Below are 72,089 nucleotides of genomic sequence, written 5' to 3'. Positions count from 1 at the left end.
CACTTTGAGGTTGTTCGAAACATTTACTACATTTCTGTAAACATCACTGAGTTTATAGCCACTATCACTACATTACTGTTAGAATCATTTTGAGTTCATTAGCGATTCTTATGACATCACTGAAGCATCATTTTGAGGTGAGTTTCAACTCTTCCTACATTACTGTTAGCATCATTTTGAGTTTATTAGCAACTCTTACTACATGACTGTCAGCATCACTTTGAGATCATGAGCAACTTTCACTCCATTACTTTTAGCATCATTTTGAGTTCATTAACAATTCTTACTCCATCACTGTCGCAACATTTTGAGATCATTAGGAATTCTTCCAACATCACTGTCGCATTATTTTGAGGTTCGAAGCAACTCTCACTACATGACTGTCAGCATCACTTTGAGGTTGTTCGAAACTTTCACTTCATTACTGAAAGCATCACTGATTTTATTAGCAACTATCACTACATTACTGTTAGCATCATTTTGAGTTCATTAGCAATTCTTATGACATCACTGTAGCATCATTTTGAGATCATTAGCAATTCTTCCGACATCACTGTAGCATTATTTTGAGGTTTTGAGGTACCTTTGTTAATAACCTCGTCCCCACTGATCCTGGATCTGCTCGACGTTCCTGCCTGTTAAAAGGAACGTTTTTATCACCACTGTTGCAGGATGTGCTGCTGATGGAGAATTGTTGGGTGGAGGTTCATTGAAGGAGTTTGGTGCTGGACCTGCTCTACTAGTAAAGAGTCAGGAGAGAACTTACTTGTGATTTTGTGCAATACAAATAAAATTAAGTTGACCAGTGTTATTTGTGGTCTTTTGTTAATTGCATGCCACATGAAATTATTGTTGGTCAGTTTTCTAGCGACTGTCTCACAGTGTCAAGACAAGAACACTTCTACTTTTGATGATGACAGTTTGTTCAACACTAAACTTCATCCAGTACCATGTTGTCAAACACTGGAACCTCCACAGCACCTGAACAGGGACTTGAACCCTGGACCCTCACATTAAAAGTCTGATGCTCTACCGTCTGAGCTCCTCAGGCTCTTTCTACAGCATTGAGACAGGAACAGAAACACCTGTGAAGGTCAAACTGATGCTTTCTTGACTTGTTCAGTCCTCCATGTTGAAGTCCACCATGCTTTTGATTGGCTCTGATTCTCTGTGGCAAAATCCAACAAGAGGCTCCAAAAATGTCCTGAATGTCACAAGAATGCACAGGACAAGATGTTAGTTTCCTTCATGTCTGCAGTTCCTCCACTGGAAAGTAAAGTCAATGCTGCTCCTCTGCTGAAACCTGGGATCGGACCAGGGACCTTTAGATCTTCAGTCTAACGCTCTCCCAACTGAGCTGGTTCAGTTCTGAGGGAGGGCCCTGCTTCTCTCATTTATAATCTCTTCCACTCTCACTGGACCTTCGAGAGGATTGGAGCTTCTGAAGTCCTGACACATTGAACAGTTCTCCAGGACCAAACTGAACGAACTGAAGAAGCTTCTTGGAACTCTAAACTTCTTAACTCACTTTCTCCAAGAACTGTGCCTGGACGAAGGCCGTTTCCAGCTGTCCTTCAAGCTGACGAGGGCCAAGTTTGATGACCTGTTTGTGAGGATATCAAGGATGGACACCAACTACAGGCCTCAGGACCGTTGACATGACTTCCCTGACACCAGGGGAATGTCAATGCTGACAGGCTCTCTGGACTCATTGTCATGAGAATTTGTCACATCAGTTGAATATCTTCACATACGTGAATTCATTGAAGGAGTGTGGTTCTGGACCTTCTCTACCAGTCAAGTGTCTTGAGAGAACTTTTGTTGTGATGTGGCACAATATAAATAACATTGACTCGACAATAAATCGACTCTTTCCCCAACCATTTAAAGCAAACAGCCGTTCCCACTGATCCTGGATCTGCGCAACGTCCCTGCTTTTTAAAGGGAAAATTGTCATCATTGCTTTTGCAGGATGTGCTGGCTGATGGAGAATTGTTGGCTATGAACTCATTGAACTCAGTCCAAGTCAGTAGTTTTGAGCAAACTCATGACTCCTGATGTTTAACTCAATTGTTTGTTAAACACAGAGATCCAGGTGTAGTCCCTCTATGTTCATCCACTAAACTAGAATAGAGTTCTCCTCTTTCCATGGTGGAACAAAGAAGGGGGAGGGTCAATAAGAATATGATCTTTGGACGTTACAGCATCTAAAGACTCAAATCCATATTTCAGGATACATATTTGAGAGGGAGGAAACAGTGATGGGAGGCTGGAGGCTTGAAGGGCTTGATTTCTAGCGGCCAGTGAAGCCACCTTTTGCTGGCTGGGTCCCAGAGACTCATGGAGGCTCTTCGTGGAGGATTTCCACGAGAGAGTCAAGCATCGGAACTTGTTAGTTTCCTGTCAACTGAGTCCAGGATGTCCCCGAGGTCCTTATTGGGTGATGAGGGTGCGCTGGACGGTCGGCTTCTTTTGGGAAGTGGGGTCGCCACGTTACCGGTCCTCCCCATGACGGGTCGGTGGCAGCACTCGTCTACGTTCTCCTGCAGACTTTCTGCGGTTCCTTCTTCCAGATTTTATTGATGAGGATTGTTGTGGATGAGAGAATTGAAAATTCTTACTGCAGTTTGAGGTTTTGATGATTCAAACTGTGTAGATTGGTGTTAAGAAGTTAGCTTGTTAGGATAAATTCAGGTGTGAGCCACCACACTGAATCAGGCACAGGTAGGACGTTCACCCTGACATAGAACATCAACAGCTTAACGTTGCTGGCAGGACTCCAACCTGAGCAGGGACACCCCAATGGATTTCTAGTCCATCGCCTTCACCACTCGGCCACAACGACCACATTCACACACACATTTGAAGAGGATGGATATTCACAAAATGATCTTAATTTCTGTCACAAGCCCATTTGTGTGAGGTCCTATTTTCTCTTTTTCAGCATTCCTTTGTTTCCAGGTCTCTAATAAGTGCAGAATTACAAAGACAAGCAAGCTGGATCCATCCTGGGCAGGTGATAGGAGCCATTGACCACTGGCCAGAGACCCTGGCACAGACGTTGGGGGTGGTGAGAGAGAGCATTTCTACAATTATATTCTACATTTATAGAAGTCTACAATCCTACAATTTCATTGAGCAGACGCTTTTGTCCACAGCCACGTACGTACATCACATGTATAGAATATATATGTTCCTCTTTCATCTACTGATTAACCACAAAATGCAGTCAAATGCCAGTAAATTCTTAGTATTTATTCATTATTCATGATTATTTATTATTTTTGAATCCATTTTCACTGTCACTCTTCTGTTCATTTTCAGTTTGATTCATAAAAATGAACAAACTTTGACGTGTTTTCTTCTCTTGTGTGTCAACAACTTTGGATTGGGAATCTCCTGACAAACAGACCACATGACCAGGAGGAAGTGTTGTTGGTGAGTTTGGCCCCTGAGCTCAAGACAGTTGGGACCAATAAAGGACAGCTTCAAATGCAGCTGTGAAGCCTCATTGTCAGCTGGGAGGAACGACAGGTGTCTCCCTCTAGTGGCTCCTCACAGCAACACCAGCCTCATTTCATTCACATGCATCCACCACCTCACTACCAAAGGCCAGTTGGGCCTGGACAGACAGGAGAGTTTCAAGTGTTGGACAAAGGTCTTTAAGATGTTCTTATTAATTCTGTAACATCTGAGATTAAAATCTATGGAATTACAACCAACAAGCAGCCAAACACCTGATCAGATGCTCCTTCATCAGGCTGAGAAGAATCAATCTAAACTGGGATGAAGAAAATTAACTGAGAGGAGAAACCTCCTGATTGGCTGACATGGACCCACCTGATCCATGTCAGCCTTGTTGGAGCAGAAAGAGGTGGATCAGAGGAATCAGTGGATCAAGACTCAGGTGGCAGATGAAGAATCTCTTTATTCACAATGGAGTCAGAGAAATCTTCCAACGTGAGAGAACGTGACAGACCATTTTATACCAAAGACAGGCTGTGTGTGTGTGTGTGTGTGTGTGTGTGTGTGTGTGTGTGTGTGTGTTTATGTGCAGACTTTTCCCTGGAACAACGTTTTTTATTTGAAGCAAGAAAGCAAGAGCCTCCAGATCAAAGTCAGAATTGATGATGATGTCATCAGGGCTTTGATAGTGTATTTATTTGTACCTAGAATTCTGTCTTTGATCTCAGGAGGACGTGAGAGAAACTCAACTTTAAAAAGTATATGAGAGCATTCAGCTTGGTTAGAAAACATTTTGACTGTTTAACAGTAGAGTTTGTTCGAAACAGTTTACAACACTCAGAATTAAATTGAAGATACAAAAACCTTCCACACTTAAATCCTGTCTCTAACTTCAAACTGGGGATGAACATTTTTATAATCAATCTGTCTCTATGTGTTGGCCCTGCCATGGACTGGTGACCTGTCCAGGATAAACCCCGCCCCTCACCTGAGGGCTGCTGGGATAGGCTCCACCCCCACGAACCATTGCAGATCATCAATAACCAAAGCTACTAAGGAGGATTACAGTTTGTCCTTGCAGCAGTCAGTGACTTAACAGAGTCTAACAAAGGGTTGAACCTGAATGAGACAGTCACCCTTCAACATGGGGCCATGGCAGAGTGAACCAAGAACACTACAATGGGGGTGAGAGTGGAGCCATGATGGATTCACAGTTCATCATCTCCACCATCATGTGGACCACCTGATCACCTCTCCCTCAACCTCTAAATAACTCATTCCCTGACCGGGAATCGAACCCGGTCCTCGGCGGTGAAAGCACCGAATCCTAGCCACTAGACCATCAGGGACCACACTGAGCTCTCCAACAACAGAGACTATAGACAATGACTCAAGAACACAGGACTCTGTGGTCTCAGCTTGAGATGCAGAGGGTCCACCAAGACCACCAGACACCTCAGCCCCCTAAAGACAGTCCACCCCCAGGATCCTGCCCCCCTCTGCTCCAACTCAGCCCTCCATTCATAACTTGACTTTCGCTACATCCGAACTGCCAAGTACCAACCTACGTCCTCCTGCTACGATCTAAACATGGCGGCACCACTCAGACACCCTAGAAGATTGGTGGGGAAGCACGACCTCTGCTGGCAGAGCACAGACACCGCAATTAGGTAGACAGCACCAACGAAAGCCCCACCTGCTGGCCTGACTGTGGTACTGCACTCCACTCTGAACAAACCTTTCACTCATTCTCTATTATTAAGCACGTTAACGCACCTGTACAGGTGTGTTCACATTATATACATATTATATATTTATGCTTGGCCGTTTTTGATGAACTTGGGCGGGACTCTGGTGCAGGGATGAGGTCATGGAGCTGATCTGGGAGCAGTCCTGATGTTAAATGCTGTGATGAAGGACAGTGTGGAGTAAAAATGAGTCAAATTTAAATTGTCAACAGTTCAACGTTGTTGGCAGGACTCCAACCTGAGCAGGGAGACCCCAATGGATTTCTAGTCCATCGCCTTCACCACTCGGCCACAACGACCACATTCACACACTTTTGTAGGAGACTGAAATTCAACAATGAAAGTTCATGTCGGCACAGTGAAATATTTTTTTGTCCTCTCTCAAAGACAAACTATTTGTGTGTGTGTGTGTGTGTGTGTGTGTGTGTGTGTGTGTGTGTGTGTGTCAGTGTTGTGACTGAGCAGTGAAGAAGACGACCTTCTGACTCCATTTTCTTTGTTGCTCTTCTATCAGTTCCTCAGTTTCTCTCATCAAGTGAAGCAGCTTTGACAGGTTTACTTCTCTGTGTGTTCACAACTTTGGTCTTTAAACTCCTGACAAACTCACCACGTCACACATTTGGTGAATTAAAGCAACAAATAATGACATCATGATGATTCAGGTTAGGGGGGCACGGTCTGGAGGAAGAGTGGCCGTCTAGCAGAGTTGCTGGTTCAGTTCTCACTTCAGCTGGTGACCATGTTGAAGTGTCCTTGAGCAAGACACTGAGCCCCTCATTGCTCCTGATGACCAGCATCCAAGACCAACAAGCTTCTGATTGGCTCTGATTCTCTGAGGCAAAGTCCAACACAGGAAACAGAAACTCTTGAGGTTGTCTCACATTTTTTAAAGAAACTCAGCACAGGACAGTGATAGGAGGCTTGTTTCCTTGATGTGGGCTTCACCTCCACTGCTGTCCACATTTAAATGCTGGCTGATGCTGGTCCCCTGTTGAAACCTGGACCAGACCAGGGACCTTCAGACCTTCAGTCTAACGCTGTTCCAGCATTGGATGAAAGAGACTGGTGCTCTCATCTTCTTCAACATTGACTTGTTCTACCAGGACAAGAGAATCTGAGCTTGGATGTCATTTAGCAGTCAAAGGCTTGTTAAACTGGTCAACATCAGCTGGTGTTCACTCTGATGATGTAGCGATGGTCTGGATTCTTCCTTCTGGAGCACCAAGCTGCTGGGAAGAAGCCTGATGATGTCAGAGTTGTGTTCAGTGGCTCCTGCTGGGTCCATTTCTGACAAATGGGCTCCAAAGAGTTCAGCTGTTTAAAAGGCTCAGAGAAAGCAGCACATCATGGTGGTCAGGAGACGAGGTGGCCGAGTGGTTAAGGTGATGGACTACTGATCCATTGAGCTCTGCAGGCGTGGGTTCCAATCCCATCCTCGTCGTAGGAGACTTTGGTTTCTGCTCCTAGATTCTGGAACGACTCTGAACTGTGAGGCTTTTCAAGAGGAGATCCTGCAGCACCAGAGAGCTGCAGTTCCAGGACCCCACAGCACCACCTACTGAATTGGATGATAAAATGCAGTTCTGGGACTTTTGTTTTTTGGTGACAGCGCCACCTATCGAATTAGATGATAGCAAATTACTCCTTTCGAACTACAGTATTAAAGGTTTATTCCACCAAAATACTACTTCCTGTCCTTTAATTTCTGACAACTGTATAAAAGGATTATTCCAATTCCTCCAAAATACTTTCAAACAAGTTATAGTTTTAAAGGTTTATTCCACCAAAATACTTTCTAATTTATAGTTTTAAAGGTTCGTTCCACCAAAATACTTTCTAATTTATAGTTTTAAAGGTTCGTTCCACCAAAATACTTTCTAATTTATAGTTTTAAAGGTTCGTTCCACCAAAATACTTTCTAATTTATAGTTTTAAAGGTTCGTTCCACCAAAATACTTTCTAATTTATAGTTTTAAAGGTTCGTTCCACCAAAATACTGCTTTCTGTCCAACTTCTCAGTTTTAAAGGTTCCTTCAGTTGAGGGCTCCTGGTTCTGTGTGAGGGGTTGAGGGTCGATATGGGATGATGAGAAAGATTTCATGTCCCGATGGTCCTGCTAAAGTAACTGAGAGTCATGATATCAAACAATGTCATCAAAATATGCTTGAACTCTTAAAATGGCAATAAAATCTACTGGAATCATTTTACCACAAACACTTTTATTGTGTTTTTGTGAGCATCATTTTTCAAACATTATAACATAAACTTTAAAAAGGGTCCATTCACTAACACTCTTACTTGAAGGTAGTCACTGATATCAGTAAACAGCTGATAAAGATTTGTGTTCATGTTTTAATTCTCTACTCTGACCTGTGCTGAGACACTGGACCAGAGAGGAAGACCTGCTCAGCCTCCTGCATGGACCAGTTCTGCAGCTCAGTGATGACGACGAGGGATTCAGCATTGAGTTCATTTTAAACTTTTTGGAGGAAACAACTGTAAATTAACCAGCAGTTACTGGTGATGCTTCACAGTTTCCAAGCTCAAACGGCCTCCTGCTTGTTGGACTCACAATTTCCAAAAAAGGTAGACATCAAAAGTCAAATCATGTTTTTGTTTGGTTTTGTGTTGTTTTGTTTTTTACTGGAGGAAAACTTCAAATTGTGATGATGTGTCTGACTTAGAAACTGAACCCCCAAAAATCAAAAAGTCTCCTTCTTCTGTGCCGTGATCTCTGAGCTGATCATGATTGATCTCATCAATAATCCTTGGCAGCCGACCAGTCACACACAGCCCCCCCACACACACACACTGAGACATGCAGCAGCTCACAGTAACTGCCTCAGTCACACAGCAGATAGACTCCTTTCTATAACAAGATAAGCAGTAGAAATGGATGGAAGTGATGATGAACTGATGAACAGGTGATTTGTCCAAAAGTCAACATCAGATTCATTTCCAATCTGTGGAAGCAGTTTCATCTTGAGGTTCCAGGTAAGAACAGCCAGCTGTGGGCTGACACACATCTCTTCAGGAGCACTTCTATGCTCCAAACTTGCCAGGTTGAATTGTGTCTGTATTCTGAGGGCAGCAGGAGGACGGAGGAGTGAGGACACACACATTTGGAACTGAGAGCAGCTGTGTGTGGGATTTCCCCAGCAAAGATAAAACCAGCTCCTTCATGCTGGCTATGAAGGCTCACAGTCACACTGACCCAGCTACAAATACTTTGATATGCAACAGACTGGTTTCTCTTCTGGTAGTTTGTTATCAACTGTTGTCACATTTAATGATCAATTTAGCTGACAAGATGAAGGCTCCAAAGGACCAGCTGGAGATGCCGGGGATTGAACCCGGGCCTCATACATGCGAAGCATGCGCTCTACCACTGAGCTACATCCCCTCTGGTAGAGTCACTGTTTAACTGATCAAACACAAATTTTAGGGATAAAAAGGAAGTCAGCCTGTGATCTCAAAGGCTCTGTGATCTCAGGAGTTTCACTGTGATGTCAGCCCACACAACCTTAGACCACAGAGGCAAGTCAGGCTCCAGGAAGCTGAGGCTGCTCCGTTCTCAGTCCAGTCCAGAGTGAAGGTTTCCCTCTCAGAAGCTTTCCAATCCAGCCCAGATCCTCTCTGACTAGCAGGAATCTTTGACGAATAAAAAATCATTATATTGAACGTCTGCACATCCTCAGAATGAAGTAAAAGTATTTGTGTTCCTAAAATAATCTCCAGATGCTAAGATCAATTATTAACATTGATTGACAGCTCTAAACTGACCCACCATCACTATACAGTTGCAACTGAAATATTTAGAAATATTTCAAGGAAGCAGCAGGCCCTCATCCGCCCCGGTCCACTCGACTGTGTCCCCTTAGACAGATGACAGCTCACTTCTGGCAGAGGCAGTTAGGTTGAGGACCGTTGCTGATGTCATCAACTGATGTCTCCATCACCAAAGGTGACAGACAGGATGGTCATGGACATAAAACAGAGGTCGAAGAATGAGAAAGAATGGTTGTCCTGACTGAAGTTTAGCTTGAGCTTTTTAATTTGTTACTAAAGGAAGTATTGGTACAAGTAAAGGCAGGCGAACTTTCCACAAATATTCAGAATTGACTTTGACAACCAAAACATGAACCAAGACGACAAAATAGTGAACATGAAAAAGGAACCAGTCCCACCTTCTTGTGTGTTCCTGCTGAAGTAAATGTTTATGAAGATTTGTTGTGTTCTTTTTCCAAAGGTCCAGCCAGCATTGCAGGTCTCAGGAGAAGGAGCCACTTCAGCAGGATCTGTGGGACAAATCCCCCCACGGTGAGACCTGTCCAGCTCCCTGCAGCTCTGCAAGTGTTACCAACTCTTCATTCCAGCTGTTTGGTTGAATCCCATTTTTTCACCTTTGAACCTTTTGAACACTGATGAGGAGGTGAGGCTGGAGGCAAAACCACAACCTCACGTCATCTCACAGGATGAACCAAAATGCCAGACACTTCCTGTCACTGCTCCAGCACCACCTGTCTCCCCTCCATGTCTTTACCATCTGTGCAGCTTCCTGCTGTCCCTGGACCCTCACAGGTGATCGCTCCACCTGGAGCCTCACAGATGGGTTCTAACCTCCCAATACCTGCAGCCCAGCCTCGACCCACTCAGACACAGTCACCCGTTCAAGCTGGGCCTGGTACCACACTCCAGTACAGACAGAGAGAAAGAAGACACACGGGATCCTTTGAAGAAAATGCAGTAAAGACAGGAAGCCCCCATCACATTGTCAGTGTTTCAGTGACTGGCATTGTGAAGAGACTGAGACAAAGTCAGTTATGAATGGAGGGCTGAGTTGGAGCAGAGGGGGCAGGATCCTGGGGGTGGACTGTCTTTAGGGGGCTGAGGTGTCTCTGCATCTCAAGCTGAGACCACAGAGTCCTGTGTTCTTGAGTCATTGTCTATAGTCTCTGTTGTTGGAGAGCTCAGTGTGGTCCCTGATGGTCTAGTGGCTAGGATTCAGCGCTCTCACCGATGTGGCCCAGGTTCGATTCCCGGTCAGGGAATGAGTTATTTAGAGGTTGAGGGAGAGGTGATCAGGTGGTCCACATGATGGTGGAGGTGATGAACTGTGAGTCCATCATGGCTCCACTCTCACCCCCATTGTAGTGTTCTTGGTTCACTCTGCCATGGCCCCATGTTGAAGGGTTCAACATTCAGGTTCAACCCTTTGTTAGACTCTATTAAGTCACTGACTCCCAAACTCTGTAATCCTCCTTAGTAGCTTTGGATCCTCCTCAGCACAGAAAGTCCATTCACTGATGTAGGAACTGGAAAACTTAGAGCTCCAGTCCTTCGTTCCTTCCTCCACTGAGCAGAACAAACACAGAACAGAGAGCAGTTCCTCCTACAGTTCTCAGAAAGACTGAGGGCACCAAAGAAAGGAGGGAAATGCAATCAATGTTGAATTCATTTACATTTCTTATATTTGATCAAAGATAGAACTTAATAAGTGTCCATCAACCTGCAGGACAAACTCCTTCACTGTGTGTGGTTCAGAGTCCCTGGTTTGATTGCAGCTTTGACCTGAGCAGGTGTTCATCCTCATCTCAGTAACAGGGGACACTTTATCACAGCAGTGGACAAACATCAGCATTCATCACCCAGCAGCTCCTCTGATCAACAGAACAAGCTGAAGTATTCTGAGAATGAGGGCATGGATCCCTCTACCTCTCACATGCTAAGCTAGCACTCTACCATTGGAGCTAAGTCCCTGCTAATGAGCAGCAGATGATGGAGGTTGACCTTCATGCAGGGTTGGATGACCTTCACCAGTTGGAGCTTCTCTGGTTGACCAACATGTGGAATCTCTGTCAATACTCCAGTGGTGTTTAAGTGATGACAGTATGGGTTAGTGACTGGGAGTCTTGGATTGGACTAGGCTGATTGGATTCTCTAAATTGACCGTAGGTATGAATGTGAGTGTGAATGGGAGTGTGTGTGTGTGTGTGTGTGTGTGTGTGTGTGTTTGTGTGTGTGTATGTGTGCGCGTGTGTGTTTGTGTGTGTGTATGTGTGTGTGTTTGTTTTTGTGTTTGTATGCAGATTTTTGCCTGGAACAACGGATTTTATTTGAAGCAAGAGCCTCCAGATCAAAGTCAGAATTGATGATGATGTCATCAGGGGGCTTTGATAGTGTATTTATTTGTACCTAGAATTCTCTCTTTGATCTCAGGAGGACATGAAAGAAACCCAACTGAGGAAAGCAGAGGAGAACATTCAGCTTCATTAGAAACACTTGAACTGTGTTGAATTATATATATATAATTTTATATATATATATATAATTCAACATATATTGAATCATCATATAACACACACACACACATATATATATATATATATATATATATATATATATATATATATATATATATATATATATATATACAATGGATGGATGGATATATATATATATAAAAATCCTTCTGTAAATATCTTTTCTGTCTGTAAATCCTTATTTCTGTTCTCCACTCTTTATTATGCTATCTCTTGCTACCCCAGGACCAGAGTTCAATTTTCGTACCACCAACATGGAAATGTGAGTGGTTTGACAATCAAGATCCTTGAATCCTTGAATCCTTGAATCCAAACGTCTACAGAAACATAAAAACTGCAGCATCAAAAACGATAAGGAGAGTGATTTTCATTTCAATGTTTTATTCAAACGTCCCACAAAAGAAAGGAGTTTACTGTTCAGTCCACAAACAAACTCCAACTCTGCTTTCAAGAACTCATCCCCCTGTTGAAGCTCTGGTCTCCATGGCAACAAAGCGCACGCCTTCATAAAAGCTGTCAACCACTCAGGAGCCAGCCTGCATTTGTGTGTGGAAAGAGATAGAAACCCCAAAAGATGGTGCACATTAGTCTCTCTCCTCAGCTTCAGTGTTCAGACACAGCAGTGTGTGTGTGTGTGTGTGTGTGTGTGTGTGTGTGTGTGTGTGTGTGTGAGCAACAACTTAACACAGGAAAGGAAACCATAACACTGATCATTGAATGTACAGCCACACTTCAACTCAATGAATGCTCTGCACAGAAGAATCCAGCTTCATTCCTGGATCAACAAGTCTTCTTCCAGCGAGTCAAACTCAATAAAAAAATCAAACAAATCCAAGCAAAGGACAAGGAACTCCAGCATTTTCCCTCCCTGATGACATCCACTCAGTTTTTAAAGGTGAATGTGGTGCAGACGGTGCAGTTTGGCTGCAGGTCTTGGACAAGGCTCTGAGACGCTGGCTGCTCAACAAGAGAGAAGGGCTGGAGACCAGGAACTAGAAAGCTGAGGACTGCACTGTCCACACTCCTGTGAGACCTGCTTCCTTTCTTCAAGCGTCATCAAGACGTCCCAGCCTCAGATTTTCTGATTGGAGACAATGATGACCACAAGTACAACGAAAAAAAGAGAAGACAAAACAAATGCAAAGTCCATCCAAATCCATTGATTGATTGATTGATTGATTGACTGATTGATTGCTGCAGTTCTAATGTGGAGTTTCAAACTCAGAGAACCACTGCCGTAAAACACAGAAGAGGAAGAAGAAGGATTTTTATCCATAACTGAGATAAAAATTGAAAAGTTCAAAATAACATGAAAAATGGCAAATAATGTGTTGTTGTTTGTTGCCTTCAATCATTGCAGGAACAACATGAGATGGAAAAACAACTCTTTCATCTATTTAAAGTAGAAAGATGTCTGTAGACAACATCCACTCCAAACAGTCAAACACAAGGGTGGTGATCAAGTAGAGCCTCTACATGGAAACAAAAGCACTGACAACTTTAAAAGAGGACAGAAAGTTTATGAAAAGACAAGTTTATAAGGACATTTAAAGGTGTGTAGACGACTGTTTACACTTTAATTCAGCTGTAGAAGAAGAAGACCTTCACTGTGAAAACTCATCCTGTGTTACAGCCGCCCCTCCAGGACGGTCAGGGACCAACTTCAGTCCTGGTCCTGATACACCGGAAATCCAAGCAATCCCTCACATAGGAACCATGTATTTGTTAAAGCAGCGCTCGCTGTGTCTGTGTAGGAGCCGGTACTGAGCGTATACTGCATGTGTACTACTACTAAAGGTACTTCACCGGAGGCTCCAGCTGATGTCACATATTTCTCCATCAGCTGGATGACATCAATGATATCAGAGACTCCGCCCACTCATTTATTTTCACACATCTCAAAGACAATTCAGTGTTTGATCAGGATCAATACATCAATATAAAGATCAGTAATTGGTGCCAAGTGGATCTTTGATGGTGACCTCAGAGAAATCAGATCAGACCTCACACCCTCCTGTCCAATGGTGGCTCCATGATTTCAGCTTCATCCTGTCTCTGTCCTGCTGAGTTTTCTCCTCTCTTTGTCTCTGTTCCTGCAGTCACACTGGATAGTTCCTGTGTGAAGGGGACCAACAAAGTGGTGGTGGACGCGTTGTCCAGAGTTCCTTCAGTGTGGAAATTGATAGTGAACTGTTTTCCTGTCTCTGGTTCTCCTCTTGTCTTTTCCTAGCCTCCTACATCATTGCTTTCTGGGTGCACTGGTCAATGCGGTACCTTGGGACAAGAGATGCTGGACCACCAGAGCAGCCACTGGTTCACCTCCTGATAGGTTTACCTCATCTGTACAGAACAATGGGTGATGTACATGGTTTGAGGGGGTTTGGTTCATTATCATTTCGGCTTTTAAAAAAAATGCATTTCAGGTACTTTGGTGCCGTGACTTGCTTCTGGACCCCTTTCTTGAGGGTGTGTGTGTGTGTGTGTGTGTGGGGGGGGGGGGGTATAAAGGTCCCGTGGCTGGTGCCTTTCATGCTGTTCCTTGTGTTGCAGCAGGTATCTGGAGGGTGGGGGGCTGTTCGTTCCTCCTAGTTGAAGCTCCTGGGCCCGGTGCTCTCTACATACAGAACCCGCCTTGCTGGCCGGGAGCCTCTCTTCCTCCTCATCCATTGTCACTTTGATTTTCAGCAGACAACATCTCTTCTTTCCACCTCCCTTACACACATGCACACATGAACCCACACCACCAACTGTACTGACGATCACATCACATTGTTGTCTGAGTTCAATTTTGGTTCATCGTTGTGTTTTTTCATGAAATAAATTCATTTTTTGGCCGTCAACCTGCGTCTCCCACTCTTGTCACGCTTCAAAGCCACGTCTTGCAAAGGTGGTTTCTTCCCAGTGTGCGTTCTCATGTGTCTTTTCAGATGTCCCTTTTCTGAGAATCTTTTACCACAAACTGAGCAGGGAAATGGTTTCTCCCCAGTATGAGTTCTCATGTGTTTTCAGATCTCCCTGAACTGAGAATCTTTTGCCACAAAGTGAGCAGGGATATGGTTTCTCCCCAGTGTGAGTTCTCATGTGTCTTTTCAGATGCCCCTTTTCTGAAAATCTTATGCCACAAATAGAGCAGGGAAATGGTTTCTCCCCAGTGTGTGTTCTCATGTGTCTATTCAGATATCCCTTTCCTGAAAACCTTCCGCCACAAACTGAGCAGGGAAATGGTTTCTCCCCAGTGTGTGTTCTCATGTGTGTTTTCAGATCTCCCTTAACTGAGAATCTTTTGCCACAAACTGAACAGGGATATGGTTTCTCCCCAGTGTGTGTTCTCATGTGTCTTTTCAGATGCCCCCTTTCTGAAAATCTTGTGCCACAAACTGAGCAGGGATATGTTTTTTCCCCTGTGTGCATTCTCATGTGTGATTCTAGATGTTCCTTAACTGAGAATCTTGTGCCACAAACTGAGCATGGGAATGGTTTCTCCCCAGTGTGCGTTCTCATGTGTCTTTTCAGATGCCCCTTTTCTGAAAATCTTGTGCCACAAACTGAGCAGGGGAATGGTTTCTCCCCTGTGTATGTTCTCCTGTGTCTTTTCAGATATCCCTCTTCTGAAAACCTTCCTCCACAAACTGAGCATGGGAACAGTTTCTCCCCAGTGTGTGTTCTCATGTGTACATCCAAACGCCTTCTGTTTCGAAAACCTTTACTGCATGTTGAGCACCTAAAGGGACACTCATCCTCACTGACTTCAGGCTCAGCTTCAGAAGAGTCTGACATCTGGTCTTCAGTCTGGGGTTGTACAAGTGCATCTGGATCTACCTTGCTGGCTGGTTCTGGTTCTGGTTCTCCACTCTCTTCTCCATCAGCTTCTGTTTTCAGAGGATGAACTGGGCTGCTGCTCAGAGACTCTTCTTTCAAGTTCTCCTCAGTTAGACTCTGGTGAAGCTGTGGGAACTGAGGTTTCTCTTCGTCCCCTTCACTCTTCACAGGGACCAGAGTGAAGGGGAACGTGGTGATATCAGCCTCCTCCTGCCCTTGAAGCTGCCCTCCCTCCTCACTGATCCTGAGCTCCTCCCACTCCTCTTTAATGTGGGGGGGCTCTGGGTCCTGCAGCTCAGGGGGAACCTCTTCTTTAATCACCAGCAGCTGCTCCACATCTGCAGGACACAAACAGCAACATCAGAAATCTCTTCATTTGACTCTGAAACAGCGGAGCAACAGACAGAAACAGAACTCAACTCAATGAAAAGAGACGTCCTGCTACTGACGACCAGTCAGCAAACTGGGAACAGAAACACTGGCTTCAGATGCTTGGATCAACGTTGTGTCACCCAGGTCAAAGGTCATAGGTCCCCTCTGCTGAATGGTTTTGGTCCATTCATGATCACATCTGCTAGTCAGAATGTTCATTTCTAGAATGAGACCCTGTAGGAGAATGAGAGTTCAGTCCCTAGAACCAGAGGGAACCTGTACCGATGCTAAACATGTCAGTCCACCTACACTCACAGCCAGGGAGGTGCTGGCCACTGGGAGAAGTGGAATGATTCCCTAATGGCCGGTCCAGCCCAGGCCAACCGGGCAGTGGAGAAAAAAAGGTTGTTTTTAATGGGCTGATATAATTTCCAGTCTACAGGATCATCTTTTAACAAGGTAGCACCGTAGCAGCCTCCAGAAGAACGACACAAGGACACCAACATGCACAGCATGCTGGGCCAGCCTGTCACACACGACTCAGTTAGCAGGAGTTAGCAACACAGTGTGAATGTCCCCTCAGCTTGATCTTGTCTTGGTTCAGTTCAATGGTAACATGCTTTTGATGCCTGTCAATGGGAGTGTTCTTAACATTGACCACTGACAGTGACTCACACCTCAAGTCTCCTAAAATGCTCTCGCTGGCGCGCGGCTGAGGGCCTCAGGAGTTGAACTTCCTGGACTGAATTAGGGGCCCAGCACGTCCCTGCACACCCAAACAGCCAAGTCAGCCAGGATCCAAGATAAGAACAATCTGGGAATGACCATCCCTTCCTGGTAGATCATCAAGCCAAACACACACACACACACACACACACACACACACACCCACACACACACACACACACACACACACACACACACACACAGCCTGTCTTCAGTATAAAGCTGTGTTCTGTCTCGTTGGAAGACATCTCTGACTGTGTTGTTAGCAGGGCTGCTGTGAATCAAGAGGTTCTCCATCGATCCCTGAGTCTCCATCACTGATTCCTCTCCTCCACCTCTTTCTGACACAACAATCCTGACAGTGACAGTCTGGGTTGGAGCTGAGCAAAGTTGGATCTGGTCTCTGGATCTGGACTGAAACTGCATTAAAATGATCAACAGAGCTTCACTGGTGTCTGCAGGAGTTCTACCTTTGTAGTTTGTCCACTGAAGCTGCTGTAACTTTAGAGAATTCTGACGGGACTCATTTGGATATCATGTGACTTGCTGCAGGAGACAGAGAGACTGCTGACACGTGTGTGTGTGTGTGTGTGTGTGTGTGTGTGTGTGTGTGTGTGTGTGTGCTGCCTGAGTCCCACCAACATTGTGCTGCCTGCTCTTTGACTTTGTCTCAGGGGTTTTTCCAGCTGGTCTGGACCACTTGGTCTGATGAAGCTCCAGCTAGAATTCCTGGACTTTGTTTCTGAGCTACTAAAACCTCCCTTTATGTTGGGAACAATGCAGCAGGTCCCTGCGGGGACTCACCTGCTCTGTCCAGCCTGACTCGGGGCTTCACCACGGCATCGAGCAGCAACCTCTGCCGGCGGTTCTACCGCTCGTACTCCGCCACGGTTTCCTCCAGCAGAGCCACGATCTGCTCCGCGGCCGCCGCCAGCCGCTCGGTGAGCAGCGCTCTCAGCACCGGTACTCCAGCCGCTGAGTCTCCTTCTCCCAGCTGCAGCAGGAAGTCTTCAGCGGCGGCGAGGATCCGCTCCTGGACCGACACCCGCAGCAGCTGCGCGGCGCACATGTTGAGGTTCTACCGGCGCCACTCAGCCTTCAGGAGACAAAGACCGAGGCCGGGGGTTCACGGACTTCTCCTTCTTTCCTTGTTGTGTTCAAAGCTTCCCGCTTCTTCTTCTCGTTTTGTGAAGCGCGTATTGATGACGTATATGGTGACGTCCGAAGCCTCTTCAGCCGGCAGTGACCACGTGACTGATTCAGGCCCTGCTTCTCCGGCTTGGCGTGAGATTCTAAATGTAAAGCAGTGAAACGCCGTGGTTTCCTCCCTCCTCGTCCAAAAGCGTTCGCTATTTGATCAAAGGAAGGAGAAACAAGTGACTCCATGTTGTGGAGGCTGAACTCAGAGTTGAGAGAACTTTCATTCTGATCTGAGAGCAGCAACAAAGCCACTGAGAAAAACTGAACCACTGTTAGAGTCGGCACAGCATCAGCAGTCAGGCTGTGTTCACACTGGGAGAAACCATCGGACAGAAACCTCCCTCAGTCACACTGAAGGAACCTGAACTGACTGCTGCAGCTGGGACACACACACACACACACACACACACACACACACACACACACACACACACACACACACACACACTCACTCAGCAGGAAACATGAACAGAGAGATAAAAGCACGGGATGCCTCCTCCTCCTCCTTCCAGAGATCAACTGATCTCCAGATTGACTTCAGTTCTTTGATCAGAATTCTTCTTCCTCCTTGATAGATTTATTGATACTTTGTCATAGACGGTCCATTCCTATTGGAGGATGTTAAAGAGCAGAAGAACCAGGTTCCCATGTATGGAACTAAAATATTTATATACTGTATTGCAGTAGTTTCCAACATCCATCCATCCATTGTCTTCCTCTTATTCCTGTTAAGGGTCATGGGGCTGGAGCCTATCCCAGATTCTACAGGCGAGAGGCGGGGTTCACCCTGGACAGGTCACCAGTCCATCACAGGACCAACACATAGAGACAGACAACCATTCACTCTCACAGTCACACCTACAGTCAATTTAGAGTATCAATCAGCCTCGTCCCCTCTTGATGTCTTTGGACTGTGGGAGGAAGCTGGAGAACCAGAGAGAACCCACGCAGGAACAGGAGAACATGGAGACTCCACACAGAAAGATCCTGTGCTCCAGCCGGGACTGGAACCTGGAACCTTCTTGCTGTGAGGTATTTTTATCTCACAAGTGGAAAAATGTAGAATCTTCATGTCATTACATGTCGTTCTCCATTGGGTCACTAGGGGGCAGCACCTACCTGCATCGCCAATATGAGCCTTCAGTCTGTCAGGGGGTAGAATTCAGTCACCACCAATGACATCAGAGTCAGAGTTTAGACATCAAAGACAGACATTAAAGCCTCTCTGATAAAACAAAAATATACTGCAATATTTTTTTCCAAAGTGAGACCCTCTTTATTCTCTAGTTTCATCTGCTGCAATAATAATGAGCATCTTTGTCAGTCTACTGATGAATGTCAGATATCTTTGATGACCAAACCTGGACGTTTGTCTCAGTTTGACTGGAAGTCTCATTCATTCATTTCTCCTCCATGATTTCCTGCAATGATTTCCTGGTTCTGCTCCATTCAGGTTCAGAGAGCTGAGATTAAAATCACTCAGGAATAAAAGAGGAGACACCAACAAGTCAGCATGGAAGAGGAGCAGCTTTTCAAACTGGTCACCCTGGCTGCTGGTCTGGGCCTCCCTTTGCCTCGGTGCTCCTTGAACCAGTGAAGGTCCTGGTCCAGTCTTCTCCACTGAGTCCTTGTCAACAGGGAGCACCTCCCCACCAGAGAGGTGCAGGGCAAAGGAAAGGAAAACTCCAACCAGAATGAACGCTGCACTAAAAACTGCCCTCCATTTCTTGAGGGGAACGTTGGGTCTTCCTCAGGCAAATGGCAGTCAGCAGTGGCTCAACATCTGAACTGAGCCCAGACCTGGTCAGCTGATCATTCACCAGCTCAGCCCCTCCCACTCATGACGAAGACCTTGAAAACCCCAACATCACCTCCTCCACCTCAGTCTGGCGTGTCTGGATGGAGGGCTGTGATGTCAGCAGCGATGACATCACTGACACAAACACACTGATCTCTGACTGGTTTGGTCTGAGTGGGATTCAGTGACATCACACGACCTGCACGAGATGAAGGGGCGGGGCACCCAGGAGCTGTGACATCACTGGTGACTCTTGTTGGGCCGCCTTCTTGGCCAAAGTGGAGGAGAACAGGACCCAAATACAGACGGGGGAGAGGAGCGTTCAACAAAAGGAGGCTTGAATGATGAAAAGACAAAGAACAACAAAGGAACTCAAAGCACCAACAGAGGAGAAAAGACAAAGTAGCAAACAAAAGCCAAACTTCCACTGGAAACTTGGAGGAGCTGGAACAGGAGGGAGAGAACATGAGGCTGAGAACCCTGGAGAATGAGAGGTGGACAAATCCACCAGCGCAGCATCAGGAGAGCAAAGAAACCAGAAGGAGCTTTGAGGAGCTGCTGACATGCAGCCAGGGAGCGTCTGCCTGAGATGGGAGGAGCTGCTCATCCACCCAGATGGAGAAGCAGCCATCTTGCTCTTCTGACGCCGACCGGCAGAAGGAACAGAGGAGGTGAGGGGCCTCACGTTGTCATGGCAACATGGAAACATTCCACTCTGTCAGCGGTGCCTCCATCAGACGCACTTTGTCTTTGTGAAGATCAAAGTGAAAGGAAATAATAAAATAAAACAATGAAGGCTGCATGAACTGAGTGACACACTTGAGGATGACATCAGCGAAATGTGTGATGTCACACTGCAGAGTCGTGAGGTCACCACCAGAGAACAAATGAGTGATGAGATGCTGATTATTGACTCTCTACTTTAAATGATCTCACTCTCTTCCAGCTTGAAGAAGTTGGAGGATGAATGAAGTCAAGAACTGGAAAAATGGAGAACGTTCATGTCATTACATGTTGTTCTCCATTGAGTCACTAGGGGGCAGCACCTACCTGCAACTCCTGGGAGCCCTCAGTCTCACCTCATTTTCAGTCTCCAACTAAAATGAAGCTTCAACTCTTCTGAATCCTCTCCACCTGTCAGATCTGTTTGAAACTTCCAGGTTTGATCAACATCCCAGTCTGAACACATCTATAGGTCAGTAGTGACCACAGCGCCACCTACTGGCAGCAGGAAATGACAGATTTGACACTGAGATGTCCTCGTCACGGCGTGATGGAGAGTTCTGATGATTCATCAGCACAATCAAACTCTGAGAACTCCTCCCTGCATGGTTGATGAGGGTCAAAGTTCCCATGTGTCTCACTTCAGGTGGAGGACCAGAGATTTTAGGCTCATGTGAGTGGTTGATCTAATGTAAGAATAACAGACCACAGACTAGTCAGTGAATAAAACTGCCGACTTCTTTATAGACAGAAAATGTCAGAAAAACAAAAACTAGTGGTACCAAACCCTTTACATCCACACACATTCAATAAAGGAGTCTCCCTCCAACCAACAGACAGAAACCAAACCTCAGGAGAATCAGGTTATTGACCTCTTTTGAGTCTTATTTGAAGTTAACCCGACTTATTTGAGTTGAGGTTTAATTTGGTGGCTGGATTTCTATGATTGTTTGTTTACTTCACGGTGTCTATTTGAGTTTCCTCAGTCTAGGTTCTCATTTGATCTTGGTTCAGCCTATTGATGAGTTTTAGTTCTACGTTCCCTCTTCCTGTTGGGTTGTTTCACCGGCTCTATCCAAGCTTGAACTCCCTTTCAACAACCCACTCATGTAACACCGATTTGGCACACAATCAGGAAACGTGAACAAAACAAAGTTATAAAAATAAAACTCAGTGCCAAAGTATTTCAATTTACAACTCAATCTCACAAATCAATAATCAGAGTCTCTCCCGTTCATCAGCAGTCTTTTCGTTCAGTCCGTTATCAGTCCAAAAGAAATTCAAGGTGTCTCTGTGAAACCTGTCAGTTCTGTCCTACCACAATCCCACCGTCAGGGTCAGTGTCACCTGGGTGGGTGAGGTTTGCAGCGCCATTTTCCACTCCGACTCTCTCTCTCCTGTGGGTGGCTCGCCATCTTTTCTCCACAGCGTCAGGTGTGTTCGCACACCAGTGATCCCGCCTACAAAACCTGGCAAAATCCTCGTTCACAACGCAATCAACAAAATCCAGAATCATGGACAGCAGTTGAGTCCAGTGTCTTCTCAAAAAATGAAGGGACCAAGGAGAAAACCTCAAAAGAGTCTGCTTTGTTTACTCTTTCCTCTCTCATTCTCGAGTCGTCCGTCTGCTTTAGTTTACTTTATTTATATTTGTACAGCACTTTTCATCCAGAGACTGCAACACAAAGTGCTTCACAGAACTGAGAGAAAACAGGCAACGTTTAATAAAATATAAAACAATACAATAAATACATGTTAAGAACCCGGCCTTCCCAACCCACATGACCTCATACATGCACACACCACCCCCCCCTCCCACACACACACACACACAACCACACACTGACTGTCAGTAGGAACATGGCAGGGCACTGAAAATCCTAGTGAGGAAAGACCACCTATGGGGGGCCATCCTCACCAGGAGGTGCCACAGCCCACAACCACAGGGAGCGCCGCCACCCAGACCCCCCCGACCCGGACAGACGGGTACACTCCACATATAATGCAGAGCCCCCCAGCTCTCCGGGCCTGGACGATCCCAAGGACGACGCCCCTGTGGGCGGACCAGACACACCTCCCAGTGTGGAGGGCCCCCACCAGGAAACACTGGAGCTAAAAACTAAAAGACTCAAAGAAGGTAGAATAGGAAAGAACAGAAATTACAATGATATTAAAATATCAGAATGACATAAAATATATATAAAATCTAAAAGTTTTAAGAGCTAATAAAAAAGTAGAATAAAATAATTAAAAGACAAAAGTAACAATAAGATATCGTGATAAAATTAAAGGCTAAGAGAGACTAAGTCAGTTAAAAGCTAAGCTAAAAAGGGGAGTCTTGAGCCTCCTTTTGAAAACATCAACAGTCTCTGCGGTCCTGATGTTCTCTGGCAGGCTGTTCCAGAACTTTGGGCCATAATGGCTGGATGCAGCCTCCCCGTGGGTTTTAGTTCTGACTCTTGGAACGACTAAAAGGCCGGTGCCAGAGGACCTCAGGGTCCGCGATGGTTGATATGATAAAAGCAGTTCAGATAAATAAGGTGGGCCAAGACCATTAAGACACTTAAAAACTACTAAAAGAACCTTAAAATCGATCCTGAAACACACGGGGAGCCGATGCAGCGACATTAAAACTGGTGTAATGAGCTCCCGCCCTCTGGTCCTCGTCAGCACACGTGCTGCAGAATTCTGGAGTCATTGTAGATTATAGATGGTTGTTTTGGGGAGACCAGAGAGCAGCAGGGCACTACAAGAATCTGAAGGACTGGAAATAAAAGCATGCATCAGCACCTCCGTGTTGGCCTGAGAGGAACGGGCGACTCTGGCTCTGTTCTTAAGATGATAAAAACCTCTCTTAGTTATGTTCTTGACATGTGGAATGAAATTCAGCTCAGAGTCAAAAATGACGCCCAGGTTCTTTACAGATTGTGAAGGTGATGTGATCCTTTGATGAGTTTAGGATCAGTCAGAGATCAAAGACTGAAGCAGGAGATCAATGAACAGAATTCAGACATCAAAGACAGAATTCAGACATCAAACACATCCCCGATGGAGGCTACACCCCCCCCAGACAGTTTCCATTTAAGTCGTAAGTTTTACGACTTAAATGATCCATTGTGCGCTTCACGCGTGGGTTCGAATCCCGTCGTAGGAGACTTTCTTCTCCTAGATTATGGAATTACTGTGAGGCTTTTAACTGACACAGATACCAGCTGACTCAACTTCCCTTTCACATCCTGACCAAAACAACTCTGACACCCAGAGCTTGCATGTGTCAATCACCTCTGGAGAAGGTCCCGCCCCCTTAGAGCAAAAATCCTCCCATCAGTGAAGAAAACTGAAGACACCTCTTGGATGAGAGCTGAAGCGTCTTCTAGAAACCTGAAACAGTCCACTTGACACATTTAAATAATTCTACAATCCTACAGTTTCACTGAGCTTTTGTCCAAAGCCATGTTCATGTATCACATGTATATAATATATATGTGACACTCTTTCATCTACTCATTAACAAAAATGCAGTCTAATTCCAGTAAATTTGTGCAGAAGAAAACGTTATTTGTGCTGCTTCTTTATTTATTTATTAAGTTTAGTTAGTATTTTTTAATGTGTTTTCTTTCAAGTCACATTTTGTCCATTAACTTCATAATCAGAGTCTCCATCTCATCACATGACTAAAGTCTGGGTTCTGTATTGGTGGTAAAATATCCTTCCATGCCCCTCACTAGTTTGCACACAGAAAAGCATATTTTACTGGTTTCAGATCTCTTAGCTTGTTCTCTCTCTTAAACCTGCTGAGGCAGCTTTCATTGTGTGATTGATTTTAAAATATAAATATGGAACAGAACCATTGGAATCAGATGTCAGGACATTTGAAGGAATGTCAATCTCCTGTTGAAATGTTGCAGTGTTCAGCTGAGGCTCTCTGGCAGTGGCACCAGGAGCCCCAATGGCAGAACCTGGACCCTCCTGGAGGAGAACCACAGGTGAGGGCCTTCTTGGCTCCAGATTGATGGAAATCAAGTGTCTGAGGCTGTTAGCAGCCATTAAGTTGATCTGGTTGGCACTGGTATTTGTTCTTGCTGCAGCTCAGGAGTGATTCAGGAGAAGAGTTTCAGAACAGCCAAGGTTGGGGACTGGAATTCTAAAATTTCCCCTGGAACCAAACAACCTTGGAGGGTAAAACCTCCAATCATAGCCACTCAGATGCAGCAGCAGAAGAAGCTGTCATCTACCCTGATAGTCAGAGCATCAAGTCAAGGAAACATCACCATCTTGTAGTTCCAAACCTCCACCTGTCAGATTCAGCTACTTCTTATTGTGGGACTTTAAACTTGAACACAATGGAATTTGGACAAGGAGTTTTCCTTCCAGTCCAAACATCATCGTCCAGCCTCCAACCAGAGGTCCATCAGTTATCATGGAGCCACAGGTGGAGTCTGGATTCTTTTCTAGAATGAGACGGCAGTGACAGTCCTGCCAAGTGACATCACTGACATGAATGGATGACTTCAGTCACATGACTGGATGACTTCAGTCACGTGACTGGATGACTTCAGTCACGTGACTGGATGACAGTGTAGATGCCAATGTAGAGGTTTGGGAAATAGTCTCTGAGAATCCAGCTTGAAGCCACGCCCTCCTTGTTCTTCAAAAAGTCTCCCTGCAATCCTGTACTTGGGTTCAGTGTTGCTGTTCCATTTTTCAGCTGCAGGTGTCGCTGTGATACCAGGTTCAGTTCAAGATTCCCAACTCCAGCTCATGTTGGTGACCTCAGTGGCAGGTAAAATGGTGCTTCAGTGGATCATGTGATCAACTCATGTGTGTCCTCACTGCTCCACAGGTCTGTCAAATGTTCTGTAAAATAGTTGGACCCAGCAGAGCTGCTAGATTAGGAGTTGATGGAGTCGTTGCAGATACCAGGGTCCAAAGTCCAGCTTGAACCTGGTTTGTGCAGTTCTTTGTCAAGCTAGCAGCCATTCTTGTCACTGCCAAGCTAAAGTGACTTCTGTCAACAAAGGTCAACATACAGAAGGATATTTCTACTGGCAGTTCAAGATTTTGATCAAACTCCTTTTTCAGAGCTGGAACCTTCCTCTTGTGTCAGCTTCCTGTTCCCATCTCTATGGTAACGGTAAGTTTTGACCCACGTCTTCAATCAGCTGTCAAATACACTAAAACAATTTTCTATCCTCCAAGTTGTTTCCATCTCTTGGTGACCTTGTTAGGCTTCCTTATCCATGGAAATATTGGTTTGAATATTTAGTTGTGGGCCTCTGGACCTTTTTTTAGTCACTAAATCTTCAATTTCAGTTAAAAAAAATGGTAAAAAGAACCTCAAGAAAATCCTAGAAATAAACCAAAGGTTGTTGTGTTTCCTGACCGTTACTGAGGGTGTTAGAACACATCTCTGACATGGATTGGTTTGATTTAGTATTCATTTTAATATCATTAACTATTGGAACATCCATGGTGTTATGGGTCAGTTTAGACCCTCATATTTACTTCAAGAAAAAGAGAAAAAAGTCTCTTTTTCATCAACAGAACTTTAATACAAACACAAAATGAAAAGCAGAACAAGCCAGAACCCAAAATATGGATTTGGAAGGTCAACAAACAACAACCAGTCAAGCAAACCAAACCAACAGAAACCAGTTACTGGTTCAAAACCAGTAAAAAACAAAAACAGAGGAAAAGTCTCTGTGTGTAAGAACATGCATGTGTGTGTGTGTGTGTGTGTGTGTGTGTGTGTGTGTGTGTGTGTGTGTGTGTGTGTGTGTGTGTCAAAAACTGACCCACTTCTTTTGCCAACATGAGCCCACAGTGGTGGTGTCTCTAAAGAGGTGGAGCTCTGTCCTTCACCTGCTAGGTTCCAGCAGGCAGCTCAGGTCTAGTTTTCTTCACTGAGCCTCCATGATGAGTTTCCTCTGAGAAGTTCTTGTCCAAGGTCCCAGCTGGTAAAACCACTGTCACCAGTGATACTGGGACCCTGCAGTCCAGTGGTCTTATCAGGACCACACTGGACCTGCCGTCTTTGTTTGTTGTGTTGTTGTGCAGGTCGATGGGAGAACGAGGCTGATGAGAGTCCCTGAAGCTCCCATGACTGGGAGAGGAGCTGCTGGCAGTGTTGCTGACAGTGCACTTCTGACTTCAGGTTTGGCTCTGATTGTTGCTTTATCATCTTATTTTGATAACTGGGTCTAAACCAATCCTTATGATTTTATAATTCAGTGAAAAACATTTTCTGTTTTATTTTGTTGAACTAGAGGTTCCTGACAAAGTCAGAAAGCCTTGATGCAGTCAACAAGTTGATGTGCTTCTTTGATGCATTTAGAACCTCCAACAAGTCACACAGGAGGAAGGTTAAATCATGTGACCATCATCATAACAGCTGTTGACCTTGTTTAACTAGTTGGTGGTGCTAAATATCACCAGCTAGCTAAAGTTAACTAGCTAATGTTGCTAGCTAGCTAATATTATTTTCTAACTTCAGGCCTAAAATTTGGATTGACTGTTAAAATTGTTCACCTCACCTTTGTAACACCAGGTTTTTTCTTGATGATGTCATTGTAACTGCCTTTCTGATTCTAAAATATAAATGCATCCAAGAATAAAAATGTCAAACTGCCCCTCCATGGAAACATCATATTTAATATACTGCATTATTCTTTTCCAGTGTACTACACTATATTTTTGTTTTATCAGAGAGACTTTAATGTCTGTCTTTGATCTCTGAACTATGACTCTGATGTCATTGGTGGTGACTGAATTCTACCACCTGACAGACTGGGAAGGCTCATATTGGTGATGTCATCATAAATATATGAAGGTCTTGTTTCAATGAATTGAAGTGAAATAACTCGTTATTTTGTTTGTGGTTGTCATGGTGACTCAGGGTGTCGGGGCTCCATTGATGATGGCATTTTGTCGTGGTTGTGCACGTGTGACACTCAAGGTGAACACACTCACAGCTGATTGGACCAACTCAGATCAGCTGTTCTGAACCTGATACTCAGAGTTTCCATCTCAGTGTCAACTCAGGAGTGACTGAGGAGAAGAGTTTCAGAACAGCCACAGTTGGGGGACTTCCATCCAGCAGCCATTTTCTATCCCTGTAAGGAGTTAAGGGATCTGGAGCTGCTGGGTTCAGGTGGATCCAGAACACAAGATGGAGGTCAGTCAGGACCCCAGAAGGAGACCAGCATCTGGAAGGTGGAGATGCTTTAATCTGACACCGTTGTGTCAACAGTTCTGAAATCAGAACAAAAATAAACAGTAGTATTTCCACCTGCTGCTCCTGCATGTATTCAAGTGAACAGGAACACAGATTCATGCTCAACTTCTCCTGTGTGTTCATCCACAGTCACTAAACAACAACAACCAAACAAAGGGGGGTAGGAGGTAGAAAGGCTCTGTACAAACTGAGTCCTTTTACCATTTCTTTCCTGCTTCTAGTGGCGCTGTCGTCACTTCCTGTGACCGCAGGATGGAAGGGGTCCCCCTTCAGAATACGTTTTTTATCATTGTTACTTCCTCTTCAACATGCCTTTAGCAGACCAACTCACTGACTGGCTCAGTGAGGTAGTGTGGCCGAGCGGTCTAAGGTGCTGGATTAAGGCTCCAGTCTCTGAGGAGGTGTGGGTTCAAATCCCACCACTGCCATCATGTCTCTGGAGAGGTGTGGCAGGTCTCTCCCAACCACTCTGTGCTGGAGGTGTTGGCTGCTTTTATCACTCTGGGAAGAAAATGTCCTGAACTTGAGGTGTTCTCCTCATCTTGAGCACTCCAAAACAACAATGTGCAGTAACGCTGAGCTGCCTTCAAGTCAACAACATGGGCACAGTGTACCCAGAGCCACAGGCTCCTCCCAGTATATGCAGCACTGCCGGTGACTCTCCAAACTGAAGCTGATCCAGGACCAGCTCAGGAGGAGCCATGGAGAAGACAGGCTCTCTGATTTAATGCTGCTGTCTATTGAGAGGAACATCCCAGTTGACTCCAATAAGGCTGCTGATGTCTTCAAACCCAGGACCAGAAGAAGAACCCTCCTCTGAGTCCACAGACCTGAGCACCGCTGCTCTGACTACCAGGTTACCTCCTGGTTATCAGTGTGAAGTCATGGTGAGGTGGTCAGTTGTTCCTGGTGTTTTATGACAGAGGCCTGGTAGTTAAACACTGAATTAAATCATTTTAATTCTTTACTTGAAGTTTCTTGCTGTTTAGCTGGAAATGTATGACAACTTCCTCCATGCTGGTGCCCCATCACACACAACAGGTGCACTTGTCCTCTTTTCTCCTCTGACCCTCAAACATTCCACCAGTGAACGTCCAATTATCTTCTGAAATAAGAGATGAATCTTTCCCTGCTGAGACTCCTGATCTCTGACTGTCACTAGCATGTGCTAGCAGAATACAGCACTCCTTCTTCATGATCTGTCTTTGTCTCTGACCAGCTCTAATAAATAACTAATTAATATTAAATATTAATTATACGGGGCACCACCCTGAAGAGTTCAGGGAAACTAAAAAACGACCAAACTTGTAACAGTTACCAGTCTCTAACAGAGTTTATCTACTAACAGTCAATATTCTGTAACATTAACGACCAAGGGACAGCTCTGATGTTGGAGGATGAGATCAGAGCACTGCTATTGCTGAGACACGTGACCACAAGTTGGTACACAAAAGACACTACGACTCCTCTCTTATAATAAAAATATATTTATTAACACAGTGCATCCATCAATCAGCAACTATCTAACTAACAATCTTAACACAGTCGTCTCATTCACCCATTCACACACACAATGATGGTGGAGGCTGCCATGCAAGGCGCCAACCTACTCATCAGGAGCAATTATGGGTTCAGTATCTTGCTCAAGGACACTTGGACATGGTCACCGGGGTCGGGGATCGAACCTTTGGTTGCTCGACCTCTACCCCTGAGCCATGCCGCTTGTTTGCAGTAGCCTTGCTTTTTCCCCATTAACTAATACTAATGAAATGTTCTTTTTAGAACACTTGTGATAATGTGTTCACACAATGTGAGGGATCTTCATGTTTTTGCATGTAACCAAGTCAGTATTTACTTGTCTGTTGCAATGTGGGTGATGCCATCTGTTACATCATAATGTAGAACTGCACCAGCTTTAAACCACTTGCTTTACAGCAGAACACTCACATTTATTGGGCAACTGTATCTGACAATCTAGTCACATACTGGGGAGGGGAACAATTACTCCCCATTGTGCATTCTCATGTGGGATTTCAGACTTTCCTTAACTGAGAATTTTTTGCCACAAACCATGCAGGAGAATGGTTTCTCTCCAGCATGCATTCTCACATGTCTTTTTCGATTCCATTTTGAGAAACTCTTGCCACATATTGAGCAGAGGAACGGTTTCTCCCCAGTGTGTACGCTCATGTGTGATTCCAGATTCCCGTTAACTCGGAATCCTTTGCCACAAAACGGGCAGGAGAATGGTTTCTCCCCAGTATGCGTTCTCATGTGTGTTTTCAGATGTTGCTTTCCTTTGAATCTTGTTCCGCAAAATGAGCAGGGGAATGGTTTCTCCCCAGAATGCGTTCTCATGTGCATTTTCATATGTTCATTTTCTGAGAATTCTTTGCCACAAAATGGGCAGGGGAATGGTTTCTCCCCAGTGTGTATTCTCATATGTCTTTTCAGATTTCCCTTTGAGAATCTTTTGCCACAAACTGAGCAGGGGAATGGTTTCTCCCCAGTGTGTGTTCTCATGTGAGTATCCAAACTACTTCTGTAACTAAAACCTTTACTGCATGTTGAGCACCTAAAGGGACGCTCATCCTCACTGACTTCAGTCTCAGATTCAGAAGGACCAAAGTTCACATTCCCGATGATCTTTGATTCTCTTTCAGTCTGTAGTTTTTGCTCTTTTGAGCTGCAATGAGTCACTTCCTGTCCTGGTCTCAGTTTCTGAAGCAAATTCCTCCTTGAGCCAAAGGGTTCCTTGTGCTCAGAGGAGGCCGTGTTATCAGGTCTGACCCAATCATCCTCACTGACTTCAGTCTCAGCTTCAGAAGAGTCTGACATCTGGTCTTCAGTCTGGGGTTGTACAAGTGGATCTGGATCTACCTTGCTGGCTGGTTCTGGTTCTGGTCCTCCACTCTCTTCTTCATCAGCTTCTGTTTTCAGAGGATGAACTGGGCTGCTGCTCAGAGACTCTTCTTTCAAGTTCTCCTCAGTTAGACTCTGATGAAGCTGTGGGAACTGAGGTTTCTCTTCGTCCCCTTCACTCTTCACAGGGACCAGAGTGAAGGGGAACGTGGTGATATCAGCCTCCTCCTGCCCTTGAAGCTGCCCTCCCTCCTCACTGGTCCAGAGCTCCTCCCACTCCTCTTTAATGTGGGGGGGCTCTGGGTCCTGCAGCTCAGGGGGAACCTCTTCTTTGATCACCAGCAGCTGCTCCACATCTGCAGGACACAAACAGCAACATCAGAAATCTCTTCATTTGACTCTGAAACAGCGGAGCAACATTTATCCTATTCAGCTGGCGATTTATCAAAGATATCAGATCTTTCTGAAGACAGGCTGTGTGTGTGTGCGTGTGTGTGTGTGTGTGTGTGTGTGTGTGTGTGACTGAATAATAACCAGACTAACTTTTATCATTGACCAAGTCGAGTTGACTCACTAAATTCATAACTGAATGATTATTTAATTAATAAACAGAACATGTGTCTAAAGTCATGATCAAATTCATGTAAAATCTGAGCAACGAGGGTTTGAAAATGTTCCAATGAGACAAACCAATGTTGACAGTTAAAGGATCTTAGGATCCACCCCAAAGATCCCACCCCTCACAGCCAGAAAAGCAATCTGGTATACGCTGTCAGATGCAGTGAGGCCTGCACGGATCTCTACATAGGGGAAACCAAACAGCCCCTCAACAAGCGCATGGCCCAACATAGAAGAGCCAACTCTGGAGGACAGGACTCAGCGGTTTTCCTCCACCTCAAGGAGGAAAGCCACTCCTTCCAGGACGACCATGTCCAAATTCTCGACAGAGAGGACAGATGGTTTGAAAGAGGAGTTAAAGAAGCCATCCACGTCAGGATAGAGAAACCATCGTTGAACAGAGGAGGTGGACTGCGACATTTCCTTTCACCTATTTACAACCAAGTCCTTTCAAAGCTTCCCCAAAGAGTTCAGCTGAAAGACCCATGTGGAACGGCTGATGCCAGCACAGCCCATTAGCATCTGAGTGGTCGGTGAAACCCCCTAACGACCACCCCTGAAACTCCCTGACACCGCACAACGACTGTCGTTTGGAGAGGCCAGGTGAATCTCGGGAGGGTCGTTTCCACCACAATAGCACTGACCACTCCCACATAGGTTTATAAGCTGGAGTTTCCACACTCTTCACTAGAACTGAAGAAGCCTCTCGGATGAGAGGTGAAACGTCTTCAAGATAAACTTACGTCCAGTTGACCAGATTTTACTTCGCTTCGATCTACGATGACCTGGATGAATGAGAACCTACACAGACATTAAAGGATCTTAGTTGTGGTGGCAGCAGGCCTGTTCCAAGAGCTTTGCTCACATTCCTGATCAGGCTTCATAATGGTTCTGGACCACTGTGTGATAGAAGCTGATCCTGCGGGTGGACTGTCTTTAGGGGGCTGAGGTGTCTGGTGGTCTTGGTGGACCCTCTGCATCTCAAACTGAGACCACAGAGTCCTGTGTTCTTGAGTCATTGTCTATAGTCTCTGTTGTTGGAGAGCTCAGTGTGGTCCCTGATGGTCTAGTGGCTAGGATTTGGCGCTTTCACCGCTGCGGCCCGGGTTCGATTCCCGGTCAGGGAATGAGTTATTTAGAGGTTGAGGGAGAGGTGATCAGGTGGTCCACATGATGGTGGAGGTGATGAACTGTGAATCTATCATGGCTCCACTCTCACCCCCATTATAGTGTCCTTGGTTCACTCTGCCATGGCCCCATGTTGAAGGGTGACTGTCTCATTCAGGTTCAACCCTTTGTTAGACTCTATTAAGCCACTGACTCCTGCAAGGACAAACTCTGTAATCCTCCTTAGTAGCTTTGGTTCCTTGCAGCACAGAAAGTCCATTCACTGATGTAGGAACTGGAAAACTTAGAGCTCCATTCCTTCCTCCATTGAGCAGAACAAACACAGAACAGAGAGCAGTTCCTCCTACAGTTCTCAGAAAGTCTGAGGGCACCAAAGAAAGGAGGGAAATGTAATCAATGTTGAATTCATTTACATTTCTTATATTTGATCAAAGCTAGAACTTAATAAGCTGCCATCAACCTTGATGACCAACTCCTTCACTGTGTAGTTTAAAGTCCCTGGTTTGATTTGTGTCAGGACTTCAGAAGCTCCAATCCTCTCTAAGGTCCAGTGAGAGTGGAAGAGATTATAAATGAGAGAAGCAGGGCCCTCACTCAGAACTGAACCAGCTCAGTTGGGAGAGCCTTAGACTGAAGATCTAAAGGTCCCTGGTCCGATCCCAGGTTTCAGCAGAGGAGCAGCATTGACTTTACTTTCCAGTGGAGGAACTGCAGACATGAAGGAAACTAACATCTTGTCCTGTGCATTCTTGTGACATTCAGGACATTTTTGGAGCCTCTTGTTGGATTTTGCCACAGAGAATCAGAGCCAATCAAAAGCCTGGTGGACTTCAACATGGAGGACTGAACAAGTCAAGAAAGCATCAGTTTGACCTTCACAGGTGTTTCTGTTCCTGTCTCAATGCTGTAGAAAGAGCCTGAGGAGCTCAGACGGTAGAGCATCAGACTTTTAATGTGAGGGTCCAGGGTTCAAGTCCCTGTTCAGGTGCTGTGGAGGTTCCAGTGTTTGACAACATGGTACTGGATGAAGTTTAGTGTTGAACAAACTGTCATCATCAAAAGTAGAAGTGTTCTTGTCTTGCCACTGTGAGACAGTCGCTAGAAAACTGACCAACAATAATTTCATGTGGCATGCAATTAACAAAAGACTACAAATGACACTGGTCAAGTCAGTTTTATTTGTATTGCGCCAAACAACAAAGTTCTCTCATGACTCTTTACTAGTAGAGCAGGTCCAGCACCAAACTCCTTCAATGAACCTCCACCCAACAATTCTCCACCAGCAGCACATCCTGCAACAGTGGTGATGAAAACCTTCCTTTTAACAGGCAGGAACGTGGAGCAGATCCAGGATCAGTAGAAAGGGATGTTTGCTTTGACCGGATGGGGGGAAAGAGAGCAGGAGAGCGGGGCAGAGACAAAGACAGAGAATGGAGGAAGACAGATATACAGAAGGAAAGAGAGGGACAGAGATAAAGAGAGAGAGAAGTGAAGAGACTGGTGGACAGACAGGAGAAGTGGTGAAGGGTGGATGAGGCGTCATGAAGCCTGTGGACGCCATGACACTGTGTTACTGTCACTGAATACTGACACCTGCTGGACTGTAAACTTCCCTGCAGGCTTGACCGACTGAACTGACACTGATTTGATGACCCGTGAACACAATAAGATCATTGAAGTCTTTGTGTTCATACTGGATCGTTCCATGTCTTTGAACAATGGGACCATGATGTGAAAGTCTCAGTGAAAGTGATGGGAATGAGGACGCTTTGTTTTTACAAATTTTTATTAAAAAAGAAGTTTTTCCAACGTTTTCAAATCAAGTCTGTTGGGTTTCTTGAAGCGATTTCTCCTGCCGTGGAGAACACACGCTCACATGGCCCTGATGATGACGGCCTGCACAGGAAGTCTGTGGCCAGCAGGAAGAGGCTGGGACAGGCAGTCTGCTGGCTCTTCAGTGCACCAGAGGATCTTGAGTCCGTCCAGTATCTGCTAGTATCGCTGTACTCGCTGTACTTGATGTACTTGATGTACTCGCTGTACTTGATGTACTCGCTGGAGTTCCACTTCTTCCAAGTCTCCGCACTTCATCATCCAAGTGCTGCCACAGGTCATTTAAAGAAAAAACAAACAAACAAACAAACCGTCCTTTTAGTACAATTTCCAAAAACGAACACGATGATGAACAACGTGGCTGATGGGGCTGAGAGAACTGTGATGGAAACGAAGCTGCAACAGACGCGCGGACCAGAGGGAGGAAACCACGGCGTTTCACTGCTTTACATTTAGAATCTCACGCCTAGCCGGAGAAGCAGGGCCTGAATCAGTCACGTGGTCACTGCTGGCTGGCGAGGCTTTGGACGTCACCACATACGTCATCAATACGCGCTTCACAAAACGAGAAGAAGACGCGGGAAGCTTTGAACACAACAAGGAAAGAAGGAGAAGTCCGTGAAGCCCCAGCCTCGGTCTTTGTCTCCTGAAGGCTGAGTGGCGCCGGTAGAACCTCAACATGTGCGCCGCGCAGCTGCTGCGGGTGTCGGTCCAGGAGCGGATCCTCGCCGCCGCTGAAGACTTCCTGCTGCAGCTGGGAGAAGGAGACTCAGCGGCTGGAGTCCCGGTGCTGAGAGCGCTGCTCACCGAGCGGCTGGCGGCGGCCGCGGAGCAGATCGTGGCTCTGCTGGAGGAAACCGTGGCGGAGTACGAGCGGGAGAACCGCCGGCAGAGGTTGCTGCTCGATGCCGTGCTGAAGCCCCGAGTCAGGCTGGACAGAGCAGGTGAGTCCCCGCAGGGACCTGCTGGGCCCCTCATTCAGTCCAGGAAGTGGAGCTGCAGCAGGGCCGGTTCTAGACAGGCATTTGTAAGGGGGCAGACAGGAATGTGAAGGGGGCACATGGTGGTGACTGAAGCCTGATTTATGCTTCTGCGTCGTGGCGACGCCGTAGCCCCTACGTCGTCATTGTGCATTTATAGTTCTGCGTCGAGGGAACGCGTTGCTCTGTAATTCACCGCCAAGCCACTAGAGGGGTGTGGCTTTATCTTCGTATGGTTTTGGGGGACTCTTGTCGAATTCCTTAGTTTTCTTCCGGTCAAAGCACATGGGTCAGAGACAGAGACAACAATGGAAGTTGTAAAGGTGGTCATACCTGCGAACCTCCTCGATAACTCTTTCTTCGGCTTGGTCCATTTTTATTTTTGCGTGTTGCTCTCACCACAGAAACTTAAAAAATAGCGGTGTTGTTGTGCTGAACCGGAAACGTCATGTGAGCGGACCAATCACAGTCCGTTGACGTTCACGTCACTATGCGTCGACGCGACGCGTAGTCAGGATTTTTTGGAGGTGCACGTCGGGCTACGGCGTAGGGGTCTGCGTTGACGGCGTAGGTACGGCGTCGCCACGACGCAGAAGCATAAATCAAGCTTGAGGCCGGAAAGGATGTGGTGGTTTTGGGGGGGGGGGGGGGGTAAGGTGGTTCTCTGGATCACTGTTGTTGTCATGTAATTGGATTGCACTTTGTCAGACCTTCACCCTCAGACCGGTCCAACCTGGTCCCACATGAAGGCTAAAGCTCAGTTCACACTGCAAGATTTTAGGCGTCAGTGACTTCCCTCCCCATCAGGCTGAGGCATTAATGAACGCTCCTGTGCGCCGACAAATCTTGTCGTGTGAACAGCAGCCTGATTGAGCGTCGACGGTGTGAACAGCAGGGCCTGTCGCTAACAAAAGTAGCGTAGTTTGAACAGGGCTTGAGCTTCTGCTGGTGGAACTCTGAGGGTCCCTGAGGCCCCAAAGCCCTGACCAGGAGCAGGTGGCAGTCCCTCGGGGCCAAATTAAAAAAGAAAACTACAAAAACATTTCTGGTTCCAATTCTGAGATCAACTTACAAAATAAAGTCAGAATTATAAGAGCTCTCAATGTAGCCGATATTTACCAAACTGAAGGGTTGGCGTTGTTAAACCTCTTGTTTGTCTTCTTGTCCTGTTCTCAGCTTCTTGTTTGGAGCACCTGAACAGCTCCACTCTCCTTTCTCACCAATCCACTCCTCAACAACAGCCTCCTGTTTCCCTCCGCAAACTCTAACAAACCTCCATATCCAAGTCATTTGTTCTGGACTTCTCATGGCCCAAGTTGACCAAAGTCCTCTTTCTTTGATGGAACATGGTTTGATGGTAGGGGGTTCAGATCCATGACAAAGTAGAGAAGGAACTCTCCCAAGAGACAATTGAAGACTCAATTGTTCAGAGTGCACCGATGCACTTAACCTGACTCTTCTCCTCTTTGTCCTGTGGGGTAGAATAAGTCAGAGGGTCCAAGACCCAGCCCTTAGTGATTATGTAGCACTAACTGTGTTGTGTGATGTTGTATGTCTGTTATATTATATTTTAAAAAAAAGGGGGGGGCGACACTTCTTCTGCCACTAGATGGCAGTACCTGTGACCAAATCACAACTGAAGCACTTTTGCGCTTCCTATGGACTTTTCCTTAATTAGGTCTGAATTCTTGCTTGTGTTGTACGTCGCTTTGGACAAAAGCGTCTGCTAAATGAAATTGTAGAATTGTAGAATTGTAGAAGATGCTGAGACGCATCAATGACAGGGCACGGAGGGAAAGAGAGGAGGTGAACCTGTCCTCTCATTGCTGCCTTTTCCAGTGGATTCTTCAGCTTCTGCAGTCAATCTGGTCCACATTCAGTTTGTGGCTCATCTGTTACTTTCTGAAGGGAGAGAGAGAGAAAGAGAAACGTCATTCTGAGTGCAACCCAGTGGGCCAAAATCCCACCACAGCGATGTGAAAGACTCATCGCCTCTTATCGCTCACACTTGACTGCAGTTATTGCTGCAAAAGGTGGTGCAACCAGCTGTTAGAGGCAGGGGGGCAATCATTTATTCACATGGGCCTTTGTAGGCTCAGATGTTTTTTACCTTATTAAATAACAACTAACTTTATAACTTTCTTGTGTTTTATCTTCGCATAATATTTAGGTTTGCTGGATCTGAAATGGATGATCGTTACAAATGTGCAAGAAATATCAGAAATTGGTTAGTGGGCAAATACTTTTGTACAGCACTTTAACTCTCATTCTCCTGCAGGATCTCATTCTAGAAATTACTGATGAATCAACTGGCAGATATGATGGGAACTATGACCTTTGACCTGGGTGACACAACGTTGATCCAAGCATCTGAAGCCAGTGTTTCTGTTCCCAGTTTGCTGACTGGCACTTTTCATTGAGTTGATTTCTGTTTCTGTCTGTTGCTCCACTGTTTCAGAGTAAAATGAAGAGATTTCTGATGTTGCTGTTTGTGTCCTGCAGATGTGGAGCAGCTGCTGGTGATTAAAGAAGAGGTTCCCCCTGAGCTGCAGGACCCAGAGCCCCCCCACATTAAAGAGGAGTGGGAGGAGCTCTGGACCAGTGAGGAGGGAGGGCAGCTTCAAGGGCAGCAGGAGGCTGATATCACCACGTTCCCCTTCACTCTGGTCCCTGTGAAGAGTGAAGGGGACGAAGAGAAACCTCAGTTCCCACAGCTTCATCAGAGTCTAACTGAGGAGAACTTGAAAGAAGAGTCTCTGAGCAGCAGCCCAATTCATCCTCTGAAAACAGAAGCTGATGGAGAAGAGTGTGGAGGACCAGAACCAGAACCAGCCAGCAAGGTAGATCCAGATCCACTTGAACAACCCCAGACTGAAGACCAGATGTCAGACTATTCTGAATCCGAGACAGCAGTCAGTGAGGATGATTGGGTCAGACCTGATAACACAGCCTCCTCTGAGCACAAGGAACCCTTTGGCTCAAGGAAGAATTTGCTTCAGAAATTGAGCCCAGGACAGGAAGTGACTCATTGCAGCTCAAAAGAGCAAAAAGTAAAGACTGAAAGAGAATCAGAGATCATCAGGAACGTGACCTTTGGTCCTTCTGAATCTCAGACAGAAGTCAGTGAGGATGATCGTCCCTTCAGGTGCTCAGCATGCAGTAAAGGTTTTAGAAACAGAAGGAAGTTGGATGTACACATGAGAACACACACTGGGGAGAAACCATTCTCATGCTCAGTTTGTGGAGGAAGGTTTTCAGAAAAGGGATATCTGAAAAGACACATGAGAACACACACTGGGGAGAAACCATTCTCATGCTCAGTTTGTGGCAGAAGATTTTCAGAAAAGGGATGTCTGAACAGACACATTAGAACTCACACTGGGGAGAAACCGTTCCCCTGCTCAGTTTGTGGCAAAAGATTTTCAGAAAATGGATGTCTGAAAAAGCACATGAGAACTCACACAGGGGAGAAGCCATTCCCCTGCTCAGTTTGCGCTAAAAGATTCTCGGTAAAGGGACAACTGAAAAGACACATGAGCACCCACACTGGGGAGAAACCATTCCCCTGCTCTGTTTTTGGCAAAAGATTCTCAGAAAACGGACCACTGATAAGACACATGAGAACGCACACTGGAGAGAAGCCGTTCCCCTGCTCAGTTTGTGGCCAAAGATTCTCAGAACAGGGACATCTTAAATCACACATGAGAACACACACTGGGGAGAAACCGTTCCCCTGCTCAGTGTGTGGCACGAGATTTTCAGAAAATGGATGTCTGAAAAAGCACATGAGAACTCACACAGGGGAGAAGCCATTCCCCTGCTCAGTTTGCGCTAAAAGATTCTCAATAAAGGGACAACTGAAAAGACACATGAGCACCCACACTGGGGAGAAACCATTTCCCTGCTCTGTTTGTGGCAAAAGATTCTCAGAAAACGGACCACTGATAAGACACATGAGAACGCACACTGGAGAGAAGCCGTTCCCCTGCTCAGTTTGTGGCAAAATATTCTCAGAACAGGGACATCTGAAAAGACACATGAGAACACACACTGGGGAGAAACCATTCCCCTGCTCAGTTTGTGGCAAAAGATGGTCAGACAAGGGAAATCTGAAAAAACACATAAGAACGCACACTGGGGAGAAACCATTTGTCTAAACATGGCACTGAAGCTGTGAGAAAAGAGTGGGAGAAGCAGGTTGAAAGTCAAATAATGAATGTATCTAACTATTAAAACACAACAGTAAATCAAAAATGGGCCCAGGTGCTTCCAACTCGGAGGACTGATCAGCTCCCCACCCTCCACATACCTGCTTCAACACCAGAAACATCATGAAAGACATGAGATTCCGCTTGACTTTTCAGTTCAACCTGTGTTGGGAGCTAATTTGCGGTATGCGCACAAACTTGGTTACATTTGGATGCTGCAAAAATACATCCCTGCAATTCTTCAAAATAATTAATAACACAAGAACACACATTAGGTTTGTTTTGCACTGGAATTGTCCTTGAAGAGCTTCACAAGCGGGGAGAAGGATTTTAAACTCCACGCTGGATTTTACTGGAGGCCAGTGCAGCGAAGTTAAGACTTGGGGGTCTTGCTTCTTAGTTCCTGTCAATTTGCATGCAGCTGCATTGTGGACCAGCTGCAGAGTCTTCAAACACTTGTTAGTACAGCCTGATAATAAAGAGTCACAATAGAGCAGTGACATCACTAGATAATGTGTCTCGAAGGGTTTGGGGCCAAGCACAGGAACTTCTGTCTTATCAGAGTTGAACAGTGAAAAGTTATAAGTCATCCAGGCCTTCATGTCTGGAATGCATGCTTGTAGTTTAGACAACTGTTGGCCTTCATCCAGCTTTATTGAGAAATAAACTGGGTATCATTTGTGTAACAGTGGAAATGGATGGAGTGTTTTTGAATAACATGACCTAAAGGAAGCATATATAAAATGAAGAGTATCGGCCCCAGCACTGAACCTTGAGGAACACCATGTTTAAATTTTGGTTAGATCTAAGATTTATCATAAATGAGTACAAACTCTAATCGACTCACAGAGGGAAAGACTTCATCCAGCAGCCTAGAAGGTCTTGAATCTAAGAGACAGGTTGAAGGTTTTGATGAGGTCATCATTGAATGAAGTTCTGGACTGTTAATTTGATAAAAGTGGTCTAAAGAAACATCTGGTTCAACAGCAGTTTCTGTGTTGACTGAGTTTACAGGTCAATTAGAATCTCTTGAGGACAGGAGCTGATTAATTTGATCCTAATAGTTCCTATGTTGTCCTCAAAGAAGCTCCTAAAGTCATCTCTACTGAGACCTGAAGGAATCCAGGGTCTACAGAGTCAGGACTCTGTCAGTTTAGCTCAGTGCTGGAAAGAAACCTGGACTGTTTTCTGTTCCTCTGTTAGTGATAAATAATAGGAGGCTCTGGCTCTACTGAGGACCTTCTTATCCATTTGAAGACTTGTCTGCCTCTTGTTTAGTTGCCTGGTGATGGAATTCTACCACACAGCTGTTCTCTGTTGTTTAAGGATCTTTTTTTTAAGGAGCAATGGAGTCTGGAGTTGTTGGTAGTGAACCTGCAGTTTTATCTGCTATGAGGTCCACCTCCAATGACTCAATTCAGAATCAGGGATCTCTGTAGTAGGGAGACATGTTATTGAGTGTAACACAGGTGGAATGACTTCCTTCAGATGTGGTCAGACCCACCCTGAGAGTTTGGGGAGAACCCTTGAAGCCTGGGACTTCAGGTCAAACGCTGAGACCACGGCGTGATGGAGAGTTCTGATGATTCATCAGCACAATCAAACTCTGAGAACTCCTCCCTCCCTGGTTGATCTGAGTCAAAGTTCCCATGTCTGATCAACTTCCCGTCCTGATGACATCACTACTGCAGGTGAACAGTTAGCATTGCTCTGTTTGATGGAGCTGCGTTCAGGGAATGAGGAAGTTTCCCTTTGTGTCACTGCTTCTCTACTAATCTGATCTCTGATCAGTTCACCAAGAAGAGTCTGGGGTCAGGGGCTTGATGAGTAGAGCTGTTTAGTCAGGAGGAGGCTGCTCTGATTGGTTCCTGACACTGAAACAAGGCCAAAGCTCAAGTACACAGGCTCACATATTGAAGTATTCTCAGTCTTCCCACTTCAAGTATTTTCCCACTTCAAGTATTTTCTACTCTACAAACCAAGTTACCTCTTATGTTAAGTTACTTGCTGAGAGTTATGCAGGACACTTGGATGGAAACATAACCTTTTTCTCTAATCAGCACAACAATGTGGGCGTGTAGTGAATCAACACCATAACAGTAACGAGGAATGAACGCAGCAGCCATCTTGGAATCACCAGGTTTACAAGGCTTCCACTCTGTGAGAGCAACCCCTCGATGGAGGAGAAGAAGCCGGACCATCAAGAAGACCTGAAAGAAGACAGCAGAGGCAGGCAGAGGAACCAGAGACACACAAACAGACACAACACTGCCACCTTCTGATCTGATGACATCAGAGTTGAATGTGTGGACTGATTTGGAGGCCAAGCCTCACAATAAAAGCAGCATTTTCATGGGAATGTGTTCCATCCAGGGCTTCACAATAAAAGCATTTGAAATGATGAGTCATTTTAACAGATGTTTGTGTGTCGGCTGTCCTATGAGTCACAGCAGGTTGACAGTTTGAGGAGAAACTCTTGAAGACTGGGACCTGAGGGGCCCGTTTCACAAAGCAGGTTCATCAAACCCTGAGTTTCATCCTGATCTCTGAGTTGATCTTCCCTGAGATAGAAAACTCAGAGTTTTTGGTTTCAGAACAGCGGATTTGAATCAGTTTGATCAACTCTGAGTAGGTCCACCTGGGGTAAAGCGCGATCACGACAACTCTAAAAAGCCAGCATAAATGGAGCCCCGATGCACCGAGTCACCATGGCGACGGAGAAGAGGAGAGCTTTGTTTTTCACGTCAGTGGAGTTGGAAATCTTGATGCGATCATGTGAAGAGTTCCAACACGCGTTAAAAAGAAGTGCAACACCGCTGCAGCTGCAAAAGAGAGAGAGATGGCGTGGAGGAACTTTGCTGCTCGGGTCAATGTGTGACAACAGAAAGAAGGCAGACGCCCGTAAAACGGGTGGTGGTCCAGCACCACCACCTCTAACAGGCACAGGAGCCAGAGTTTAGGAAGGCCAGTGGCTGAGGGAGTTCATCCTGAGAACCCAACCCCCAAGACACCAGTGCCTTCATAAAATGTAATATGGCTCTCTCTCTCTCTATATATATATATATAGATAGATATAGATATAGATATAGATATAGATATGCACCCATGACTTTATTTCCCAACAGGTTCTGCTGGTGCCATTTGCCTTGTGCCACAACAGACACAGTAACTGTCAGTAAAGATTTTCTCAATGTTATTTCAAGTCACTGAAACATCTCTCCTCCAGGACGAAGAGGATGGACAAACGCTGTCTGCTGCCTTTACAGTGGGGGATCCAGAAAGGCCTGTAGAAGTCACATCTTGATACATTCCTGATTCTTCTCCCATTCATATTTCTTACCATTCTGGTGGAATATAGAGACATCAGCCTACACTGAAGTATGAAGACAGTCTTGTCCTCTTTAACAGAGCATGGCTGGGCAGGAGGGTCCCTCGACCTCCAGTGCACACACTGACACAGTGAGATGTTCAGTCAACAGATTCATGTCCAACTGTCTAATCCTCATGTTCTCAGTTACCAGTAAAGGAACTTTACAGAGTCCACCTGCTGAGAAAAATGTAAAAAAGTGACAAAGAAATGCAGTCCTTGGACCGCCAGATTAGGAAAGCAGATCTGGAAACAGAACGACTGGAGCCCAAGTTAGAGGGGGGTGCATGGCTCCAGGTGAAAATGTTAACTAGTGGAATGTGAACTGAACGAGCTTTTTTATTGCTAGGAAATAAAGAAGACCAAATGAAATGTGTATTGTTCCTTTATTGGACTGTGGTGGGGAGGATGATTGCTAATTAAACGCCAAAGTGATTCTGACATATGGTGTCTCTGACGGCTCTGCTGTCCTGGATAGCTGGCAGGTGGATGGGGTCGTCATCAGGCTCTTCTATTTGTAGGGCAGGGTGTTGCTCTCCTCTAATAGTGGCAATATTATGAAGAACACATGCCACAAGAATATCACAGGCCCTCTCAGGGGACACCCTGAGGTGACAGAGGCACTGGACACGGGCTTTTAGCAGGCCTATGGTCATCTCCACCTCTGGTCCTGCAGTGAGCCCAGTTGAAGTTCTGTTGGGGGCCTGGTTCAGGGTGCAGGTAAGGGGTCAGCAGCCTACGTTGGCATGGGGAACCCCTGTCACCCAGCAGAAGGCCATCAAACTCTCCTGTAATGTATAATGGATACCTGAGAGTGGATTAAAGGAGGGAGACAATTGACTTCTATTGTGCAAATCTTTAGGCTGTACTTACCACGTTGCAGTCTGTTGCTCAGGTCAGACACAAAACATCTTGAGTCAGGGACAGACCCAGGCCACTATCATCCTCCGAATGTTGTGGGAGTCCAGCTGTCATGACGACAAAAATGGATTTGGACTGTGACCCAACGACTCAGGTCCTGACACCAGCAGACCCCTCACCACCTGCAGCCTTTTTCCAGCTCCACCAAACCCACCATTCACTGCCTCCTCATCATCTGGGCATCAAAAGCAGCTCAGACCTGCTGCAGCTCAGAGACCTCAGCCATTTTTAGGATGTCTCCATGATTCTCCTTCACAGGATTTTCATTCAGAAACAAGAGAACTGTCAAAGACCACAACAGTTTTCAGCTTGCTGCTAAACAGTACTTCAACTACCATTCCACTGTGTAATGGCAGTGACTGATGTGTACTATATGCAGTACTAATCAAGTACAGCCCTGACTGCTACTTTATCTCCAATGCTAGGAAGGATAAGAATGTTGAAATGGACCCAGCAGGAAGAGAATCTCAAGTCATGGCAACTTTACTGAGCAGCACTCAGTTAAGTTCAGGAAACACCAGACATTTTTACCACCTGTCAATGAAGTAGTCAGTAAAATAAATACTACACTGAACAGTAGTGGAGGGAGAGCAGAGCTGGAAATGAGACCTTACTGGAGGGAATGAATCTAGAAATGTTAGAGTTCTTTCAGTTGAAGAAATCAGATTTGGGAGGGAAGTTCTGGACGTTTTCATCCATTTTTATTTCATCCAGATAAACAAATCATGTTTTCTACTTGGGCAGAATACGCTAACGTTGCTAACTAGCTAATATTATTTTCTAACTTCAGGCCTAAATTTGGGATTGACTGTTAAAATTGTTCACCTCACCTTTGTAACACCAGGTTTTGTATTGATGATGTCATTCTATTTGTCTCTGGTTCTTTCCATTCATAAATCAAACCTGAATGTTAGCTAGCCTGCTCTTACTGTGTTTCATCAGCTGCAGGTTTGACCACAGGTAGCTTAGCTAACTGCTAACTAATGAATGTTTAGTCCAACAAAGAATGGAGGTTGATAGTCATTCATCCAAAGTCTTTGGTTTCAGATGGAGCCTCAACTGAGACTCCTAGTTCAGAGGATGGGTTTGTTTGCTGTCAGGTTGCCACCTTTCTGGAGGAAGACAGGAGACAAGACAGGACATATTCTTTCACCAGGGGGTCAAAGCAGACATCAGTTCCCACTGATCCTGGATCTGGTCTACATTCCTGCCTGTTAAAAGAAGGTTTTAGTCACTACTGTTGCAGGATGTGCTTGCTGATGGAGAATTGTTGGGTGTTAACTGATGGAAGGACTGAGGTGCTGGACCTGCTCTACTTGTACAGTGTCATGAGATCACTTTTGTTGTGATTTGGCACTAAAAAAATAAAATTGATTTGACTGAAATGGAAACTGTTGGGGGGGGGGGTGTAGCCTCCATAGGTTATGTGTTTGATCTCTGAATTCTGTGTTTGATCTCTGAATTCAGTCTTTGATCTCGGGGTTCTGAGCATTGATCTCCTGCTTCAGTCTTTGATCTCTGATCTTGGAGCTGATCTGGGAGCAGTCCTGATGTTAAATGCTGTGATGAAGGACAGTGTGGTGGTGAAATGGATGAAACATGTCAACATAAAATTAAATTTGAAACTTATTTCAAGCTTTATTTTGTGTTTGATGGCCATTTTTAAAGTCACTAATGATTTGCTTTGACTCCTGGATCCTGTGGTGCCTGATGAGGAGACAACTGGAGCACAAAGTAGGGGAAGAGGTCTGATATGGAACATCAACAGTTGAACGTTGTTGGCAGGACTCGAACCTACGCAGGGAGACCCCAATGGATTTCAAGTCCATCGCCTTAACCACTCGGCCACAACAACCACATTCACACACATTTGTAGGAGACTGAAATTCACCAAATTATCTTTATTCTTAACTTTATTGTTATCATTTTGATGTTCTAGAGGAGACAACATCTGATCTTTGTTAGAGCCACCAGTCAAAGGTTTTCTTTAAAGGCTGCAGCAGCTGAGAATGAGGAATTAATAACCATCTTAGTGAGGACATTTTGAAACAATGACAGAAAAGATGATATTTTGCCAGCTCTGCTGCTCCAGCCAGTGTTGGACGGTGACTTGGGAATCTTTATTGTTGAATATCAGACTCCACTGGTGAGTGGATGCTGTATAAATTCCATCCATAAATGGAGGTGGATCCTAAAAGGGCTCGTTGACTCAGGAGGATCTCTCCACCCTACAGACTGAGAAGGAACCATCAAAGATGGCAGTTGGAGTTCTGTGGATCTGTCCTGGATTCCTCGTCCTCACGGACCAGAAGTCTGTCTGAAATACTGCACTGATTGATGATCTTTTCATGAATCTGAAAATGCTTCAAAATTTAAGAGGAAAACAAATCTATCTTTTATAATAATTTTCATCATGGGAACGCACGTCTGCTGCGGTTGGTTTTTAAACGAGAGCAGGAAAGGACAGACAACAGAAGGCAAATAAATAGAAGAAAAGACAAAAGAGAGAGAGAGAGAGAATGAGAGGGAGGGAGGGCTCTAGTGGGGCTACTTCCTCCTCCTCTGCTCCAGTTGGTTCCGCCCTGTCTGCTGGTGTCTCCACTGCTGTCACAGAGCGGCTGATTGTCACACCAAGAGACCGCAAGTGTCTCATGTTCAGTGTCTGGCACGGGACTTTGCAAAAGTAGGTAGTTATAGTTACTAGTTACTTCTGCCAAAATGTAACTGAGATAGTACCTGAGTTCCTCCACTCTGAAAGTAACTACTCACCAGGGAAAGTAACTACTGCAAGAAGACAGACATGTCCTCCCTCAAGCCTCAAACAGACCATTGGTCCTGTTTGGTGTTCCAAGTCACACGTCTGGCCTTCTGTTTGAGGGGAGGAAGGTGTGGGGAACCCAACCCCTGGTTTACTGGTAGATTCATCACAGCCGACTTGGCACACACTTTGTTTGTCTCTGACCAAAAGACACAACAGGACCTCAGAGGACCGTACGACTCTTCTTTTCTTTTCACCAGGAGAGAAGTCTTTGTTTTTTGGAAAATGGCCGATTGCAACGGTAAGCAATTTCTTTATGTATTGTTGTCTTTAACTGATGCGATGATAAATTACTAGAGTGCTTTTCAACATTTGAAACCTTTTTTTGTTGAGGAAAAGTCCGGTGAGCCTCTCTGTATGATCATATCATGAACAAATAAATATTTGATTGAGTAAACCACTAAAACTTCTAGCCCATGACCTTTGCTTTCAAACACCCAGATTGACCACGTGGCTTTAGTTTTAGGGGAGGAGGGGTGAGGAACCCCAACCCTGCCTTTGAGCTGCTCTGGCTGTTTGACCTCTGTTCAATGGTGTTGTTATTTCTGCTTCTCTTTGACTGTATGGAACAAAACAAGCTGAGGGCCAGCGAGTGTATTCAGAGATGGAGGCCAGGCAGCTGGAATCTCCACCAGAGGAAGCTTCAGGGTGTGCAGGACCATACCTGGATCATGAAGACGGGTTCATGGATCGGGAACTTTCAGCCAAACTCATGGAGCGTCTAAGAACTGTTGTCTGACTGCTGCTCAATGCTGCCATGAACACACAGTGGACTGATGACTGGTGATGAAGCATTCATGTGAGAGCAACCACACGTGGGGAGGAAATACCTGATGACTATTTTGAAAGAGATCATGAAAACATACGATCCAGGCTTTGGAACAGAAACCTCATCTGCACAATTAGAAAGGACCTGTTCCTGAACCACAGGCTCATCAGTCCTGCTAAGATCACAGGCGCTGCTGAGACACTGTTGGAGACACTGTTGGAGACACTGGCGCAAGCAGGGGTGGCACCAAGAGCGACTGGTGACTGTTGGAAAGTACACAGGTAGGTGACCACTGCTGGAACATTCATGCTGAACAAGCAGGATCTCAAACATTGGTATTCTACTTAGGTGGCGCTACAGAGTTGGATGTACTTTTTTGACTACTCTGACTTTGCCTACATGCAGGAATGCTGCCCAGGCCTGTGCACTGCTAATGGGACTGATGGGTGCCCTCAACCTTGCATGTCCCCCACGACTGTGCTACACTTCTGAAGTGTTTCAAAAACTTCTCTTGGATCTGGATGGACTTCAACTGTCCCCCAAAGTCCACGCATTAAAGGTGAAATTGTCTTGAATGAAGATTTGAAGTGACAAACTTCACAGTGCCAAACCGATGAGGTCAGGTTTGAATGGACGATGTTGCAGTTGAACAAGATTTGAAAGCACTTTGATGAAGCGTTTCAGGAGTTCTTGTCACGCTCACTGACTGTTACACACTGACGCTCACACACTCTCACACACTCACTTTACAGATGTGCGGTACACACACGGTGAAGAGGTTTTTGCTAAGACCATTTTTGTTTTGTTTCTTTAAGAACATTTTTGTTTTGTTTTTTTAACAACATTTTGGTTAGTTTTTTCCTGAAAGTACTTGTAATACATTGATTCTTAAAAATAAATATGTATTTGTACTTTGACTACTCTAAACTGACCGTAGGTATGAATGTGAGTGTGAATGGTTGTTCGTCTCTGTGTGTTGGCCCTGCGATGGACTGGCGACCTGTCCAGGGTGAACCTTGCCTCTCGCCCGTTGACGCTGGGATAGGCTCCAGCCCCCCCCCCCCCCCCGTGACCCTTAATGTGTAGGAATAAGCGGAAGACAATGGATGGATGGATGTATTTATTTGTACTGTATTTTAGTTGTGTGATCCTCTTCCTGAGCCTGTCTTCCTGGACAGTGAGGACCAACAAGACATCCTTGGTGCCTTTCTGAAGGCAGTACTTCATAGAACACCAACACAACTGAGCTTGACGGATGAAGTGCAGTTCATCTTTGGTGTTCTAGTTCCTGAGGGAGGCCTCACCATGGATATACTTTACAGAGTTTGTCCTTGCAGCAGTCAGTGACTTAATAGAGTCTAACAAATGGTTGAACCTGAATGAGACAGTCACCCTTCAACATGGGGCCATGGCAGAGTGAACCAAGGACACTACAATGGGGGTGAGAGTGGAGCCATGATGGAGTCGCAGTTCATCACCTCCACCATCATGTGGACCACCTGATCACCTCTCCCTCAACCTCTAAATAACTCATTCCCTGACCAGGAATTGAACCCGGGCTGCGGCGGTGAAAGCGCCGAATCCTAGCCACTAGACCATCAGGGACCACACTGAGCTCTCCAACAACAGAGACTATACACAATGACTCAAGAACACAGGACTCTGTGGTCTCAGCTTGAGATGCAGAGGGTCCTCCAAGACCACCAGACACCTCAGCCCCCTAAAGACAGTCCACCCCCAGGATCCTGCCCCCCTCTGCTCCAACTCAGCCATCCATTCATAACTGACTTTGTCTCAGTCTCTTCTCAATGCCAGTCACTGAAACACTGACAATGTGATGGGGGCTTCCTGTCTTTACTGCATTTTCTTCAAGGCTCACTACTGCTACTTCCTACAGTCGTCTCTACTGTGTACTTGTACTACCAGTTGTTATGAGCATCTGTGGATTTCTAAATATTCCAGTCCTCAGTTTGCAACTGTATAGTGATGATGGGTCAGTTTAGAGCTGTCAATCAATGTTAATAATTGATCTTAACATCTGTACATTATTTTAGGAGCACAAATACTTTTACTTCATTCTGAGGATGAGCAGACGTTCAATATAATTCTCATTTCCTGGTCAAAGACTCCTGCTAGTCAGAGAGGATCTGGGCTGGATTGGAAAGCTTCAGAGAGGAAAACCTTCACTCTGGACTGGACTGAGAACGGAGCAGCCTCAGCTTCCTGGAGCCTGACTTGCCTCTGTGGTCTAAGGCTGTGTGGGCTGACATCACAGTGAAACTACTGAGATCACAGAGCCTTTAAGATCACAGGCTGACTTCCTTTTTATCCCTAAAATGAAGAAGAAAAATGTTGTGTCTGTGTTTGTGTTGCTGCATCAGTTAAACAGTGACTCTGACAGAGGGGATGTAGCTCAGTGGTAGAGCGCATGCTTCGCATGTATGAAGCCCCGGGTTCAATCCCCGGCATCTCCAGCTGGTCCTTTGGAGCCTTCATCTTATCAGCTAAATTGATCCATAAATGTGACAACAGTTGATAACAAACTACCAGAAGAGAAACCAGTCTGTTGCGTATCAAAGTATTTGTAGCTGGGTCAGTGTGACTGTGAGCCTTCATAGCCAGCATGAAGGAGCTGGTTTTATCTTTGCTGGGGAAATCCCACACACAGCTGCTCTCAGTTCCAAATGTGTGTGTCCTCACTCCTCCGTCCTCCTGCTGCCCTCAGAATACAGACACAATTCAACCTGGCAAGTTTGGAGCATAGAAGTGCTCCTGAAGAGATGAGTGTCAGCCCACAGCTGGCTGTTCTTACCTGGAACCTCAAGATGAAACTGCTTCCACAGATTGGAAATGAATCTGATGTTGACTTTTGGACAAATCACCTGTTCATCAGTTCATCATCACTTCCATCCATTTTCTACTGCTTATCTTGTTATAGAAAGGAGTCTATCTGCTGTGTGACTGAGGCAGTTACTGTGAGCTGCTGCATGTCTCAGTGTGTGTGTGTGTGTGTGTGTGTGTGTGAGTGTGTGTGTGTGTTGTGGCAGGATAGCGCCACACTCCCCACCGTGAGGGGCAGTGTGGCAGACGATAGTGAGTGGTCACCTAGAAGTAGACCTGGTCCGACCCTTCTCCGTCCTTTCCACTTCCTCTCCCTCCTTTACGGAGCCGACAGCCGTGCGTGGTGGCGTCTCGCTGGTCAGCAGATCGGTTACAAACAAAGGTATGCATGCTTGCTCTGCTCCATTATTCAGTGTCATGGGCCCCCTGTTTACTCCAGTTTTGCTCCGTCCAGCGGTGTGGTGTTACTGGGAGCTGGGCTGTCTCCCTTGGGCCAGTGTGTGCGTGGTGCGCTTTCTGTGGGTAAGACGCGTAGTTGTCTGCCTTTCATATCAAGCTGCCGATGATCTGTGGTGTTCTGATTATCCTCTCCCGGCCATTGTTTGTGTAGTCTGGGCTGCGGACTTCCTCCTCCTGCCTCGTCTGACGCCATGATTCTGCTCTCCGGGAGGAAATGTTTATTCTTAGCTTTTGTTATTCTGTAATGACCTTCATCCACATTTTAATTAGGTTAACTTGTTTATTTTGCAGTGCGCAGCCGTCAATTGCTGCTGTGAGCCTCGCTGCTGTTTTGGTTCTTCCTCTTCTCCTCTTCTTCTTCAGTCTGGATTCTTGCTGATTCGGCTCATAACGGCTCTGATCCCAGTAACGGCGGTTAAAGCTGTGCACTACGGCCTTTATAAGAGCCTCAACGTGGGCAAAGAGAGGGCATCCCGACCCTCATCGGCGCTGAGCCATCCCCCTTGGAGACTGGTTTTAATTAGAGGGGCAGACATTTCCTTAATTACTTGAGTTTATTCCTTTTCTATTTGTTATTTCTTTCTTTGAATTATTACTGTTAGTTTTTGTGGGTTACATTTGATTTATTGTTTAGAACCCTTATTATTATTATTATTATTTTGCCTTTTGCTCCCCATTTTGATCATTTGGATTTAAAACAGTTTCTGTTGGGTTATTTGTGGTAGTGATATTTAGTTCGTGTGTGAGGGTTGCCTTGATTTCATGTTTTTGATGGTGTTCTTTTCTTTGACAGGTGTTGAGGGCCCAGAGCGGCAGCGGTCCCCCTGGTGGTGGTTCCTTATTCATGATTATTTTTTGGTTTGCTGTGTCACGGGCGCAGTGTAGTTTTTTTTGGATCCCTCCCCTTTTCGTTTCCGCTGTCGTGGTAAGCCCCAGCCCTGTCCCCTTTTCCTTTCGGTAATTCGTCTTGCACTCCTTATTATATCCATTGGTATTCATTTAGTCTGTTGCTCATTTTAAACTATTTTTCTAATAAAAGTATTTTTATTATTGGAAATCACGGTCCTGTCCTGTTGTATCTCTCGAACTGTGTGCCTTTGTTCAAATGGAAGCCTGGTCATTTTGAAATTTTGTTTATATCCTGGGGTGAAAGCCCCCAGGTGGCGTTGTCGGCAACTGTTCCCCACCACTCGCCTTGCCACACTACGAACCTCAAAATAATGCGACACTGATGTCGTAAGAATTGCTAATGAACACAAAATAATGCTACAGTAATGTAGTAAGAGTTGCTAATAACCTCAAAATAATGCTACATTGATGTAGTAAGAATTGCTAATGAACTCAAAATGATGCTAACAGTAATGGAGTGAAAGTTTCGAATAACCTAAAAATGAATCTGACAGTAATGTAGTAAGAGTTGCTAATAACCTCCAAATAATGCGACAGTGATGTCAGAAGAATTGGTAATGATCTCAAAATGATGCTAACAGTAATGTAGTAAGAATTGCTAATGATCTCAAAATGATGCGACAGTGATGTCGTAAGAATTGATAATAAACTTAAAATGATGCGACAGTGATGTCAGAAGAATTGCTAATGATCTCAAAATGATGCGACAGTGATGTAGGAAGAATTGTTAATGAATACAAAAATGATGCTGACAGTAATGTAGTGATAGTTGCTAATAAACTCAAATTGATGCTGACAGAAATGTAGTAAGAGTTGCTACGATCCTCAAAATAATGCGACAGTGATGTCAGAAGAATTGCTCATGATATCAAAATGATGCTACAGTGATGTCTTAAGAATTGCTAATGATCTCAAAATGATGCGACAGTGATGTCGTAAGAATTGCTAATGATCTCAAAATGATGCGACAGTGATGTAGAAAGAATTGCTAATGATCTCAAAATGATGTGACAGTAATGGATTAAAAATTGCTAATGTACTCATAATGATGCGAAAAGTAATGTAGTGAAAGTTTCGAATAACCTCAAAGTGATGCTGACAGTCATGTAGGAAGAGTTGCTAGTAACCTCTAAAAATGCTACAGTGATGTTGGAAGAATTGCTAATGAACTCAAAATGATGCTAACAGTAATGGAGTGAAAGTTTTGAATAACCTCAAAGTGATGCTGACAGTAATGTAGTAAGTGTTTCGAATAACCTCAAAGTGATGCTGAAAGTCATGTAGTGAGAGTTGTGAATAACCTAAAAATGATGCTGACAATAATGTAGTAAGAGTTGCTAATAACCTCAAAGTGATGCTGACAGTAATGTAGTAAGAGTTGCTACAAACCTCAAAATAATGCTACAGTGATGTCGGAAGAATTGCTAATAACCTCAATATGATGTGACAGAAATGGATTAAGAATTGCTAATGTACTCAAAATGATGCGAACAGAAATGTAGAGAAAGTTTCGAATAACCTCAAAGTGATGCTGACAGTCATGTGGTAAGAGTTGCTCGTAACCTCCAAAAAATGCTACAGTGATGTCGGAAGAATTGCTAATGAACTCAAGATGATGCTAACAGTAATGTAGTGATAGTTGCTAATCAACTCAGTGATGCTTACAGTAATGTAGTAAGTGTTTCGAACAACCTCAAACTGATGCTGACAGTCATGTAGTAAGAGTTGCTATTAACCTATAAATGATGCTAACAGTAATGTAGTGATAGTTGCGAATAAACTCAAAATGATGCTGACAGTAATGTAGGAAGAGTTGCTAATAACCTAAAAATAATGCTACAATGATGTTTTAAAAATTGCTCATGATTTCAAAATGATGCGACAGTGATGTCAGAAGAATTGCTAATGAACTAAAAATGATGCTAACAGTAATGTAGTGGTAGTTGCTAATCAAGTCAGTTATGCTTACAGTAATGTAGTTAGTGTTTCGAACAACCTCAAAGTGATGCTGACAGTCATGGAGTAAGAGTTCCTTCAAACCTCAAAATGATGTGACAGTGATGGATTGAGAATTGCTAATGTACTCAAAATGATGCTAACAGTAATGTAGTGAAAGTTTCGAATAACGTCAAAGTGGTGTTGACAGTAATGTGGTTAGAGTTGCAATAACATAAAAATGATGCTTACAGTAATGTCGTAAGTGTTTCGAACAACCTCAAAGTGATTCTGAAAGTCATGTAGTAAGAGTTGCTACTCACCTCAAAATAATGCAACAGTGATGTCAGAAGAATTTCTGATGATCTCAAAATGATGCGACAGTGATGGAGTAAGAATTGATCATGAACTCAAAATGATGCTGACGGTAATGTAGTCAAAGTTTCGAATAACCTCAAAGTGATGCTGACAGTAATGTAGTAAGAGTTGCTACGAACTTCAAAATAATGCGACAGTGATGTCAGAAGAATTGCGAATGATCTCAAAATGATGTGACAGTGATGTCGTAAGAATTGCTAATAAACTAAAAATGATGCTATCAGTAATGGAGTGACAGTTTTGAATAACCTCAAAGTGATGCTGACAGTCATGTAGTAAGAGTTGCTACAAACCTCAAAATAATGCTACAGTGATGTCGTAGGAATTGCTAATGAACTCAAAATGATGCTAACAGTAATGTAGTGATAGTTGCTAATAAACTCAGTGAGGCTTACAGTAATGTAGTAAGTGCTTCGAACAATTTCAAATGATGCTGAAAGTCATGAAGCAAGAGTTGCTACTAACCTCAAAATAATGCTACAGTGATGTCGTAGGAATTGCTAATGAACTCAAAATAATGCTAAAGTAATGTCGGAAGAATTCCTAATGATCTCAAAATGATGCGACAGTGATGTCATAAGAATTGCTAATGAACTCAAAATGATGCTAACAGTAATGTAGTGAAAGTTTAGAATAACCTCAAAGTGATGCTGACAGTAATGTAGGAAGTGTTTCGAACAACCTCAAAGTAATGCTGAAAATCATGTAGCAAGTATTGCTACGAAGCTCCAAATAATGCGACAGTGATATAGTAAGAATTGTTAATAATCTCAAAATGATGAGACAGTGATGTCGTAAGAATTACCAATGAACTCAAAATGATGCAAACAGTAATGTAGTGATAGTTGCGAATGAACTCAAAATGATGCTAACAGTAATGTAGTGATAGTTGCTAATCAACTCAGTGGTGCTTACAGTAATGTAGTAAGTGTTTCAAACAACCTCAAAGTGATGCTGACAGTCATGTAGTAAGAGTTGCTACCAACCTCAAAATAATGCGACAGTGATGTTGGAAGAATTGACAATGATCTCAAAATGATGTGACAGTAATGGATTAAGAATTGCGAATGTACTAAAAAAGATGCGAACAGTAATGTAGTGAAAGTTTCAAATAGCCTCATAGTGATGCTGAAAGTCATGTGTTGAGAGTTGCGAGTAACCTAAAAATGATGCTGACAGTAATGTAGGAAGAGTTGCTAATAACCTCAAAATAATGCGACAATGATGTTTTAAAAATTGCTCATGATCTCAAAATGATGCGACAGTGATGTCGTAAGAATTGTTAATGAACTCAAAATGATGTTAACAGTAATGTAGTGATAGTTGCTAATAAACTCAAAGTGTACTGACAGTAATGTAGTAAGGGTTGCTACGAACCTCAAAATAATGCGACAGTAATGTAGTAAAAGTTGCTACGAACCTCAAAATATTGCGACAGTGATTAAGTAAGAATTGCTAATGAACTCAAAATGATGCTAACAGTAATGGAGTGAAACTTTCGAATAACCTCAAAGTGATGCTGACAGTCATGTAGTAAGTGTTGCTACGAACCTCAAAATAATGCAACAGTAATGTAGAAAGTGTTTTGAACAACCTCAAAGTGATGCTGACAGTCATTTAGTAAGAGTTGCTAATGAACTCAATTTAATGCTACAGTGATGTCGTAAGAATTGCAAATAAATTCAAATTGATGCTAACTGTAATGTAGTGATAGTTGCTAATAAACTCTGATAATTACAGTAATGTAGTAAGAGTTTCGAACAACCTTAAAGTGATGCTGACAGTAATGTAGTCAGAGTTGCTACTAACCTCAAAATAATGCGACAGTGATGTCAGAAGAATTGGTAATGATCTCAAACTGATGTCGTAAGAATTGCTAATGAACTCAAGATGATGCTAACAGTAATGTAGTGATAGTTGCTAATAAACTAGTAATGTAGTAAGAGTTTCGATCAACCTAAAAGTGATGCTGACAGTAATGTAGTAAGAGTTGCTACTAACCTCAAAATAATGCGACAGTGATGTCAGAAGAACTGGTAATGATCTCAAACTGATGTCGTAAGAATTGCTAATGAACTCAAGATGATGCTAACAGTAATGTAGTGATAGTTGCTAATAAACTAGTAATGTAGTAAGAGTTTCGAACAACTTCAAAGTGATGCTGACAGTCATGTAGTTAGAGTTGCTACGAACCTTTAAATAATGCAACAATAATGTAGTAAGAGTTGCTACGAACCTCAACATGATGCGACAGTAATGTAGTAAAAGTTGCTAAGAATCTCAAAATATTGCGACAGTGATGTCGTAAGAATTGCTAATGAACTCAAAATGATGCTAACAGTAATGTAGTGATAGTTGCTAATAAACTCAGTGATGCTTCCAGTAATGTAGTAAGAGTTTCGAACAACCTCAAAGTGATGCTGACAGTCATGTAGTAAGAGTTGCTACTAACCTCAATTTAATGCTTCAGTGATGTTGTAAGAATTGCTAATGAACTCAAAATGATGCTAACAGTAATGGAGTGAAACTTTCGAATAACCTCAAAGTGATGCTGACAATAATGTAGTAAGAGTTGCTACAAACCTCAAAATGATGCGACAGTGATGTCAGAAGAATTGCTAATGATCTCAAAATGATGTGACAGGAATGGAGTTAGAATTGCTAATGTACTCAAAATGATGCTAACAGTATTGTAGTGAAAGTTTCAAATAACCTCATAGTGATGCTGAAAGTCATGTGGTGAGAGTTGCGAGTAACCTAAAAATGATGCTGACAGTAATGTAGGAAGAGTTGCTAATAACCTAAAAATAATGCTACAATGATGTTTTAAAAATTGCTCATGATCTCAAAATGATGCGACAGTGATGTCGTAAGAATTGTTAATGAACTCAAAATGATGTTTACAGTAATGTAGTGATAGTTGCTAATAAACTCAAAGTGATGCTGACAGTAATGTAGTAAGGGTTGCTACGAACCTCGAAATAATGCGACAGTGATGTCAGAAGAATTGCTCAAGATCTCAAAATGATGCGACAGTAATGTAGTAAAAGTTGCTACGAACCTCAAAATATTGTGACAGTGATTAAGTAAGAATTGCTAATGAACTCAAAATGATGCTAACAGTAATGGAGTGAAAGTTTCGAATAACCTCAAAGTGATGCTGACAGTCATGTAGTAAGTGTTGCTACGAACCTCAAAATAATGCAACAGTAATGTAGTAAGTGTTTCGAACAACTTCAAAGTGATGCTGATAGTCATGTAGTAAGAGTTGCTAATGAACTCAATTTAATGCTACAGTGATGTCGTAAGAATTGCTAATAAATTCAAATTGATGCTAACAGTAATGTAGTGATAGTTGCTAATAAACTCTGATAATTACAGTAATGTAGTAAGAGTTTCGAACAACCTTAAAGTGATGCTGACAGTCATGTAGTAAGAGTTGCTACGAACCTTAAAAAATGCAACAGTAAAGTAGAAAGAGTTGCTTTGAACCTCAAAATAATGCGACAGTGATGTCAGAAGAATTGGTAATGATCTCAAACTGATGTCGTAAGAATTGCTAATGAACTCAAGATGATGCTAACAGTAATGTAGTAAGAGTTTTGAACAACCTCAAAGTGATGCTGACAGTCATATAGTAAGTGTTTCGAACAACTTCAAAGTGATAATGACAGTCATGTAGTAAGAGTTGCTAATGAACTCAATTTCATGCTACAGTGATGTCGTAAGAATTGCTCAACCTGATACTAACAGTAATGTAGTGATAGTTGCTAATAAACTCAAAGTGATGCTGACAGTAATGTAGTAAGAGTTGCTACGAACCTTTAAATAATGCAACAATAATGTAGTAAGAGTTGCTACGAACCTCAACATGATGCGACAGTAATGTAGTAAAAGTTGCTAAGAATCTCAAAATATTGCGACAGTGATGTCGTAAGAATTGCTAATGAACTCAAAATGATGCTAACAGTAATGTAGTGATAGTTGCGAATCAACTCAGTGATGCTTACAGTAATGTAGTAAGTGTTTCGAACAACCTCAAAGTGATGCTGAAAGTCATGTAGTAAGAGTTGCTACGAACATCAAAATATTGCGACAGTGATGTCAGAAGAATTGCTAAAGATCTCAAAATGATGCGACAGTGATTAAGTAAGACTTGCTAATGAACTCAAAATGATGCTAACAGTAATGGAGTTAAACTTTCGAATAAGCTCAAAGTGATGGTGACAGTCATGTAGTAAGAGTTGCTACGAACCTCAAAATAATGCGACAGTGATGTCAGAAGAATTGCTAAAGATCTCAAAATGATGCGACAGTGATTCAGGAAGAATTGCTAATGAACTCAAAATGATGCTAACAGTAATGGAGTGAACGTTTCGAATAACCTCAAAGTGATGCTGACAGTCATGTACTAAGAGTTGCTACGATCCTCAAAATAATGCGACAGTGATGTCGGAAGAATTGCTAATGATCTCAAAATGATGCGACAGTGATGTCGGAAGAATTGCTAATGAACTCAAAATGATGCTAACAGTAATGTAGTGATAGTTGCTAATGAACTCAAAGTGATGCTGACAGTAATGTAGTAAGTGTTTCGAAAAACCTCAAAGTGATTCTGACAGTCATGCAGGAAGAGTTGCTACGAACCTCAAAATATTGCGACAGTGATGTCGGAAGAATTGCAAATGAACTCAAAATGATGCTAACAGCAATGTAGTGATAGTTGCTGATCAAGTCAGTGATGCTTACAGTAATGTAGTAAGTGTTTCGAACAACCTCAAAGTGATGCTGACAGTCATGTAGTAAGAGTTGCTACGAACCTCAAAATATTGCGACAGTGATGTCGGAAGAATTGCTAAAGATCTCAAAATGATGCGACGGGGATTCAGTAAGAATTGCTCATGAACTCAAAATGATGCTAAAAGTAATGTAGTAAGTGTTTCGAACAACCTCAAAGTGATGTTGACAGTCATGTAGTAACAGTTGCTTCTAACCTCAAAACGATGCTAAAAGTAATGTAGTGATAGTTGCAAATGAACTCAGTGATGCTTACAGTAATGTAGTAAGAGTTTCGAACAACCTCAAAGTGATGCTGACAGTCATGTAGTAATGGTTGCTATGAACCTTAAAAAATGCAACAGTAAAGTAGTAAGAGTTGCTTCGAACCTCAAAATAATGCGACAGTGATGTCAGAAGAATGGGTAATGATCTCAAACTGATGGGACAGTGATGTAGTAAAAGTTGCTACGAACCTAAAAATATTGCGACAGTGATGTCGGAAGAATTGCTAATGATCTCAAAATGATGCGACAGTGATGTAGTAAGAATTGCAAATGAAATCAAAATGATGCTAACAGTAATGGAGTGAAACTTTCGAATAACCTCAAAGTGATGCTGACAGTCATGTAGTAAGTGTTGCTACGAACCTCAAAATAATGCGACAGTAATGTAGTAAAAGTTGCTACGAACCTCAAAATATTGCGACAGTGTTTTCGGAAGAATTGCTAATGAACTCAAAATGATGCTAACAGTAATGTCGTGGTAGTTGCTAATCAACTCAGTGATGCTTAAAGTAATATAGTAAGTGTTTCGAATAACCTCAAAGTGATGGTGAAAGTCATGTAGGAAGAGCTGCTACGAACCTCAAAATAATGCGACAGTGATGTGAGAAGAATTGCTAAAGATCTCAAAATGATGCGACAGTGATTTAGTAAGAATTGCTCATAAACTCAAAATGATGCTAACAGTAATGTAGTGATAGTTGCTAATAAACTCAAAGTGATGCTGACAGTAATGTCGTAAGAGTTGCTACGAACCTTTAAATACTGCAACAATAAAGTAGTAAGAGTTGCTACGAACCTCAAAATAATGTGACAGTGATGTCAGAAGAATTGCTATGATCTCAAAATGATGCGACAGTGATGTAGTAAGAATTGCTAATGAACTCAAAATGATGCTAACAGTAATGGAGTGAAAGTTTCGAATAACCTCAAAGTGATGCTGACAGTCATGAGGTTTGAGTTGCGAGTAAATAAAAAATGATGCTGAAAGTGATGTCGTAAGAATTGCTACTGAACTCAAAACGATGCTAACAGTAACGTAGTGATAGATGCTAATAAACTCAGTGATGCTAACAGTAATGTAGTGATAGTTGCTAATCAACTCAGTGATGCTGACAGTAATGAAGTAAGTGTTTCGAACAACCTCAAAGTGATGCTGACAGTCATGTAGTAAGAGTTGCTACGAACCTCAAAATAATGCAACAGTAATGTAGTAAAAGTTGCTACGAACCTCAAAATATTGCGACAGTGATGTCGGAAGAATTGCTAAAGATCTCAAAATGATGCGACAGTGATTTAGTAAGAATTGCTAATGTACTCAAAATGATGCTAACAGTAATGGAGTGAACGTTTCGAATAACCTCAAAGTGATGCTGACAGTCATGTACTAAGAGTTGCTACGAACCTCAAAATAATGCGACAGTAATGCAGTAAAAGTTGCTCCGAACCTCAAAATATTGCGACAGTGATGTCGGAAGAATTGCAAATGAACTCAAAATGATGCTAACAGCAATGTCGTGATAGTTGCTGATCAAGTCAGTGATGCTTACAGTAATGTAGTAAGTGTTTCGAACAACCTCAAAGTGATGCTGACAGTCATGTAGTAAGAGTTGCTACGAACCTCAAAATATTGCGACAGTGATGTCGGAAGAATTGCTAAAGATCTCAAAATGATGCGACGGGGATTCAGTAAGAATTGCTCATGAACTCAAAATGATGCTAAAAGTAATGTAGTAAGTGTTTCGAACAACCTCAAAGTGATGTTGACAGTCATGTAGTAACAGTTGCTTCTAACCTCAAAATGATGCTAAAAGTAATGTAGTGATAGTTGCAAATAAACTCAGTGATGCTTACAGTAATGTAGTAAGAGTTTCGAACAACCTCAAAGTGATGCTGACAGTCATGTAGTAATGGTTGCTATGAACCTTAAAAAATGCAACAGTAAAGTAGTAAGAGTTGCTTCGAACCTCAAAATAATGCGACAGTGATGTCAGAAGAATGGGTAATGATCTCAAACTGATGGGACAGTGATGTCGTGAGAATTGCTAATGAACTCAAGATGATGCTAACAGTAATGTAGTGATAGTTGCTAATAAACTCAGTGATGCTTACACTAATGTAGTAAGAGTTTCGAACAACCTCAAAGTGATGCTGACAATCATGTAGTAAGTGTTTCGAACAACTTCAAAGTGATGCTGACAGTCACGTAGTAAGAGTTGTTAATGAACTCAATTTAATGCTACAGTGATGTCGTAAGAATTGCTAATAAACTCAAAATGATGCTAACAGTAATGTCGTGATAGTTGCTACGAACCTTTCAATACTGCAACAATAAAGTAGTAAGAGTTGCTACGAACCTCAAAATAATGTGACAGTGATGTCAGAAGAATTGCTAATGATCTAAAAATGATGCGACAGTGATGTAGTAAGAATTGCTAATGAACTCAAAATGATGCTTACAGTAATGGAGTGAAAGTTTCGAATAACCTCAAAGTGATGCTGACAGTCATGTGGTTTGAGTTGAGAGTAAATAAAAATGATGCTGAAAGTGATGTCGTAAGAATTGCTAATGAACTCAAAATGATGCTACAGTGATGTAGTAAGAATAACTAATGAACTCAAAATGATGCTGAGAGTAATGTAGTGAAAGTTTCGTATAACCTCAATGTGACGGTGACAGTCATGTAGTAAGAGTTGCTACGAACCTCAAAATAATGCGAAAGTGATGTCGGAAGAATTGCTAATGATCTCGAAATGATGTGACACTGATGTAGTAAGAATTGCTAATGAATTCAAAATGATGCGAACATTAATGGAGTGAACGTTTCGAATAACCTCAAAGTGATGCTGACAGTCACGTAGTAAGAGTTGCTACGAACCTCAAAATAATGCGACAGTGATGTCGAAAGAATTGCTAATGATCTCAAAATGATGCTAACAGTAATGTAGTGATAGTTGCTAATGAACTCAGTGATGCTGACAGTAATGTACGAAGAGTTGCTACGAACCTCAAAATAATGCGACAGTGATGTCAAAAGAATTGCTAAAGATCTCAAAATGATGCGACAGTGATTTAGTAAAAATTGCTAATGAACTCAAAATGATGCTAACAGTAATGTAGTGATCGTTGCTAATCAACTCAGTGATGCTTACAGTCATGTAGTAAGTGTTTCGAACAACCTGAAAGTGATGCTGACAGTCATGTAGTAAGAGTTGCTACTAACCTCAAAATGATGCTAACAGTAATGTAGTGATAGTTTCAAATAAACTCAAAGTGATGCTTACAGTAATGTAGTAAGTGTTTCAAACAACCTCAAAGAGATTATGACAGTCATGTAGTAAGGGTTGCTACGAACCTTAAAATAATGCAACAGTGAAGTAGTAAGAGTTTCTTCGAACCTCAAAGTAATGCGACAGTGATGTCAAAAGAATTGTTAATGATCTCAAACTGAAGGGACAGTGATGTCGTAAGAATTGCTAATAAACTCAAAATGATGCTCACAGTAATGTAGTGATAGTTGCGAATAAACTCAAAGTGATGCTGACAGTAATGTAGTAAGAGTTGCGAGTAAATTAAAAATGATGCTGACAGTGATGTCGTAAGAATTGCTATTGAACTCAAAACGATGCTGACAGTAACGTAGTGATAGTTGCTAATAAACTCAGTGATGCTTACAGTAATGTAGTAAGTGTTTCGAACAACCTCAAAGTGATGTTGACAGTCATGTAGTAAGAGATGCTACTAACCTCAAAATGATGCTAACAGTAATGAAGTGATAGTTGCTAATAAACTCAAAGTGATGCTGACAGTAATGTAGTAAGAGTTTCGAACAACCTCAAAGTCATTATGACAGTCATGTAGTAAGGGTTGCTACGAACCTTAAAATAATGCAACAGTAAAGTAGTAAGAGTTGCTTCGAACCTCAAAGTAATGCGACAGTGATGTCAAAAGAATTGTTAATGATCTCAAAATGATGCTAACAGTAATGTAGTGATAGTTGCTATAAACTCAGTGATGCTTACAGTAATTTAGTAAGTGTTTCGAACAACCTCAAAGTGATGCCGACAGTCATGTAGTAAGAGTTGCTACTAACCTCTTGTCAATGAATTGCTCATAAACTCAAAATGATGCCAACAGTAATGTAGTGATAGTTGCTAATAAACTCAAAGTGATGCTGACAGTAATGTAGTAAGAGTTGCTACGAACCTTTAAATATTGCAACAGAAATGTAGTAAGAGTTGCTACGAAACTATGAACCTAAAAATAATGCGACAGTGATGTCAGAAGAATTGCTAAAGATCTCAAAATGATGCGACAGTTATTTAGTAAGAATTGCTAATGAACTCAAAACGATGCTAACAGTAACATAGTAATAGTTGCTAATAAACTCAGTGATGCTTACAGACAGTCATGTTGTAAGAGTTGCTAGTAACCTCAAAATGATGCTAAAAGTAATGTAGTGATAGTTGCTAATAAACTCAAAGTGATGCTTACAGTAATGTAGTAAGTGTTCCGAACGACCTCAAAGTGATTATGACAGTCATGTAGTAAGGGTTGCTACGAACCTTAAAATAATGCAACAGTAAAGTAGTAAGAGTTGCTTCGAACCTCAAAGTAATGCGACAGTGATGTCAAAAGAATTGTTAATGATCTCAAACTGATGGGACAGTAATGTCGTAAGAATTGCTATTGAACTCAAAATGATGCTAACAGTAATGTAGTAAGTGTTTTGAACAACCTCAAAGTGATGCTGACAGTAATGTAGTAAGAGTTGCTACGAACCTTAAAATAATGCAACAGTAATGTAGTAAGAGTTGCTAGGAACCTCAAAATAATGCGAGAGTGATGTCAGAAGAATCGGTAATGATCTCAACATGATGCGACAGTGATGTCGTAAGAATTGCTAATGAACTCAAAATGATGCGACAGTGTCGTAGTAAGAATTGTAATGTACTCAAAATGATGCGAACTGTAATGTAGTGACAGTTTCGAATAACCTCAAAGTGATGCTGACAGTCATGTACTAAGAGTTGCTACGAACCTCCAAATAATGCGACAGTGATTTTTGTAAGAATTGCAAATGAACTCAAAATGATGCTAACAGTATGGAAGTGAAAGTTTCGAATAACTTCAAAGTGATGATGACAGTCATGTGGTTAGAGTTGCGAGTAACTTAAAATGATGCTGACAGTAATGTAGTAAGAGTTGCTAATAACCTCAAAATAATGCGAAAGTGATGTCAGAAGAATTGCTAATGATATCAAAATGATGCAACAGTGATGGAGTAAGAATTGCTAATGAACTCAAAATGATGCTAACAGTAATGTAGTGAAAGTTTTGAATAACCTCAAAGTGATGCTGACAGTCATGTGGTTAAAGTTTCGAGTAACCTAAAAATGATGCTGACAGTGATGTCGCAAGAATTGCAAATGAACTCAAAATGATGCTAACAGTAATGTAGTGAAAGTTTCAGATAACCTCAAAATGATGCTAACAGTAATGTAGTGATAGTTGCTAATCAACTCAGTGATGCTTACAGTAATGTAGTAAGTGTTTCGAAAAATCTCAAAGTGATGCTGACAGTCATGTAGTAAGAGTTGCTACGAACCTCCAAATAATGCGACAGTGATTTTTGTAAGAATTGCAAATGAACTCAAAATGATGCTAACAGTATGGAAGTGAAAGTTTCGAATAACCTCAAAGTGATGCTGACAGTCATGTGGTTTGAGTTGCGAGTGACCTAAAAATGATGCTGACAGTGATGTCGTAAGAATTGCTAATGATCTCAAAATGATGCGACAGTGATGTCGTAAGAATTGCTAATTACCTCAAAATGATGTTGATGGTAATCTAATAAGAGCTGCTAAAAACCTAAAAATGATGCTGACAGTAATCTAGTAAGACCTGCTCATAACCTCAAAATGAGTCTGACAGGAATGTAGTAAGTCTGCTATTAACCTCAAAATAATGCTACAGTGATGTATGAAGAATTGTTAATTAAATCAAAAATGATGCTGACAGTGATGTCGTAAGAATTGCTAATGAACTCAAAATGATGTTGACGGTAATGTAAGAAGAATTGAAACTAACCTCAAAATGATGCGACAGTGATAGAGTAAAAATTGCCAATGAACTCAAAATGATGCTAAAAGTAATGTAGTGAAAGTTTCGAACAACCTCAAAGTGATGCTGACAGTCATGTTGTAAGAGTTGCGAGTAACCTAAAAATGATGCTGACAGTAATGTAGTAAGAGTTGCTAATAACCTCAAAATAATGCTACAGTGATGTCGTAAGAATTGCTAATGATATCAAAATGATGCGACAGTGATGGAGTAAGAATTGCTAATGAACTCAAAATGATGCTAACAGTAATGTAGTGAAAGTTGCCAATGAACTCAAAGTGTACTGACAGTCATGTAGGAAGAGTTGCTACGAACCTTCAAATAATGCAACAGTAATGTAGTAAGAATTCCTACGAACTTCAAAATGATGTGACAGTGATGTCAGAAGAATTGCTAATGATCTCAAAATGATGCGACAGTGATGTAGTAAGAATTGCTAATGAACTCAAAATGATGCTAACAGTAATGTAGTGAAAGTTGCGAGTAACCTAAAAATGATGCTGACAGTAATGTAGTAAGAGCTGCTGATAACCTCAAAATAATGCGACAGTGATGTCGGAAGAATTGCTAATGATCTCAAAATGATGCGACAGTGATGTAGTGAAAGTTTCGAATAACCTCAAAGTGATGCTGACAGTCATGTACTAAGAGTTGCTACGAACCTCAAAATGATGCTGACCGTAATGTAAGAAGAGTTGAAACTAACCTGTAAATGATGGTACAGTGATGTCGTAAGAATTGCTAATAAACTCAAAATGATGCTGACAGTCATGTAGTCAGAGTTGCTACTAACGTCAAAATAATGCTACAGTGATGTCGTAAGAATTGCTAATGAACTCAAAATGATGTTGACGGTAATCTAGTAAGAGCTGCTAATTACCTCAAAAGTATGCTGACAGGAATGTAGTAAGTCTGCTAATAACCTTAAAATAATGCTAGTGATGTAGTAAGAGTTACTATGAACCTCAAAATAATGTGACAGTGATGTAGTACGAATGGCTAATGATCTGAAATGATGGGACAGTGATGTCGTAAGAATTGCTAATGAACTTAAAATGATGCTAACAGTAATGTCGTGAAAGATGCGAGTAACCTCAAAGTGATGCTGAAAGTCATGTGGTTAGAGTTGCGAGTAACCTAAAAATGAGGCTGACAGTAATGTAGTAAGAGCTGCGAATGAACTCAAAATAATGCGACAGTGATGTACTGCGAATTGCTAATAACCTCAAAATAATGCTAGTGATGTCGTAAGAATTGCTAATGAACTCATTAATGAACTCAAAATGATGCAAACAGTAATGGAGTGAAAGTTTCGAATAACCTCAAATTGATGCTGACAGTCAGGTAGGAAGAGTTGCTACGAACCTCAAAATAATGCGACAGTAATGTCAGAAGAATTGCTAATGAACTCAAAATGATGCTAACAGTAATGTAGTGAAAGTTGCGAGTAACCTAAAAATTATGCTGACAGTAATGTAGTAAGAGTTGCTAATAACCTCAAAATAATGCTACAGTGATGTTGGAAGAATTCCTAATGAACTCAAAATGATGCTAACAGTGATGTCGTAAGAATTGCTAATGAACTCAAAATGATGCTAAAAGTAATCTAGTAAGAGCTGCTAATAACCTCAAAATGATGACAGTAATTTAGTAAGAGCTGCTAAAAACCTCAAAATAATGCTACAGTTATGTAGGTAGAATTGTTAATGAATTCAAAAATGATGCTGACAGTGATGTAGTAAGAAATGATAATAAACTCAAAATGATGCGACAGTGATGTCGGAAGAGTTGCTAATAACCTCGAAATGATGCAAACAGTAATGTAGTGATAGTTGCTAATAACCTCGAAATGATGCTAACAGTAATGTAGTGATAGTTGCTAATAACCTCGAAATGATGCTTACAGTAATGTAGTAAGAGTTGAAACTAGAACAACAAACTGTCCTCTGATGGTTGGACAGGTTGGTTTGGTCCGTCCTCTCACTCATCATTAAAAGCCCTTATTACTCATCATTCATCCAATCTGACACTCACGTCTGCAGTGGGGAATCCCCAGCAGCCCGCGGCACACATGGAGCAGTCTCGGCCAATCACGTGGGGCCTGCAGCGGCACCGACCACCAAATGGCTCACAGGTGTCACTCTCAGCTCCAACCTCATGGCAGGCACAAGGCAGGGCGCTGTTGGTGAAGAGAGCCCAAGAGACACAGCTGAGCTGAGACAGAATGGAGACGAAGGACAGGAGGGACGACAGAGAAAAAGGAAACGTTAGCGAGACATTTTAGGAAAATTAGTTTAGTGGGGAAAAGGTTCTTAGCCAAACTTGCTAAATGGAAGGACAACAAAAAAACAAAGATCTTCAAAAGAAAATTAGCACAAAATGAAACCCTGCAAGAGAAAGTAAAGCAAGAACTAAATATTCTTGAGGCTCAGGTCTTTAGTTCCAATGCTTGTAAATGACATCTGAATGCATTCACAACCCAAATCTGAGCAGACAGAAGCGTCCCAGTCAGGCCCAGTTTAGTTCCTCTAGAACATTCAGGGATACAGAACAGGGACCAACTCAGGCTTGGAGACACTGACTTGACATGAAAGCTGTTGAGGCCACAGTTGCTAATGAAGTGGTCAGATTTCTCCAGTGGTTCTTGGTTCAGGGAGCTGGAGCTGGAGCTGCTCTCAGGCACCACCAGGACGTAATCCTGGAGAGACAGAAGGAAGAAGTCCAGGCCTGACAGAGGAGAAGGAGGCACAGAGTAAAAACAGCAGATACGTGTGGGGAAAGGGAGAGGGTATCAGTCCAGCAGAGGAGCAGGAAACCTACCACCACAGGGCTCTGCCTGCAGGAACCTGCAGGTGAGGAGGACCTGGTGGTCCGGCACATCCAGAATGATCTGGTTTTCAGACACCGGCACGTTTCGGCAGCCGTAAGCGTGGGGACAGAAGGAGGCGTTGGCGTGGCCTGAAAGACACAAACAACCATCTCCATTTGAATGTTTCTCAAACAGCCGGAGCAGGAAAGCTAAGATGAATCAAAGATCCTCCACCCTGCCAGATCCGACCCTGGTAATGTAGACCTGCACAGGGTGGGTGGGGTGGAGCGGCTGGTGGTGGTGGAGGATGAAGACGTATCTGCCCAAAGCCTGGACACGGTGGAGTCCACCGCAGCGTTCTGAGTAGAAGGATGAGAGCGATGTTCAATGGTACATGTTTTCTTTCCTGAACCGCCGATGTTTCCAATCACGAATCTCAGTCATGAGATTTGAACATCATGGAGGAGTTCAAAAGTGTCAAACTGGGCCGGTCTCCATTTTATGAGTCCAGAGACCGAGGATAAAACTACAAGTCCCTGGTTCAGATTTGACTCGTCTGAATCCAAACACAGCAGCGTTCTTCCACCAGGCCAGATGAGTTGATCATGATAACAAGATATCTTCATGCTACTACAACACACAAACTCATCACAAGAAAAGACTTCATGGTGGAACAACAAATCTCCTCTCAATGGGAAAAACATTGAGTTGAACAATCAACTTTTCCATGATGACATGGAGAGCTTGGCAGCAGCAGCAGGCTTCCATTGGGGGCTGATATGCCAGCTCCACTTAGCCTTCTTTGGAATGGTTTCATCTGGAGTGATGCTGTTATTGAGACCTTTTATCTGGAACAACACCACCTGCATGGGAACTGAGGACTTCAACAGATGCAGATGTTGACCCAGAATAAATCTAAATATTCCAGATGTGTTAAATCAATCCAGCAGCAGTGGTGGGAGCGTCGTAAACTCACTCACTCAGCAGCCGTCAGCCTCCGTACCTGCACGGAGTCCAGCCTGATGTGGTCTCTGTTGTCTGCTCCCAGAGGTGGTCTGTCACCTCTGAACCAGGGGGCTCATCTCTCTGGTGGGAGGTCAGTGGAGGAGCTGCAGCGGGGGAGGCCAGGATGGGCTCCTGTAGGAGGAGCTCTGGCCCTCCTTCAGCACCAGCCAGTGGGAGGGAGTTTGGAAACGTGAGGGGACACAGGAGGAGCTACAGGGGGAGGGAAGGTGGATCAGAACCCTTCTAACAAGAGCGCTGAGGGGACACAGGAGGAGCTACAGGGGGAGGGAAGGTGGATCAGAACCATTCTCACAAGAGCGCTGAGGGGACACAGGAGGAGCTACAGGGGGAGGGAAGGTGGATCAGAACCGTTCTCACAAGAGCGCTGAGGGGACACAGGAGGAGCTACAGGGGGATGGAAGGTGGATCAGAACTGTTCTAACAAGAGCGCCGAGGGGACACTGGAGGAGCTACAGGGGGAAGGAAGGTGGATCAGAACCCTTCCAACAAGAGCGCTGAGGGGACACAGGAGGAGCTACAGGGGAAGGGAAGGTGGATCAGAACTGTTCTAACAAGAGCGCTGAGGGGACACAGGAGGAGCTACAGGGGGAGGGAAGGTGGATCAGAACCGTTCTAACAAGAGCGCTGAGGGGACACAGGAGGAGCTACAGGGGGAGGGAAGGTGGATCCGAACCGTTCTAACAAGAGCGCTGAGGAGACACAGGAGGAGCTACAGGGGGAGGGAAGGTGGATCAGAACCGTTCTAACAAGAGCCTGAGGGGACACAGGAGGAGCTACAGGGGGAGGGAAGGTGGATCAGAACCGTTCTAACAAGAGCCTGAGGGGACACAGGAGGAGCTACAGGGGGAGGGAAGGTGGATCAGAACCGTTCTAACAAGAGCGCTGAGGGGACACAGGAGGAGCTACAGGGGGAGGGAAGGTGGATCAGAACCGTTCTAACAAGAGCCTGAGGGGACACAGGAGGAGCTACAGGGGGAGGGAAGGTGGATCAGAACTGTTCTAACAAGAGCCTGAGGGGTCACTGGAGGAGCTACAGGGGAAGGGAAGGTGGATCAGAACCGTTCTAACAAGAGCGCTGAGGGGACAGAGGAGGAGCTACAGGGGGAGGGAAGGTGGATCAGAACTGTTCTAACAAGAGCGCTGAGGGGACACAGGAGGAGCTACAGGGGGAGGGAAGGTGGATCAGAACCGTTCTAACAAGAGCACTGAGGGGACACAGGAGGAGCTACATGGGGAGGGAAGGTGGATCAGAACCGTTCTAACAAGAGCGCTGAGGGGACACAGGAGGAGCTACGGGGGGGGGGGAGGTGGATCAGAACCGTTCTAACAAGAGCGCTGTCCCACTAATGTTCCTCACCAGAATCCTCCTGTCAGGGGGGAACCGTCCATGGGTGCTGATGCAGCGGACTGAAGGTTCAACGTAGTCCATGCTGAACTGGTCTTTAGGCACCAGGTGGACTAAAAACAGCAGAAAAAAAAGACAAAAAGGGGAGAATTTTAACAAAAGTATGCAAATGAGCTGAAGATCAAAATACAAAAAGTAAATCAAGGTTTTTTTCAAATGATTGCCAGCTATTTAGCTAAGAGAAGGACAAATGTCAATCAAGATGTCAGAATGGAACGATCCCACTGGCTTCTGGTCAAGGGAACCATGGAGATGCTAACTTCCTGTTGGACTATCAGGGTGTCTCATCCCTGACATGCTAACTTCCTGTTGGACGATAAGCGTGTCTCATCCCTGACATGCTAACCTCCTGTTGGACTATCAGGGTGTCTCATCCCTGACATGCTAACTTCCTGTTGGACGATAAGCGTGTCTCATCCCTGACATGCTAACTTCCTGTTGGACGATAAGCGTGTCTCATCCCTGACATGCTAACTTCCTGTTGGACGATAAGCGTGTCTCATCCCTGACATGCTAACTTCCTGTTGGACTATCAGCGTGTCTCATCCCTGACATGCTAACTTCCTGTTGGACGATAAGCGTGTCTCATCCATGACATGCTAACTTCCTGTTGGACGATAAGCGTGTCTCATCCCTGACATGCTAACTTCCTGTTGGACTATAAAGCCTGATTTAAGCCTGATTTATGCTTCTGTGTCGAGTAGTATTCGTACCTACGCCGTCGACGCAGACCGTACGCCGTAGCCTGAAACGCGCCTCCAAAAAATCCTGCTTACGCATCGCGTCGACACGTGGTGACGTCAACGTCGAGGACTGTGATTGGTCCCGCTCAGAACGTTATTTCCGGTTGAGTCGCGGCAAAGCAACACCGCCATTTTCAAAGTTTCTGTGGTGAAAGCTCCAAGAAAAAATGGACCAAGCTGAAGAAAGGATTATCGAGGAGGTGCTCAAGTACGACCACCTCTACAACGCCTCTTCGCGGCACTACAAAGACTGACAAATGGCCAACAATTGTTGTCTGTGACCGGAAGAAAACCGAGGAATCCGACAAGAGCCCGTAAACAATAAAGACAAAGCCTCACCCCCTAGCGGCTTGGCGGTGTATTGCAGAGCAACGCGTTCCCTCGACGCAGAATAAACCAGGTTTTCCAGTCGCACCTGTTTTACGCCCCCGTGCCAGATAAGGACCCCCATCGGGCTGTGCCACCCTGGAGGGAGCGCGTCTCACAGTCAGTCAGCGGAACCATGCGGATCCGGGCCGGAGCTGTGGGAAGGAGCGCCAATTGTATCGGGTTGTTGTTTTCTGGACTGCAGCAGAACAGGAGCAGCCGGGACTGGAATGTAGAAGTAGGTTATCTTGAAGTTGACTCAGTTATGGTGAACGATATTGTGGTTCAACACTTTAATGAGCTTTAAGGCAAACATATTTCATGAGGAAACAACGCCGGAATTGGACGGATTTCAGCGGCACACAACAACGTATCCGATACACCTCATTGGAAACCTGGTGGTCTAAGACTAAGAAACACCAGTCACCATGAAGAAAGGAACTTTTAGCTGAGCACTCATGTTCTTTTCTGCAGGTTGAATGTGGCATTTGTTGGACAGAAGCGTCTCATCTCAACAAAAGCACCTCTTCAGTGCTGAGGCATGATGGGGCCAGGCATGAGAATGAAGTCCCAGATCCACCAGGATGAACTCAGGTATACAGCCACTCTCCAACTGACTCACAGTTGCTTCATTGATCATTAATTCCTATTCATTTCTTCTCTCCTTCATCTTTAACCATCCAGCTTCCAGGAAGCAGATGCTGGATGAGGCTCTGCTGAATTTGATCCTGAAGGACTGCCAGCCCCTCAGCACTGTTGAGAGGGAAGGGTTCAGGGAACTGGTTCAGGTCCTTGAGCCTCATATGTTTGCCAACCAGGAAGGTTTGTGTGGAAATGATCTAAAGCAGTCGTTGATATCTCCAGTTTATTTCATCTCTAATTTCAATGTATTGATTTACTCTGGGTGTCATTTTCAGACCATCAAACAAACGGTGGCCAAAAAGAACCAGGAGGAACGGGAAGGAGTGAAAAAGGAAGTCCAGCTGCCATGTGGACATCTGTGGACATGGAGGCTCCCTTGGCTCTGACCTGTCACTGCATTCGTGAGAATGAATGTGTTGGGAGTGCAAGACTTTCCACAAAGTCACCCTGCTGACAGTTTGGCCCCAGTCCAAAGAGGCC

At 43.8% G+C, this 72,089-nt stretch overlaps 1 protein-coding gene, 6 non-coding genes and 1 pseudogene across 7 annotated transcripts; 3 read left to right on the top strand and 5 right to left on the bottom strand.

Moving 5' to 3' along the window:
• Positions 1-4,742: 4,742 nt before the first annotated feature.
• Positions 4,743-4,814, bottom strand: trnae-uuc (transfer RNA glutamic acid (anticodon UUC)). The gene has a single exon. It is a non-coding gene; the product is annotated as a tRNA-Glu (tRNA).
• Positions 4,815-6,572: 1,758 nt separating this feature from the next.
• trnas-acu (transfer RNA serine (anticodon ACU)) lies at positions 6,573-6,654 on the top strand. The gene has a single exon. It is a non-coding gene; the product is annotated as a tRNA-Ser (tRNA).
• Positions 6,655-8,545: 1,891 nt separating this feature from the next.
• On the bottom strand, positions 8,546-8,616 carry trnaa-cgc (transfer RNA alanine (anticodon CGC)). Its single transcript has one exon. It is a non-coding gene; the product is annotated as a tRNA-Ala (tRNA).
• Positions 8,617-13,770: 5,154 nt separating this feature from the next.
• On the bottom strand, positions 13,771-15,313 carry LOC147271482 (uncharacterized; annotated as a pseudogene).
• Positions 15,314-29,409: 14,096 nt separating this feature from the next.
• LOC147271480 (uncharacterized) lies at positions 29,410-43,379 on the bottom strand. Its single transcript, XM_086202769.1, has 3 exons — positions 43,334-43,379; positions 42,847-43,074; positions 29,410-30,008 (listed from the first exon to the last, which is right to left on the bottom strand). Exons 1-3 carry the CDS (start codon positions 43,377-43,379, stop codon positions 29,410-29,412), a joined length of 873 nt encoding a protein of 290 aa, XP_086058895.1.
• On the top strand, positions 31,944-32,015 carry trnae-uuc (transfer RNA glutamic acid (anticodon UUC)). Its single transcript has one exon. It is a non-coding gene; the product is annotated as a tRNA-Glu (tRNA).
• Positions 43,380-45,098: 1,719 nt separating the features above from the next.
• On the bottom strand, positions 45,099-45,180 carry trnas-uga (transfer RNA serine (anticodon UGA)). Its single transcript has one exon. It is a non-coding gene; the product is annotated as a tRNA-Ser (tRNA).
• A 4,134-nt stretch (positions 45,181-49,314) lies between these two features.
• On the top strand, positions 49,315-49,386 carry trnaa-cgc (transfer RNA alanine (anticodon CGC)). Its single transcript has one exon. It is a non-coding gene; the product is annotated as a tRNA-Ala (tRNA).
• Positions 49,387-72,089: the final 22,703 nt, after the last annotated feature.

The sequence above is a fragment of the Aulostomus chinensis genome, chromosome 1 (assembly GCF_037954235.1).
Source record: "Aulostomus chinensis isolate RoL2024-O1b breed Wild chromosome 1, RoL_Achi_v1.0, whole genome shotgun sequence".
Classification (NCBI taxonomy): Eukaryota; Metazoa; Chordata; class Actinopteri; order Syngnathiformes; family Aulostomidae; genus Aulostomus; species Aulostomus chinensis.
The sequence above is the reverse complement of the archived record's forward strand: the minus strand, read 5'-3'. Positions and strand labels throughout refer to the sequence as shown.

Coding starts and splice junctions, on each gene's coding strand:
- LOC147271480 (XM_086202769.1), bottom strand. CDS start 43,379: ATGACAGCTGGACTCCCACAACATTCGGAGGATGATAGTGGCCTGG. Junction 43,075..43,333: donor GGAGGATGATAGTGGCCTGG/GTCTGTCCCTGA, acceptor GGCTCACTGCAG/GACCAGAGGTGGAGATGACC. Junction 30,009..42,846: donor AGCCGTCAGAGACACCATAT/GTCAGAATCACT, acceptor CTGAGACTGAAG/TCAGTGAGGATGAGCGTCCC.